Source organism: Pinus tabuliformis, chromosome 2_1 (genome assembly GCF_031772625.1).
Source record: "Pinus tabuliformis cultivar Carrire ecotype Pingquan chromosome 2_1, CPIR1, whole genome shotgun sequence".
Lineage (NCBI taxonomy): Eukaryota > Viridiplantae > Streptophyta > Pinopsida > Pinales > Pinaceae > Pinus > Pinus tabuliformis.
In genome coordinates this window covers 874,028,006-874,100,094 of record NC_142299.1, presented here as the reverse complement: position 1 = coordinate 874,100,094, position 72,089 = coordinate 874,028,006, and the positions used below count along the sequence as shown (strand labels likewise).

The 72,089-nt window shown below is 36.5% G+C and overlaps 1 protein-coding gene across 2 annotated transcripts; it reads left to right on the top strand.

Moving 5' to 3' along the window:
• The first annotated feature begins 11,947 nt into the window (after window positions 1-11,947).
• On the top strand, window positions 11,948-59,692 carry LOC149203443 (uncharacterized). Of its 2 annotated transcripts, none has more exons than XM_089403437.1 (2): window positions 11,948-14,359; window positions 59,607-59,692. In XM_089403437.1, the coding sequence occupies exon 1, from the start codon at window positions 12,807-12,809 to the stop codon at window positions 14,346-14,348; it is 1,542 nt and encodes a 513-aa protein (XP_089259563.1). In that variant the 5' UTR covers window positions 11,948-12,806; the 3' UTR covers window positions 14,349-14,359; window positions 59,607-59,692. The 2 variants fall into 2 exon arrangements, with proteins under 2 accessions (XP_089259563.1, XP_089259562.1); XM_089403436.1 differs by lacking the exon at window positions 59,607-59,692 and adding an exon at window positions 35,844-36,051.
• The last annotated feature ends 12,397 nt before the right edge of the window (window positions 59,693-72,089 follow it).

The window sequence follows — 72,089 nt, the reverse complement described above, 5'->3', positions numbered from 1 at the left end:
CCTCATTCAAAGAGCAGCATAGTCAAGGATGAGAAGGATGAACCTCGAACAGTTCGATGACTGCAGCAGTTATTGAAATTTATTCAAATAATACTTCACATGTTCAGGAAGGACAACAAAGTACCAGTAAATGTCAAATTGACCCATTAAAGTAATCAAATTGTATTAAAGCCCATATCTGATTGTAAATGCGGTTGGTGGTCAATTATGACCCCTCCACGCATAGGTTAGTAGATATTTTTGTATTCAACCTCCATATATACCAACAAAGAAGATGTGTTGAGGGTTGATGAATGTTATTTTGTTGTAAGCTTCAACTTCTGGAGACTGTAACTACTGTGATACTTGCAGCGTCTGGTCTTCATTTTCAGCTAATGCAAGCTTCTTTTGCTGTTAATTGCTCACTTTCCACTTCTTCTTCTTTGTTCTAGGCTGTTCCTGTCATGCATTTATTCATGTGTTGTTGATGTTTAGCATTAGAGGGGCTGTCATCCCACCTCTGTGTTAGAATCTAGCTAGTATTATTGAATGTGTATGCATGTTTCTGTTGTTTTAATGCCAAAGAGCTATCATCCTATCTGTATATTAGGAAACAGATTTACAGACCTTTTAATTGGTTGCAGCTGGCCATCACAGGGTCCTGTGCATCTGCTGGTGTGATCAATATTCTCCATCATCACATTTTCCTTAAACTGTGAGTAATTGGTGGTCTAAAACCTTATAGTCTGGGGTGTTCACCCATGTCTGGGGTCAAGCATAGTAGAAGTGGTTATCTAGCTTGAATATGCAGCATTTCTTTCACTCATCCACCATTTTTCCAACATTTTTTTTGAATTTGTAATGTTCCCAAGCATCTTTGATATACAACCTAGGAGAGTTTCTTGGGGTGATAACATGACCCATGCAAGATGTGTTCACGGACAAACGATTGTGAACGGATGTGTTCATGGACAGATGGATGGTCAGATGTAAATGCGAAGATGTGTTTGTGGATGGACGACCATGAGTTTGCGAATGGAGGAACACTCATTTTCGCGAACAAACGAACATGTCTAGCATGACCAAGTACAAGAAAGGAAACGACATGCCAACACACCATCAAGCGAACCAGCGACCATCAAAGACTCCACGCACCATGCCATGTGAAGGTGAAGTTGTGACACACCTTGAGGACATCCATCACTCAGCAACACTGCAACTCGACATGCACCAACAGCAACACGAACGTCCAAACACTGTCATGTCGAGTCTTCTCATGAGTCATGTCATCCACATCTCTATTGTGGACCATATTGTCAATCAATGTAATGTAATGTGGAAGTCCAAGTGACCCATTTGTCATATCAAGAGTCATGTAAAGTTGAAAGGTCATAGAAGTCAAACAGTCATGAGGAAAGTTGATCAACCACAAGGGTCAGTTTAACCCTTGGCTATAAAAACTCCCTCATTTGTACATGCAAAGGACTTTTTTTTCACCTTGGCTCCTCCCACATAGCCTTGAGAGTCTTTAATATTTTCTTTGAGGAGTGAGCAGTGGCTCCATGCCCCACCTACGGGGTTAGTGATGTATGGTGTACCGATGTGTCTTGGAACTTTCGCTTAATTCAAAAGCCTAATAGCAAGACAACACATTTTCACACATGTATTGTAATTATTTGTAAGACTAATCTTGGAACACTTGTAATGCATGTTGCTTTAACCCGTGTTAAAACAATTGAACTCTTTCGGTTGCTTTAATACATATGTTTATGAAAATGTGTTGTATAAGTTGTTAACATTGTCTTGCCCGCGTAGGCTGCCTCACTAGATATCAAACAAAACCTTTCCATAAAATTGTTATAATGACCGTCACACTCGCGTGGACTACTCCGTTGAGTGTTGTATGTGCTATCCCTCCTTGTGTGTGTGACTGCCACATCCGTGTGGACTGCTCCAGCGGAAGCTGCGCATATCCTGCTGTGTTGTGTGTCTCTGAAAGAGTTGTGATTTTTCCCTTTCGATTGGAGACCCACTTCCACCCTCTCTCTCTGCGGTGAAAGAACCTTGACACAAGTAACACTAGCACTCACCAGGTACACGAACCTCGTTGTTCGAAGACAAAGTAGACCACTCTCATGTGCTGACAAGCAAGAGCTAAGGCATATCTTTAGGATAATGGCAATTGGGCCATCATACCGGATGGAACTCCCACACCAAATGATGTGAGTTTTAGTTGGGACTTCATACCGGGGTGATCCCCTAAATTTTGGCGGGTCCAACACCATCAACAGTAGCACAAAATATAATCATTAGTGCCACACAAATACCTAAAAATCCACTCCATCGTTGTCCAATTCTCCTTCCTTGGTTTTGACATAAACCTGCTCAATACTCCCATTGCATGTGTAATGTTTGGTCTAGTAAAAACCATTGCATACATCAGGCTACTGATTGCACTTGCGTATGGAACATGGGACATGTCCTCTTCCTCTTCTTGTGTCTTGGGACACTGTTCAATAGATAACTTTACACCTATAGGAATAGGAACCTTCACTGGTTTACTATCCTGCATATTAAATCTCTACAGTATTGTCTCGACATACTTCCTCTGGTTTAACCAAAGCTTCCTCTTTTCCTGATCTCGTTTAATTTCCATGCAAAAAATATAGTTTGCGGCACCAAGATCTTTAATGTCGAATTTGGAGGACAATTGGGTCTTCAAATCCTAGATAATTTCTTTGTCATTTCCAACCAGCAACATATCATCCACATACAAGACCAGATAAATAACACGGTCACCAATTAATTTAAAATACACACAGTGATATGCTTTTCTTCTGGTGAAGCCAAGTCCCCATATAAATGTATCAAGTTTCTGATACCAAATCCTTGGTGATTGTTTTAACCCATACAGATAATTTTTTAACTTGCATACCAGTTCTTTCTTACCCTTCACTACAAAGCCTTTAGGTTGCTTCATGTAGATCTCTTCTTCTAGATCCTTGTGAAGAAATGTTGTCTTCACATCCATATGCTCTACCTCAAAATCAAAAGCAGAAACAACAAATAAAAGTAATCTAATAGAATCTACCTTGGCAACAGGAGAAAAAATATCACCAAAATCAATTCCCGACACCTGGGAATAACCTTTTGCTACCAACCGAGCTTTGTATTTCTCCACCTTTCCTTCTGCATTCATCTTCTTCTTGAACACCCATTTGCTGGAAATGGGTTTCCTTCCAGCTGGAAACTCCACCAGATCCCAAGCCTCATTTTTGTGCAAAGATTCCATTTCATCAACCATGGCATCATTCCAGAGTTTTTCATCCTCTGAACCTATTGCTTCCCTCATAGTTTTGCGATCGTCATTACTAATATGTAAAGAAAATTTTTGAACAGAAAGCAGATGGACTATACTTTTTTGGTTGCCTTCTTTCTTGAACTGATCTTCTCATAGCCGGAGTTTGTAGCTTTTCATCTTCTGATTCCTCTTCTGCTGTAGAGTCTGATTCTTCCTCCTTTAGTTCAAACTCTATCTTCTCAGGTTCCTTTGGTAGGACTTCATGTTTAATAACATCTTTCACCTCTCTAAACGCCACATCTCGATTGTACACAACCTTCCTTGTTTCTGGATTTCAAAGCTTATAACCATTTAAACCATCCTTATACCCAATAAAGATACACTTTTCAGATTTACTATCCAACTTTGTTCGTTTCTCCTTTGGAACATGTACATATGCATCACATCCAAATAACCTCAGATGTGAAAGAAAATATTTCTTACCAGTCCATACCTCTTATGGAGTCTTACCCTCAAACGCTGATGAAGATGTTTTGTTGACCAGGTAACATGCAGTCTCCACCACCTTTGCCCATAATTATTGTCCTAACCCAGCACCATTGAGCATGCTTCTTGCCCTTTTTCGTCAACATCTTGTTCATTCTTTCTGTAACTCCATTTTTCTCAGGTGTGTATGATGTAATCCTTTGTCGTGCTATACCACAATTCTTACAAAACTCTTCAAATTCCTTCTTGCACAACTCTCCACCATTATCTGTCATCATCACCTTTGTCTTCTTCTCTGTCTAGCTTTCCACTAGAGCCTTAAATTCTTTAAATTGTCAAAGACTTCAGATTTCTTCCTAAGGAAATATAGCCATGTATTCCTTGAGAAGTCATATATAAATGATACATAGTACACAAACTTTCCCAGTGATGGAACTGACATAGGTCCAAACACATCACTGTGCACAAGCTCTAATATCTGTTTCACCCTCTTACCACTAGAGGGGAAACTCATTTGATTCTACTTCCCATATACACAATTTTCACAGAAATCAAAATCCAGAGAGCTATTAGACATACCTTCTACCATACCATTACCATGAAGTATTTGAAGGCCCTTCTCTCCAATATGTCCAAGCCTTTGATGCCATATCATGATCTTTTCTCCAAAGACCACTAGATTTTTTGCCCCACTTTCAGGAACCACCAAACTGTTGCACCCATCAATAATAGTGCTACCTTGAAGCTTGTACAGAGTTCCAATCTGAACTCCCCACATCAATACAAGTGCTCCCTAAACCATCTTGCAGGTATCTTTCTCGAACATTTTTTTTACACCAGCATAATCCAGCGTGCTTACAGAAATCATATTTCTGACTAATGTAGGAATATGCAGAACACTCGGAAGTGTTCTAATCCTTCCACCTTGCAACTTCAACTTGAATTTTCCGCGACCAATGATTCTAGCCTTCCTGTCATCCCCTAAGAAGACATCACCACCATCATATTTCTCATACTCGCATAACCACTCTCTATGGGGAGTGAAGTGAAAGGATGCACCTAAGTCAATCAACCATTCCTCATGATCTACATGTGTACTTGAAGAAGAAGCCAAGTACACATCCCCACCTTCATCTGAGGTGGTTTTTGCCTCTGCAGAAGGAGCATCATCAGATCCCTTTATTTCTCAGGAGCTTTAGATTTACAGACCCTTTTGAAGTGCCCTTCCTTTCCGCATTTCCAGCACACCTTTACATGTTTTCCTGGAGATTTAGATCTCTCTCTAGATTTAGATCTCCCACTCAAGGACTTATTTTTGTTTTTGTTGTGGGACCATCCTCGTACAAGCAAGGCATCACCATTCTAGCCCTCCATATTTTTCTGTCTCATATCCTCCGACAACAAGGATGAGACTATTTCATCAAATTGCAAGGCAATTGCATTGCTCCCTATTGCAACAACCAGACTATCCCACGAATCTGGTAGAGAACATAACAAACTGATGCACTTATCTTCATCTGAAATTTTAATATCAATAGATAATAACCAGCTTACCACAATATTAAATTTGTTCATATGCTCTATCATCGAGTCTCCATCTTTCATCCTCAGGTTATACATCTTTTTTTGTAGGAATAATTTATTCACCAGAGACTTAGATTGGTACAAATCCACTAACTTTTCCCACAAAGCCTTCGTCGAAGCTTCCCTTGATACATTCAACAATACTAAATCTGAGACACACAATCGTATTGTGCTCTTTGCCTTCCTATCCAACTTCGCCCAATATTTAGCTAGCATTGTTGTGGTTTAGTATCTAGATCTACAACGATCCACTGATTTTTATCCACCAGCAGATCCTTCGTCTTGAGTTTCCACAACTTAAAACTCTGACCATTAAATTTCTCCATCTCTATTCCACTGCTCACCATCTTCTTTCTCCACAAGAGTCGATCCCGCAGATCTCCCACTAAATAGGTTCTACCACAAGCTTGAGCAAAAACCCCTCAGTAGAAAGGCGTCGCCTTGAAGCTAAAACGACTCTGGTACCAAATGTAGGTTTTAACCCCATACAAAAATTACTTGCATACGAATTCTAAATAACAGAAAATAAATGATGGTGAGAGAATAAAACATAAAACATATATACACAGAGATTTTCCCCTGGATCCCAAAATCGGGACTACCAGATTGATTTTTCATTATGTTCCTTTCAATGTTACAATACATATATATACACGTCGAAGCATCCATACACCCCAATCCATTAACCCTGGATTAGAACAAAATCATAGTTCCCTTAACCAGATCTACAAAATACCATGGATAGAAAACCATCATGCCCAAAACCATAGGTAGGTCTGCCATCTAATATAGGGTCCAAAAAAAATTTCTTGAGGCGCTGCTCCGAACCCCATGCAGGGGGGCTACTGCCCCCATGCATACCCCAGACAAGGGGCAGCGACCCCCCCATGACCCCTCGGCAACGCCCAATGCAACGTACAGGGGGGCTCTACCACCCCCCCACATGTGGGGTAGTTGTGGAAAGAATATAAGACAACCCAACATACACACGGTAGTTGTGGGGAGTTTCTGTGTAACCCACAAATATCCCCAACTCTATTGTCAGCTCAAGCTTCTCCCTTGATTCTTTGGAGACATGGTTGTAAACAGAGGCTCCAAAAATCATGAAGTGTGGCACATCTGACTTTCTCCCTGAGAAAGCCTCCTCCGGTGTAATCATACCAAGAATCTGATGAGGGCTCTGATTTTGCAAATAGAATTTGGTTGCATGCCTCAGCCCACATATGCAGAGGTAGGCCTTGGTCATGCAACATCACCCTTGATTCTCCCACAATGCAATAGTTCTTTCTCGGCCACCCAATTCTTCTATGGGTTGTGGGGTGTTGTAAACTATCATCGAATGCCTTCTTTCACACATAAATTCTTGAATTCATTTGACACATACTCATCACCATTATCGCTCTTGAGAGATTTCACCTTCTTACCAGTTTCTTTCTTAACCAGTGCCTTGAATTCTATGAACTTGGAGAATGTCTCATATTTCTTCTGCATGAAGAAGATCCAACACTTTCGTGAGAAGTCATCAATAAAAATGACAAAATATTTGTGTCTGGTAGTGGAGGTTGTCGAGAAAGTTCCACATACATCATAGTGGATCCTTTCTAAGACTGCATGTGCTTTGTTGTCCTGATCATGGAATGTGGATTTTGTGTACTTCCCCAAGGTACATCCTTTGCATACATCCTATTGCTCAAGTGCTCCTTTGGGGAGGCTAGTGGTTATTTGTTGCATAATCTTCAAGGCACCATGATGCAAATGGCTAAGTCTTTTGTGCAAAATTTCATCGACATCGTGACCCTGCACTTTCTTCAACTTACTGCTTAATGCAACACATTATTCCACATCTAGCTTATATAGGTTATTCACACAAACCCCGATCTACTTCACCTGTCCCATGGATATGTGCCTCATGAATTCTTTTCCTTTGTTGAAGATCACATCACAACCACGGTCTTCCAAAACTGTAACAAAGTTGAGATTTTTCTTTAGGCCGGGAACGAACATGACATCCTTGAGTGTGAGAGGGGAGATCAGCTTCCTCTCAAAGGTGAATGTACCAATCCAATTCGTGTTGTACCTTCTGTCATCCCCTAGCTCGATGTGCATATATAGATATTTCTCCTCCAGGCCATTGAAAAATTCTCTACACCTTGTCATGTGGAACGAGGCACTTTAGTCCAAGTACCACATGCTCCCCATCACTATGCTTTTCATGCATGTGATAAGGGTAAAGTCAAGCTCCAAATGTGAAGCTAAGGCTTCACTTGCTTCTCCTTCCAACGTCTTCTTTCTTACCTATTTTTTGTGGACACTTCGTGGCATAGTTCCTGAATTCATGACAATCGAAGCATTTAATTTTGGAAAAATATTTCTTCTTGCCCCCTTGGTTGGATTCTGGTTTTGTTTCAAATTTCTTCCCTTTTCCTTTCTTTCCCTTTCCAACTAGGGAAAAGTTTTCTTCATCCTCGCCCTTGGATGAAGTCCAATCTCTGATATTTCACCTTATTTCCTCCTGTACCGAATCATACCATAAGCGTTCCCAATTTGGTAATTTCTCCTTCATGTTCACCGAATCTTGATAGCTATGCTAGCTCTTAGGGAGGCCTTGAAGGGTTAGGCTTAGCAAGTCATCCTCTGAAATAATAACACCAACCCTACAAGCTCATCACGAAATTGTGTAAACTTGCTTAGATATTTCACGATAATATCATTCTTCTGCATCTTGATATTTCAAAGTTTATCCTTGAGTGCCAACTTCCTATGGTCACTACTATTCTGGAATATATTTTTCACCGTTTTCCACATTGCATAAGGAGTTTCTTTCCCATGGAAATTGGTGACAATGTGGTCTCGTACTCCCTCCATTATTATTCTTCTCACCTTCACTACATCTTTCTTCCACTAAGCAAGGTTCTAGGCATCATATTTCACTGGTTTTGCAACATCTATCTTGAGGTATTCTAACAATCCATTATCATCAAACACCGCCTCCATGTGATGAAATTAGAGTTGCCTTCCAAGGCATACTTTAGCCTCAACCCATTGAAGGTCATCTTCCTCGCTCTGAAGAGATCCTGCTACACTAAACTGCAAATTTGAACCTCCTCAAGAATAATTTTGAAATTCCTGCTTTAATGTGAATCATGCTTTGATACCATGTAGAAATTATGGTGTAGATTTTCAATTTCTCATGATGTTTTAATCAAAATCACAAGACATAAACCTACTCTACTATTCCGCGGAAGTTAATTCACAATTTAGAACAAAATGTTAGACCTACAATAAGAAATAACACACATGCACACAATATTTTTCTTGGGAAAGAAATCTGCTAAAAACCCTAATGAATGCTTGCATTAATATGATGAATAAAGATGTATTACAATTGATTTTCTCAACTGAGCACAACCTACAAGTGAATAACCTATCTCTCTACTCACTGAGAAGCTCTAACCCAGACTTAGTCAATTTTTGCCTCTGCTTTAGCCCTTATTTCCTTGTGTAATTCCTAATAAATTAGGCCCCTATTATTTAAGAATTTCTCCAAAATAGATTGCACAATTCCAAAGGTTGATCATCGGACTGCATGCAACACCTGTACACTCAAGACTAATCTACGACTGATGTTACATTGCCTTGGAATCTCCATCACAACTCGGGAACTCGAATTATCTGCATGCACTAGCTATTTTGGGTTGATTAATCAATTAACTGAATGATCACTAAGTTAGACTGAAGTCCCACTGCACAACTAACCTTCCACTAGTACCTCCAATAGTTGGAACTAGTTTAAATGAAAACAACTTGAGATAACTGACCTTGATTGCTACAAATTAGCAATCACACATTCTTAACTGAACTCTAACTCCTCCAACTCGAATTTATTGAGTAAACTGGGTGGCACAAGCCATGTTACACAAGTTAATTGCATCAAAGTTGTATGCTGATATGGAAATTCAAATTTCCTCAATTTAATCAAGGCAAAATCAAATTGAGAATTTCTTGCTACATTTTTCAACATAGTTGATATAATTTAAGAAGATATGCTAAAAAGTAATATTTTAGATTTTAATTATATAAATTAAAGTAAAGTTTATAAATCTTGGCGCAAATGTTTTTGTTTGTCTTTTTTTAAAGAAAATATTCGAATATTTATAGGAAAGTTGTGTAGAGATGTATTAATATCAAGATCGATACGATCAATTAGATGGAGTAATAAAGATACTCTAATACAACAGTAGGAATCGATCACAAAATTATCCACTACATAGTGATTTTGCATATTAGATATATTGATACATAAAGTGACCAACTAGGAAATTGACCATCCTACTAAGCTCATGTATCATATCACCAAATAGAAGACCATAGAGGAAAGGAGTTGCATAGTGCCAAACCTTACAAGAATGATGGCTTGAGCTTGTTTGGATAACATCAAAACAATTAACCCACTTTTTTGGGTTTGTTATGTTGTTTGAAAGTATGGCTCACAAATCTCATACCCTTATATGAGAGTAGGTGTGGTCAACTAATGAAAGAGGTGGGCCTTCATTTAGATGTCTTAGAATTCAACTAGTGAAAGAGGTGGATTTACATCTAAATGTCTTGGAATTGATACCGAAAACACTACACAGGTGGTGAGAGCCATATAATCCTTTAGTGTAGGCTCTGTTGTTGTTGATAAAGTGAAAGATGCATAAAATAATAACACACACATATATAAAATGATGGAATCAAACACTTTATATTTTGTTTCCTAATTCGATAAATATTTACTTGTAACATTTAAAAGAAGGGTTTTATCAATGAATTACTTTAAATCATGGCATGAGTTAACATTTCTAATATGTTTTTCTTTTTTGGCATGAAATTTACATAAATATGCTAATATGAGATTTACACTTTGATAAACCCATATACATGTGAATTCAATGATTTTGATGATGGTTGATGAAAATTTCTATCCATATATGACAAACCAAAATGCATCATGATGGACACATACTATTAGGGAGAGAGATAACATACCTTTTTGTTTCTTTTTTTAATTTTATGTTTAGGTTGAGCCTAGGCCAGGGCCAACTTGCTTTGTGGATGGAAGAAGAACGATCCACCCACAATGGGATGCTTATTACTAGGATTGTCTATGTTGAGCCTAGGGCAGGGCTAACCTGCTTATTGGATGGAAGAAGAATGATCAATCCACAATGGGATGCTTATCACCAGGATTGTGCGAAGGTTGGTCAAGCTTGGAGCCTAGGTCAGGGCCAACCTGCTTATTAGATGGATGGAATGCTTATCACTAGGATATCTATCCTGAGCCTAGGTCAGGGCTAATCTACTTATTGGATGGAAGAGGAATGATCAACCCACAATGGGATGCTTATCATCGAGATTGTGGGATGGTTGGTCAAGCTTGGAGCCTAAGTCAGGGCCAACCTGCTTATTAGATGGAAAAATGACGATTAACCCACAATGGAATGTTTATCACCAAGATTGTGTGAAGCTTGGTTGAGCTTGGATGCCCCATTGGGATAGTTTTTATTCCCCAAAGTGGCTTCCATCCTCAACCCCTCCCCATGAGGTTTGACCGTAGAACCTAGCAAGAACTAAACCCCACACAAACCAACTAATATATACCCGATAAACTAGAAAAATAATATACTTAATTAACATAAAATTATAAAAATAAAAACTTAATACACTTCTATGTAATTTTTTATCATTACATTAAACATAATGGTATCCTTATTTATGAAAGAAAATAATTCACAATATTAAATCTTATATAAAATAAATCAAAATAACAATATTAATTAAATAAACTTTTATCTATTATCACTTAATTTTTAAACATAATGGTATCCTTATTTATGAAAGAAAATAATTCACAATATTAAATCTTATATAAAATAAATCAAAATAACAATATCAATTAAAGAAACTTTGATCTATTATCACTTAATTTATAATTGATAATAAATAAATTATAATCTATCTATAAGATGTCGCTGAATTGGTTTTTTGGCGTTAGTCTCCATTAAATTTCATGTTTAAATATGGAAAGAGATTGAGGATAAGATTGTCAAAATTACACACAATATTTTATTCTTGAAATTTTTTTGTTCTATCCAATAAATATAATATATATTTACACTCATATATATATAAATATAATCTAAATAAATCCGGCTTAGAAGTTTTACCCCGTCGTACACCACCGTGACCATCCAACATCACATAATAAACATAATATTTAAACATTACACCACCGTTGCCATCAACATCACATGTCATAAATATAAATATTGCCGGTGCACCGTCGACATCTCACAGCATATTAGGCAATCTTTCGCTATAAGAGTGAGGAATTTTCAATTCAATGGCCGTTTTTCATTATCTTTACGAACACATCTTTGTCACGCGTAATTTTATGTTTTCGACGAATTTTCAATTTCATGGCCGTTTTTCATTATCTTCACGAACACATCTCTGTCACGCATAATTTCATGTTCTTCGCTGTCAATCATCAGATTTGGGTCACTCAAATAATGGAGGGAAAGGTTCATGTGCTGCTGCTATTCAGTTTTGGCGTGGACCCTAACTCTTCCTTTCAGAAAATTGTCCCGTCTCTGCTCAGTACGGTGCCCAACCATACACAGTGGGGTTTGCAGGTCCGGATATAGGTGGCAGTTTCTCTATGGACAATAATTCATTAGGGCTGCTTTATCCTCCATCTACCAGATGCCATTGGGACCCTACTTCCAGGCTTTATCCCAAATGTAATAATCTTCCTCATACACAAATGATAAACAAGGTACATCGAACTTCAGGCGCTCTGCAACCTTTACTTTTGAATCAAATAATGGGTTCCTGAAAAAGGCACAAAACCACGAGGATTCCCTTAAAAATTGACGTCATAAATAAATTATACTCCTCTGAGCATGTATCCTCGGCTCTGGTTTAAATCCTGGGGACTGCTCGACTAGCAAGGCGTGCACCATGATGAAGAAATAGAGGAGCGCCGCTTCCATTTATGTAGCAGATCTAAGATTTGTGTTGAGGGGAGCTCTTCAGCTGTTTGTCTATTTTATTTGATGAAATATGCCTATACGTTAAGCTCTACAATGGCGGGCAGTGGGCCAGAAAGGCCTCCGAGGCATTTACAGATGAAGCTTTTGTTTGGAATGAAAAGCACACACGGGCTCATGGTGGGTGGAAACCACACTGCCGCCAGATTTTGCACGCGATAGATCCCGTCTCCGCTTCCCCGCTGGTAAATCTCCTTTTCTTTCCTTTGCTCGATCTTTATTGTTCAGCAAATGACCGCAACGTTTCCCAACGAGAAACGATCTGAGTTTGAAAAATCTCAAATCCTGGACGTGTTTTTAAAGAAAAAGAAATCTGACATCCTGAGTGATAAAAAATGGCAAAATAAGGCCACAGTTCGCTAGATATGTCCTTCTTCCACTGCCTTAGCTCTCGATCTGATCACATCAGAGGCGCGATGGCCGCAAAACTGATAAAGCTGGAACTTTTGTACGGCTCCATGGGGAATAGGATCGTGGTCCGGTCAATTTGCTTTGCAATGGCCCTGGCCGTAATGCCAGTTCTTTACGTATTCCAAGATCCTTCGCCATGTGACCTCTCGGACTATCCGGATTACTGCATCGTTAATTTCAGGAGCAACCCAAACTTGCCGTTCCGGAGGATCTCATTTCTTTCCTTCTCCGACAACACCAAACACCCCGAGGTCTCCAAGACTGATTCCCTCTACAAACCCAGACCCTCTGTGCGTGTAGGGATCGAATCCCACGCCCCAAAGAAGATCTGGGCAAGCAAGGCGTGGAGACAGGAGGTGGAATTTTACTCCGCGATCTTTCAGAAGCTTAGCGAGCGGGGTTTCCTTCGTCCCGGGCTCAAAGCGCTCTGCGTTGGGGCTGGCTCGGGGCAACCAGTGCTGGCGCTGCGGGAAAACGGCCTGCCAGACGCAATAGGAATCGATCGCAAGTCGTTCGCGCCGCTGGTGAGAAAGGGCGATATTAACCGTCTTCCCTTTGCTCATGATTCATTCGACTTGGTATTCTCGGGGTCGTTCGATCGAGCCCTGGTTCCCGCACTGCTCGCCTCCGAGGTCGAGCGCACGCTTAAGACAGGAGGTGTGGCAGTGATGCTGGTCTCGCCGCGGCGATTAAATGTGGGCAATGCCATGAACCCCTTCTACTCGATAAGTCCCGTGGTAGCCCTCTTCAGAAACTCGGATGTCATTCATGTGACTCGGGTCGGGCCGCCTAATGGCCAGGACGCAACCGTAATTGTTCTTCGCAAGCGAACTTTCGGCAATTCTAAGGCACTGGGATTGGTACAGGAATATTCATGCCCTAAGCAGAACAGGAGCTTAGTTAAGCTTGCAGAACCCTTGACAATGGACCACAGCAATGCCAAATACTTGCCCAATGTGAAAGACATCAGCGCCTATAAACGCCATATTTATGTAGAAATTGGGGGCAACAACAACGCCAACACTACAGAAGCAGATTCAGGGTGGTTCAGGGCTTCTTACCCAAAGCAAAACCAAAGTTTCGATATCTATGTCCTTACTGGTAATTCTCCTGGATTCAAGTCTCTGCCACCTGGATCACTGAATTCAATAAAACAGGTCGTGGATGATGATGCCAGGCTGAGAAGCAGCAGTGAATCTGGTACAGCAGGCCCGGACATTGCAGGATGGCTGAGTGAGATGGGTGTTAGCGATGATGATTTTGTGGTTATGAAGATGGGATTCGAACATGTGACCAAAGAGATGATCAGAGAATTGATTAATGAGAGCGGAACAGGGTTTATGTGTCTCATTGACGACCTCTTCCTGCAGTGTTCTTCTTCGTCTTCTTTCCAGGACGACTACAAAGATGGCCGCTTACTTGAAGAAGTTAATGGGGAATGCCTGCAGTTCCTTCGGACTCTCAGAGATCATGGTATTTTCGTGCATCGATGGTGATTGAATAGCAGGTAAGCACTATCACTACTACTATTATTACTACTAAATAATGCTATAGAATAAAATGCTTGTTCGTCTTGAAGAGAGATTTGGCGGCAGCTGTCTGAGGTTGTGCCTGACAAATCCATGGCCGGTTCATTTATAATGTGCAAGCGTCTATATGAGTAGCAGACACCCAGTTTTTTTTTTTTTTTTTGCATTAAACCGTCTGGATTAAGTTCTCGTTATAGAATATGCTTTGGATTTAGAAATTAACAAATATTTTTGCATTAAACTGTCTGGATCAAGTTCGTGCTTTAGAATATGATTTGAATTTAGAAATTAAGAAATATTTGCTATAGCATTGCTTATGATTAAAAATTTATATTCACTATGTAGTTGGCATAGTAAAATAATAAGCAACGTATATGATTTTGGCTTTTTAAGCATTTTATATTCAATAATGTATATTCCAATTTCCAGGACCATCAATATTCTTTACTACCTATACATTTGATCGCAATCAACCATTAAGTCCAAAATGTAAGAATGATTTTTTTTTAGTATTTTTATATTTCACTTATGGTGTGTTTCTTTTAGTGTTTTTATCTTTATTGGTTTTGTATCAATCATAAATTCGAACTATTTTTTGGGCGGTAATCGAAACGGTTATCTTTATATTCAAAGATTTTGTAAGTTCACAGTTCAACATACAGTTTAACTTGTCTTGATGATGAACCACACTGGTTGGTTCGAAACGTCGACAAATGATGTTTCATGTGATCTTCGTCCAAAAAAAACTTGATATGGATCACAGAAGTCTAAGCTCTACTAATAATTCTTTCAATAATTTTTATTATTATTAAAATTTATATTCAAAATTTTATAACATCATTTTTAAATTAAAAAAAAGATGTACATATTTTTATAAATTTTGAAAAATATCGAACATAATTAATAGTTACGAGAGTGTTTAGTTCAGAACAAGTTTAATGTTAAATTTTTTTGGGTTAGCTTTATTAGTTCTATTATCATATTAACTGGTTTTCTTTCCTTATTGTTCAAAAAATTTATTGACAATTAAACCATTAAGAGTGCTATATTTTGCTGAGAAAATTTATTGACAATTAAGCCATTAAGATTGCTATATTGCTATAGTTAACTATATTAACAATGTTTTTTTGAACTGTTTTCTCTTCCTTGAAAAATCTAGTGACAAATGAGCTGTTGAGAGTGTTATATTTTGATAGCTAATTATATCAACAGCCATGTTTTCAAGAACATCATATTCACTTTGCAATCTACCATTTTGTAACTTTTGTTGCTACAGTTTTCAGTTTTCATCAATAGTGTAATTTCAATAGTGTAATTTCAACATTCTTGTTAGTCTCTTGTGTTTGTGCTTGACCTGCTAGAAATAATAATTTTTGTTGCTACACAATTTTCATCATTAGTATAATTTTAACATTTTTGTGAGATTTTTGTGTTTGACCTGCTAGAGTAGTAATGGCCACTTTGCTTTTTAAGATAACCATGAGCTTGCAAATGGGCAACAATTAACGAAAAATTTAGGGGCTAATATTAGTAGGTGCGCTAATTTTTCATGTTTTTTCCTATAAATTTTTTTTGCCAATTTCCATTTTTTTCTATAACATTATTTTATCTTAAAAATCTCCAAAATCCCAATATAAAAATAATTAAAAATTTAAATATTTTTATAAAAAAAATCATCAAACATTTTACAATTTGCGTATTAGGGACTAGTAAAATTCTGCAAGATTTTTAAACTTTAAGATAAACTTCCATAAAAATTTCCTTGGCAACAACCTGCATATACTTGTTAGCCATTAGTAGCTCCAACCAAGTGCTTTATATCTACTGTCCTCCTACCACTCCTTGATTTTTCAAATTAACTTTAGATGTGCTAAAATAGAAGATTGCACATAGACCCAAAGCCAAAAGTGGAGTATAGAACTTGGCTACTATCCCCTCTGTTAATGATGCTCAAAAAGGATTGGTGAAGCCTCACAATAATATAACCAACCAATAACCATTTCCCACACCAAATTCTTATGAGAAAATGAAATAAATAATACTTTGAACTTTTCAGGCATGTGAAGAAGTTCCAAGCACATGAAATTCTAAGATTACAAATGAAGAATAAACACCTAAAGCACATCAAACTTCTTGGCCATGATACCACATACATTAAGGATTATGAGGGGAGGTGGTTTATTTCAACTCCCCATTGAATCCATTGTGTGCAAAATGACACAAACATCTCCTCCATCCATTGAACTTGATTGAAAACATGCAATTTAACCAACTGTATGTTTAATATATATGGAACCCTAGATAACTTGGCCTTCTTATGAATACACTTGATTACAAGTGTAAAGTCTCTAATGACAATTATTAATTGCTAGTGGTCTTTGCCAATCCCCACACAAAGGAGATAAAAAATGAGTATTCACACTCTCACCACTACTTGTGAATTTGAATGATAAAAGTGTGTGATGACAACTCCATTTGGAAGTTGTTGATCTATTTTGAATATGTTTTGTAATGATGGATGCACCTAGTGACCTCCGAACAAGAGTTTTATTTGATAAATTTAATTGTAAAAACTATGTAGACTTTTGTTCCAAAAAAAGTTCAATCATTTTTTCTTTTGCTAAACTTCACGTCCTTCAAATTTGTAGCCTATAGGGCTCATTCTTTGCAAGCCTATAGGGCCCATCCAACTGTTGGATAGGGTCCCTAGGGTCATTTTTGGGGTTAGTTAACCCAAATTTTGTAAATTTTTTGTAAAAGATGTAAAGTCTTCGCGAAATGTGGATGCGGAGCGCGCAACTAGATAGGAGTCAAAGGGTTTTTAGCCCCTTGTTTGGATAAGTAAATAGGTTGGTTTTGAAACTCACCCATGGTCCGCAGACCATGGTATTGTATTGAAGAAAGTTATATATAGTTGAGTCATAGTGAGTCTAAGAGGTAGCTAAGAGAAAGTAAGCCAAGATAGAGATTTATTTTGGTTAAGTGCTAAGGCAGGAAGGCTTTGCTTCCTGTACTTAGGCGAAAGGGGAAGGCTCCTGCAGCTGAGTGTGCAGGAGGCCTTGGTAAGTCTGCAGCTGAGTGCACGGACCCCTGTAGCTGAGTGCGCAGGGTAAAGAAGTCTGTAATCTGAACGTTGAAGCTTAATAAAGACTGATTTTGAAGAAATATTGTGCATCTGAGTATTATTGTCAATTCTGTTTATGTTATGATCTATCGCTTTATAATATGTTTTCTATGGAAAAATGTATAAATGTTGCGTGAATCTAATGAATCTATCATATTTATGCATGTCTTAAGTAATTATATGTGTTCACAAATTTAAGGGCTAATTCTATTGTGATTTCTGATGAATCAGATAGATCTACACGAAGGTAGATCTAAGGTTATTACTTGGTGCGTGAAGGCAGTTAGATTGCTTCTTTACGGTGTATAAATGCTGATCACAGGCCTTCACGAATGTCTAGAATCCATTCCCTTAGAGTTACAGTGTCAGGCCATAGAATGATACCGAGCTGTGCGAAGGCGGATCTGAGCTATAACCACTTATCACACTGTCTCTGGATGGAGAAACCTGGTTCTAGCATCCCCCAATACTGCTTCGGGTGAGACTACAGCTTGCGCTATGCAAGTTGTTGCTTAAAGGGTCAGCAGTTAGGGTTTTGTTGGTTGGCGCGAACAACTTTAAACTTGGGTTAGGCCCCCTTAAGCAAACAAATGGTTCCATTCCCGAGGTCGGGATCTATCTAAGAGATGTGCGATAAATGGTTCCCTATGAAGAAAGAGATTGACAAGTGGATTGATCGAGACGTGCACGCGTTCGCAGCTCAAGGGAACAGGAGCCCTAAATTGTCCAAGGAGTAGTGGTTGCAGAGATTTTCTTACATAGATGAGACTGACACGTTCTTCTATTTCTTCCCTAAAGAACTACATGAGTGGTTGTCTAAATTCGCTTATAGTCAAGGGATGTGGAGGCTTAATGGTCCTATAGTGTGGAGTCCTGAGTTGGTGCAACGTCTGGAGGCATCAGAAAGCAATATCGCACGGGCTGTGGATCACTGGATTGATTGCACATTGGGAAGCTTTGTGACTTATTTCGCTATCGATAGGAATATCAGTTATAGAAAAAATGAAGGCTCTTTAAACGACCGTGAGGTAAGTATCTGAAGTCACTAAATACTGCGATTAAAATACTGTTATGTGAAAAGAGGGTTATGTTGTTACCTTGATGTTTGGGGCTACACAAAGCGGGAGATTCTTTAGAAGAAACAAAGGATCCAACTCAGAATATAGTTCGCTCATTGAACCCCCTTCAAGCGACGACGAAGGAACGGTGTTGACTATGCCGCGAAGTGTAGTTCAGTTAATTACACAGGGTATTCCGAGGATACCTCATCCATCCACTCCACCCCCACCTCCACCTCCACCTCATACACCTATGCCTTCACCCCCTCCACCTCCATTTCCACCATTCAACATGGTGAACGCAATGAAGATGCCGATTTTTAAAGGAACAGGGAGCGAAGATCCCAAACAGTTTTGGTTTGTCGTAGGAGCTGTTTGGACAACACAACAGATTACAGATGATAATATTAAGAAAGCGCAGCTAGTTACAACCTTACAGGATTGCACATTAACATGGTATATCAAGTATTGCAATTGATAACCCCAACACGACGTTGGCAGATACCCAGTTAGCTCTGAACCGAGAGTTCAATAAGCCTAAGTCAGAGGCATAGTCGGTAATTGAATTTAAGGAAATCCAACAGAAGATAGATGAGACACCTTGGAACTTTGATCAGAGGTTGAAGTGTTTGATTAGGCTGGCCAATATGGTAATCATAGATTCCCAACATCATGACTGGTTTATAACGTCACTCTTGCCACATTTAAGAGTACCTCTGTCACAACAGAAGATAGCAACGCAAGTGGAAGCCTTGGAGATTGCGATGAAGTTAGATGTCTCGTCTATACATGATACGAACCTGAGAGTGAAACAGATTCATTCACAACTAGAAAGTTTGCACTTGGAGTTGCAGAGCTTGAAGAAAGGAAAGGAAGCTTAGTCAGAGGTGCACGATGAGGTCTGGTGTCTGAAGTGTAAGAGCCATGGACATGATAAGGATCATTGCTCGGTCTATAATAACTATAGGGGGAAGCCCTGTTCCCCTGAAACTAGAGAATAATGTTGGGATGAGTATTGCGTTATGGTGCTCTATCTGTCAGGTTAAAAGATAACATGATACTGATAACTGCCATTTATTGAAAAAATTTGTACAAACCCTTCAACAATTGTTTTGCAGTTTTTGTAAGTCTGTAGGACACAATGAACACCATTGTAGGAGTTATGAGCTGATGATGGATAGAACCCCTACCTAAAGGATGCAGTTAGAGAACCAACATCAGGATCAAGGTGCATGAGTAGCATATGGAGGATTCCAAGGCTGAGGATGAGGAAGCGGTGCTAGACCAGGTTGAGGGCGTGGGTAGGTAATCTGCTATAACTGTGGCGAAGCAGGGAACTTCGCGCGAAATTGTACAAACCCCACACATCCCTCGTGTCCATATTGTCGATAGTTTGACCATGTCATAGAGGAATGTCTAGTCCTCATGACAAAGATGCAAGAAAAGGAGCAACCCCAACAACCTACACAGAACATTCAAATGATGAGGACCGAGCCTCGTGAAGGAGATTAGAGCATAAATATCGTGCTAAGAAGTGGCATGGTGACTGGTGCAGATAAAGGTAAGCAGCCCAAGGAAGACGGATGGGTGCACAAGGATGTTGAGAAGGAAGTAGATTTGATCTTAATCGTGCTAAGGATACCTTCATGAAAGTAAAGAAGAACTTCGCTGAGGCCTCCACCTCAAGAAGTCAGGAGAAAATGCCAGAAACTAGTGTGACACAAGAATTAGATCCTTCAATATTCGCTACTTTCCTGAAGACTTGTATGAAGTTATTGTGCGATCAGAAAGTAGTAGAAAGATTGCAAGAGTTAATAGACAAGTGTGTAAATAAAGAAAAGGCTCTCGTTGAACAGTGCATAGTAAGAAAGATTAGTAAGCATAAGACGCGAACAGGGCACGAGATGAGACTAACTGCGCAAATAGGAGAATACGAAATGGACCAGGTAATCTTGGATTCGAATGTCCTACCTAAGCAGACATGGGAAAGGATGGGGAGACCTACGCTGCAGTGGCCTCTTATTCAGTTGCGCATGGAAAATTAGCAGAAGAATATCCCTATGGGGAACTTATATGGTGTAATGGTGGACATTGAGGGTGCAAGCGCACTGACTGATTTGAGTTCATTGAAATAGTGGATGACAATAAATCTTACCTTGCGTTATTAGGAATTGACTGGGCTATTGATATGAACGGGGTAATCAACTTAAAAAAGTGGAAGATGACATTTGAAAAGAAGTCGCTCAGAGTTGTAGTGCCACTAGACCCTGCAGAAGGAGCACGTTATACTGGACCTATTCGCGACTATGTAGAAAGTGATGATGATCTAGATCATATATACAAGATAACAGCGTGAGATGAGGATTGGATCAATCCTACAGCCAATGGATGAATTGCGTGGGATAGGGATAGCTCCTGCACCTCAGATTCGGATGAAGAGCTTGAACAGTGGCATAATCGCTTACATGAAATATTCACGCTCTGCTTCAATATAATGACCAAATCGTTGAGGTGTGTCTCGAATAAGGTAAGAAACCTTCTGCATTAGGATGGTTTGATTGATGTGGAACTGGTTTCAGATGGATTTGAAAGGGAAGTACCAGAAGAGCATCGATTCCATGCACTGTAGTTGGTGTTGCGCGCTACGCCTACCCGTTGGTGGGGTATGCATAAGGAGAACTTTGCTGGATGGAAAGAATATAGACGAATGAAATTACGATTTGTGTATGCTAATACGCGAATGATAGAAAAAACAGTGGGAAGGATGATTCACACGATCATTTGGCATGATGGACTAAGGCCTGGGGAACAGAACCACAACCAGAGTGGGTGCACATTTTTTGTCACACCCTAGATGCAATCCCAATGAACTGGTATTTGGAGATGGATCTTCGCCATGGAACAACTGAGTGGGACATCTTAAGGGAGATTTTTATATTAACTTTTAGCTTTGAGGATGGGTTTGAGAGCATTGATGAGGTGATACAAGAGATAAAAGTAGTTATATTCAGAACACGGAAGGAATCAATACAATGGGCTCAGCTAGATTGGAGTACACAACTGTGCCATGTGTTGGAATGTTACAATGTGACTGCTGAAGAAGACGAAGATGATCTGCGGAATATTACCATATTCTAGAAATAGAAGGACAACATGAAGTCGAAGGATCGAAGGTGACGAACTCGGATGTATCAGAGCCATTGAGAACTCGACAAGTAAACATTAGATCTGAAGAAGAACCTAAGTTCACGAAGATAAGAGACTATTGGGACGAAGATATGGTTGATAAGGTAGTTGAGCTGCTGCACGAGTACCAGATTTATTCCTAGTGAAGTTTTCAAATTTGAAAGGGATCATTAGAGATTTAGGTGTTATGAAGATCACATTGAAGCCTAATACGAAGCCTGTTAAGCAGCGGCCTTATCGGTGGAATCCAAAATATAAAGAGAAGGTGCGTCAAGAACTAGATAAGATGCTGGATGTCGGTATTATTGAGTTGGTAGAGGAATCAGATTGGGTAAGCCCAATGATGTCCAAGAAAAGAAACAGAAAGGTGAAATTCGCATATGCGTAGATCTGCGGGAGCTGAATGATGCATTTGTGCATGATCCGTTTCCAATATCGTTTACTGATGAAGTGTTAGAAAATGTTGGTGGACAGGAAATGTATTCGTTCACTGATGGATTTTCGGGATATCATCAAACAAAGATCGGGCCAAAAGATCGAAGAAAAACAACCTTCGCACCAAGTGGGGTTGCTTTCAATATACAGTTATGCCATTCAGATTAAAGAACAAGCTTGCAATATTTTCTTAGGTAGTGATCGTGACATTCAAAGAGTTTATTCATAAATTCTTGGAGGTATATTTTGACGATTGGACTGTGTTTGGATTACTGAGGCGCCATGTTGCGAGTTTGCACCTTATCCTCGATACCTGTCGAAGGTATCAGATTATGCTGAACTTGAAGAAGTGCATATTCTGTGTGCTCTTTGGAATTTTTCCCGTCCATGTTGTATGTAAGCAAGGATTGACAGTGGACCCCGCTAAGATCGCTGTAATTGTGAATTTGGAGGCTCCTAGGAATATGAAACAACTGCGTGCCACATTGGGACACTCTAGGTATTATGGGAAGTTTATCAAGGCGTATGCCCAGATAATCGCGCCGATAGAGAAATTGTTAAAGAAAGATGTGATGTTTTGTTATGATGAAGACTGTCAGTGCAACGTGGATACCTTGCAGTAAAAAAAGGTGACAACGCCTATTTTGGTGATCCTGAACTAGAAGAAAGAGTTCCATGTGCATGTAGATGCATTTTGTATTGCGCTAGGAGCAATATTAACATAGGTGGGTGAAGGAGAGATTGATCATCCGATAGCTTTCGCAAGAAGAAAGTTATCCAAAGCTGAGAAGAATTGCTCCATTACAAAGCGCGAAGAGTTGGCGATGGCCTACATGTTGTAGAAGTTTAGGCATTATTTGTTAGGTGGACACTTTAAAATGTATACAAATCACTTGCGCTAAAGTATCTGGTCAATAAGCATGTGTTGGGGGGAAAGATATGCCGATGGTTACTATTATTTAAGGAGTATGATTTTGAAGTGATTGTGAAGCCTCAAAGGCTGAATTCAGGTGCAGACCATCTACTACGGATTGAAATAGGTGAGGAACCAAGTAGTTTGGAGGAAGGACTCTCGGACGCGCAGCTCTTTGCGATGCGTGTCACGGATGATCATTTTACTGATACCGTTCAATTTTTAACAACGGGAACAACCTCGGAAGGTTATTCCATTCAATAAAAGAAGGAGTTAGTAGTTCGCGCTGTGGATTTTTAGTGATTGTGGGTCACTTGTATAAGATGAGAATGTATGAGATACTGCGAAAGTATGTTCCAGAGTTTGAATGAGCTAGTATCTTAGCTGAAGCCCATGGGGGAGTGGTAGGAGGTCACTATGCAGGGAAAACGACCGCGCAGAAGATTTTGTGCACTAGGTTATGGTGGTCGACATTACACAAGGATTCGAAGGCATACTGCAAGGCGTACGATGCTTGCCAAAGGATGGGGAAGCCTTCTCGAAAGGATGAATTTCCTTAAGTATAACTTGGTCTAGTGTAGAGTTAGGTAAAGTGTGTTTCTTTACTATGTACATTTGTAACTTACAATCTGACGATCACGATATGTTCTAGACATGAACTGATCTGAGGGTTCATTCTCTCCTCGGTATCACCGACACTTGATCTGTGGCTTAACACCTGATTAGTCCATGATCTCTATTTAAAGAGCATGGAGGGTGATTTGTAGGGTGACTGTTCATGAGAGAAACTTATGTAAATTTTCTTTCTTTTATTAATAAATTGCCTGAAGTGGCCGCGTTGGCTCAGGTCGTGGGCTCTTTCTCTCTTTGAGGGTTTTAGCCACGTTAAGAATACTAGTTTATTGATATGTGATCTGTTTGTGAACGGTGTCCTTTGGTGTTCTATTTGAGGAACTTACCCTGTAAATCCCTACATGGTATCAAAGCTATTTGAAGGCCGCATCCATTGGTGATCCAAATCCGAAGTCGGTACAACTGCATTCGACTGTCGTTTCCTAGATCTATTGTTTCTGGTTGTTTTCGGGTTGAGAGTACTGCTCTGTTGTGTTAGGAGCATCTGTTCTAGTGAGGAACCCCTTTCGTTTCACGCAAAAAGGTTTCTAGTAGCCTACTTATGTCATTTTTGAGATTTGGAGGTATACAATCTTTATTTGCGGTTTTAGTTATTTATCTCTTTGTTTATTTTGGTTTATTTATCTCTCTTTTTTTTATTATCGGATCTATACCTTTCATTTTTGCATATGCTCTTTGCCCTGCGACTCTGTGCGATCTGGGCAAACCAGAAACAGAAATGAAGGATTTTTCTCATGCGTATGTTCTTTTTCGTCGCACCTTAGTGTGATCTCGGAATAAAAACATCAAGGAAAATATTTAGTTTCCAGCAAAAGCTAACTTCAAGCCACAAGGTTTGGTTTTTTTTGTATGTCAGTGTTGGGTTGTGTAGTTTTTTGTTTTGTAGGCAAAAGAACTTTTTCAAGTAAGCACACACCCCAAAGCTTCAGTGACTAAAAAAAAACCCTTCCTCTTTTCAAAAATTACTAATATTTTAAACTAGTTCACTTGGTCCAAAGTTACTTTATGAGAATAGAGGTCTTGAGTTCAAGTCTTTCTTTTTGTTGAGTTACTCTTTCAAAAAGCACATGTAACTTATGTTTTAAAATTATTTTATGTAAAAGTGTTCTCACCCATTATAAAAAGTGAGTCACTTATAATTCTAAAGCCTCTTTATCTTTGATTTAAGTTACAATTTAGTGGGTAGCTCATAAAGTACCATTGTAAAAGTGACTTTCACTTATTTATAAAAGTGGGTCGCATTTTTTTTTTTTTGAAGGTGAGATAATTAGATTAAGTTTGGAAGGGTGGGGGGGCAGGGGGGGTTTAAATATAACATTATCATTCACTTATGCACATTCACATACTTCGTTGGCATCTTCAACAATTTTTTTTCAAAAAGCCGTAACTTTTTCATCTGGAAATCGTTTTCGGAGCCGTTTTTTTTTAATCAGCCTAATTTTATCTTAAAAAGCTCCAAAATTCCAATCTAAAAATAATTAAAAGTCTAAATATTTTTATAAAAAAATCATCAAACATTTTACAATTTGCGTATTAGAGACTAGTAAAATTATGCAAGATTTCTAAATTTTAAGATAAACTTCCATAAAAATTTCCTTGGCAACAACCTACATATACTTGTGAGGCATTAGTAGCTCCAACCAAGTGCTTTATATCCACTGTCCTCATACCACTCCTTGATTTTTCAAATTAACTTTAGATGTGATAAAATAGAAAATTGCACATAGACCCAAAGCCAACACACTACTAGACTAAACACTTGAACATTTTGACCTTCCTACAATGGAGTATAGAACTTGGCTACCATCCCCTTTGTTAATGATGCTCAAAAAGGATTGGTGAAGCCTCACAATAATATAACCAACCAATAACCTTTTCCCACACCAAATTCTTATGAGAAAATGAAATAAATAATACTTTGAACTTTTCAGGCATGTGAAGAAGTTCCAAGCACATGAAATTCTAGGATTGCAAATGAAGAATAAACACCTACAGCACATCAAAATTCTTGGCCATGATCCCACATATATTAAGGGTTATGAGGGGAGGTGGTTTATTTCACGTCCACATTGAATCCATTGTGTGCAAAATGACAAACATCTCTTCCATCCATTGAACTTGACTGATAACATGCAATTTAACCAGTTGTACGTTTAACATTTTAGGAACCCTATATAACTTGGCCTTCTTGAATTAAATTGAGTGCTCTTATGAAATATTCAATTGTGTGTTTAACATATAGAAGAACTGCATCTTTTAACAAAAAATTGGTGAATACACTTGATTACAAGTGTCAAGTCTGTAATGACAATTATTGATTGCTAGTGGTCTTTGCCAATACCCACACAAAGGAGATAAAAAATGATTATTCACACTCTCACCACTACTTGTGAATTTGAATGATAAAAATGTGTGATGACAACTCCATTTGGAAGTTGTTTATCTATTTTGAATATGTTTTGTAATGATGGATGCACCTAGTGACCTTCACACAAGAGTTTTATTTGATAAATTTAATTGTAAAAACCACGTAGACTTTTGTTCCAAAAAAAGTTCAATCTTTTTTGCTTTGCTAAACTTCACGTCCTTTAAATTTGTAGCTTATAGGGCTCATTCTTTGCAAGCCTATAAGGCCCATCCAACTGTTGGGTAGGGTCCCTAGGGTCATTTGTGGGGTTAGTTAATCCAATTTTTGTAAAAGATGTAAAGTCTCCGCGAAATGTGGATGCGAAGAGCACAGCTAAATAGGAGTCAAAGGGGTTTTAGCCCCTTGTATGGATAAGTAAATATGTTATTTTTGAAACTCACCCATCGTCTGCATACCATGGTTATTGTATTGAAGAAAGCTATATATAGTTGAGTCATAGCGAGTCTATGAGGTAGCTAAGAGAAAGTAAGGCAAGATAGAGATCTATTTTCTGTAAGTGCTAAGGCAGGAAGGCTCGACTTCCTGTACTTAGGCAAAATGAGAAGGCTCCTGCAGCCGAGTGCGCAGGAGGCCTTGGTAAGTCCACAGTTGAGTGCGCGGACCCCTATAGCTGAGTGCGTAGGGTAAAGAAGTATGTAATTTGAACATTGAAGCTTAATAAAGACTAATTTTGAAGAAATATTGTGCATTTGAGTATTATTGTCAATTCTGTTTATGTTATGATCTATCGCTTTATAATATGTTTTCTATGGAAAAATGTGAAAATGTTGCATGAATCTAATGAACCTATCATATTTATGCATGTCTTAAGTAATTATCTATGTTCGCAAAGTTAAGGGCTAATTCTATTGTGATTTCTGATGAATCGGATAGATCTACGTGAAGGCAGATCTAGGGTTATTACTTAGTGCGCGAAGGTAGTTAGACTGTTTCTTTAGGGTGTATAAATTCTGATCACAGACCTTCACGAATGTCTAGAGTCCATTCCCTTAGAGTTACAGTGTCAGGCCATAGAATGATACCGAGTTGCGCGAAGGTGGATATGAGCTATAACCACTTATCACACTATCTCTGGATGTAGAAACTTGGTTCAAGCATCCCCCAATACTGCTTCGGGTGAGACTGTTTCGAGAATAAGTACCCTAGGGGTTTGGGTTATAACCCCAACAGAGCATAAGCAAACTACAACAAGAAACACTCATACAACTTAGGAAAAATGCTTATATAATCAAACTACGTAAGAGTGATCGTACCCAGATTTCCTTCATTTGAGTAGTTCCACAGGGTTCAGACCCTCTGTAACTCCCAATGTTCTTCAAACTTGAAAATCATTCAATTCGAACATACATAGCAGTATAAAAGTAAAGTATATTCACGAAATTTGACTTTATACCATATAAACAAATGATTGATCATACATCAAAACAACATTCATATATGAATTACAACATAATTTGATGCATAAACAAATTTAATTTCGGAAACAAGACAACATTTCTTTTATTGCAGTAAGCTATAAATAACATGGAGAGAATTCACCTAAGTCTTCTTCTTCTGGCTCCAAGCGGAACTGTCCTTCAGATTCGTCCTATCCCAGCCTTCAAAAATCTTTTTCCATAACCAACACTATGATATCTCAAGCAAGAAGGAGAATATCTATAATCAAGGAAACAAAGGTTTCCTGAAGCTTGGGGAAGTGCATGAGGCATAGGGATTCATCAGACTCAGTCATGGATAATCTTATTATAATAACTCTATCTCTTCTCCTCCTTTAGGCCTTCCCATAGAAGTCTATTTATGCTTCTTCCAATTAGTTTTTTAGTTGGGAAACATTTGAGCTACGAGCAATAGGAGATAATCAATAGGTAAAACCCATGAACTTCGCCCATAATTAAAGAAAGTTAATGGGGAATGCCTGCAGTTACTTCAAACTCTCAAAGATCATGGTGTTTTCATGCATCGATGGTGATTTCATAGTAGTTTAAGCACTATCACTACTAGTAGTATTACTGCTAAATAATGCTATAGAATAAAATGCTTGTTCGTCTTGAAGAGAGATTTGGCGACAACTGTCTGAGGTTGTGCCTGACAAATCCATGACCGGTTCATTTATAATGTGCAAGCGTGTTTATGAGTAGCAGACACCCAGTGTTATTTTTTTTTTGCATTAAACGTTTGGATTACGTTCTCGTTATAGAATATGATTTGGATTTAGAAATTAACAAATATTTTTGCATTAAACCGTCTAGATCAAGTTCTCGCTTTAGAATATGATTTGAATTTAGAAATTAAGAAATATTTGCTATAGCTTTGCTTATGATTAAAAATTTATATTCACTATGTAGTTAGGATAGTAAAATAATAAGCAATGTATATGATTTTGGCTTTTTAAGCATATTTTATATTCAATAATGTATATTTCAATTTCCAGGACCATCAATATTCTTTACTACCTATACATTTGATCGCAATCAACCATATAAGTCCAAATTGTAAGAATGATTTTTTTTAGGTGTGTTTCTTTCAATGTTTTTATCTTTATTGGTTTTATATCAATCATAAATTCGAACTATTTTTTCGGTTGTAATAGAAACGGTTATCTTTATATTCAAAGATGTTGTAAGTTCACAGTTCAACATGAAATTATATTTTAAAAATATATTCTTTTAATGATTTTGATTATTATTAAAATTTATATTCAAAATTTTAGAACATTATTTTTAAATTAAAAAGAAAAGATATACATATTTTTATAAATTTTGAAAAATATTGAACATAATTAATAGTTAAGAAAGTGTTTAGTTCAATACAAGTTTAATGTTAAATTTATTTGGTTTAGCTTTATTCGTTCTATTATCATATTATCTGGTTTTCTTTCCTTATTGTTCAAACAATTTATTGACAATTAAGCCATTAAGAGTGCTATATTTTGCTGAGAAAATTTATTGACAATTAAGCCATTAAGATTGCTATATTGCGATAGTTAGCTATATCAAAAATGTTTTTTTGAACTGTTTTCTCTTCCTTGGAAAATCTAGTGACAAATGAGCTGTTGAGAGTGCTATATTTTGATAGCTAATTATATCAACAACCATGTTTTCAAGAGCATCATATTCACTTTGCAATCTACTATTTTGTAACTTTTGTTGCTACTTAGTTTTCATCAATAGTGTAATTTCAACATTCTTGTTAGTCTCTTGTGTTTGTGCTTGACCTTCTAGAAATAATAATTTTTGTTGCTACGCAATTTTCATCATTAGTGTAATTTTAACATTCTTGTGAGCTTTTTGTGTTTGTGCTTGACCTGCTAGAGTGGTAATGGCCACTTTGCTTTTTAAGATAACTATGAGCTTGCAAATGGGCATCAATTAGCAAAAAATTTAGGGGCTAATATTAGTAGGCAAGCTAATTTTCCATGTTTTTCATATAAAAAAATATTTGCCAATTTCTATTTTTTTCTAAAAATTATTTGCCCAAGTTTTATATTATAACATTATTTTATCTTAAAAATCTCCAAAATCCCAATACAAAAATAATTAAAAATCTAAATATTTTTATAAAAAAATTCATCAAACATTTTACAATTTGCGTATTAGGGACTAGTAAAATTCTGCAAGATTTCTAAACTTTAAGATAAATTTCCATAAAAATTTCCTTGGCAATAACCTACATATACTTGTGAACCATTAGTAGCTCCAACCAAGTGCTTTATATCTACTGTCCTCCTACCACTCCTTGATTTTTCAAATTAACTTTAGATGTTCTAAAATAGAAAATTGCACATAGACCCAAATCCAACAGTGGAGTATATAACTTGGCTACCATCCCCTTTGTTAATGATGCTAAAAAAGGATTGGTGAAGCCTCACAATAATATAACCAACCAATAACCTTTTCCCACACCAAATTCTTATGAGAAAATGAAATAAATAATACTTTGAACTTTTCAAAAGCATGTGAAGAAGTTCCAAGCACATGAAATTCTAGGATCACAAATGAAGAATAAACACCTAAAACACATCAAACTTCTTGGCGATGATCCCACATACATTAAGGATTATGAGGGGAGGTGATTTATTTCACCTCCCCATTGAATCCATTGTGTGCAAAATAACACAAACATCTCCTCCATCCATTGAACTTGATTGATAACATGCAATTTAACTAGCTGCATGTTTAATATATATGGAACCCTAGATAACTTGGCTTTCTTGAATTAAATTGAGTGATCTTATGAAATATTCAGTTGTATGTTTAACATATAAGGAGAACTGCATCTGTTAACAAAAAATTGGTGTATACACTAGATTGCAAGTGTAAAGTCTCTAATGACAATTATTGATTGCTAGTGGTCTTTGCCAATCCCCACACAAAGGAGATAAAAAATGATTATTCACACTCTCACCACTACTTGTGAATTTGAATGATAAAAATATGTGATGACAACTCCATTTGGAAGTTGTTGATTTATTTTGAATATGTTTTGTAATGATGGATGCACCTAGTGACCTTCGAACAAGAGTTTTATTTGATAAATTTAATTGTAAAAACCACGTAGATTTTTGTTCCAAAAAAAGTTCAATCATTTTTACTTTTGCTAAACTTCACGTCCTTCAAATTTGTAGCCTATAAGGCTCATTATTTGCAAGCCTATAGGGCCCATCCAACTGTTGGGTAGGGTCCCTAGGGTCATTTTTTGGGTTAGTTAACCCAATCTTTTTAAAAGATGTAAAGTCTCCACGAGATGTGGATGCGGAGCGCGTAACTAAATAGGAGTCAAAGGGGTTTTAGCCCCTTGTTTGGATAAGTAAATAGGTCGGTTTTGAAACTCACAGACCATGGTATTGTATTGAAGAAAGCTATATATAGTTGAGTCATAGCGAGTCTAAGAGGTAGCTAAGATAAAGTAAGGCAAGATAGAGATTTATTTTCGTTAAGTGCTAAGGCAGGAAGGCTCTGCTTCCTGTACTTAGGCGAAAGGGGAATGTTCCTGTAGCTGAGTGCGCAGGAGGCCTTGGTAAGTCTGCAGCTGAGTGCGCGGACCCCTGTAGCTGAGTGTGTAGGGTAAAGAAGTCTGTAATTTGAACGTTGAAGCTTAATAAAGACTAATTTTGAAGAAATATTGTGCATCTGAGTATTATTGTCAATTTTGTTTATGTTATGATCTATCGCTCTATAATATGTCTTCTATGGAAAAATGTATAAATGTTGCGTGAGTCTAATGAACCTATCATATTTATGCATGTATTAAGTAATTATCTGTGTTCGCAAAGTTAAGGGCTAATTCTATTTTGATTACTGATGAATCGAATAGAACTACGTGAAGGCAGATCTAAGATTATTACTTAGTGCGCAAAGGTAGTTACATGGCTTCTTTAGGGTGTATAAATTCTGATCACAGACCTTCACGAATGTCTAGAATCCATTCCCTTAGAGTTACAGTGTCAGGACATAGAATGATACAGAGCTGCGCGAAGGCGGATCTGAGCTATAACCACTTATTACATTGTCTCTAGATGGAGAAACCTGGTTCTAACATCCCCCAATACTGCTTTGGGTGAGACTCCAGATTGCACTATGCAAGTTGTTGCCGAAAGGGCCAGTAGTTAGGGTTTTGTTGGTTTGCGTGAACAACTTTAAACCTGGGTCAGCCCCCTTAAGCAAACAAATGGTTCCGTTGCCGGGGCTGGGATCTATCTAAGAGATGTGCAATAAATGGTTCCCTACGAAGAAAGAGATTGACAAGTGGATTGATCGAGACGTGCATGCGTTCACGGTTCAAGAGAACAGGAGCCCTAAATTTTTCAAGGAGTAGTGGTTGCAGAGTTTTTTTACATAGACGAGACTGACACGTTCCTCTATTTCTTCCCTGAAGAACTACATGAGTGGTTGTCTAAATTGGCTGATAGTTAAGGGACGTGGAGGCTTAGTGGTCCTATAGTGCGGAGTCCTGAGTTGGTGCGACGTCTAGAGGCATCAGAAAGCAATATCGCATGGGCTGTGGATCATTAGATTGATCGCACATTGGGAAGCTTTGTGACTTATTTCGCGATCGACAGGAATATCAACTATAGCGAAAATGAAGGCTCTTTAAAGGACCGCGAGGTAAGTATCTGAAGTCACTAAAGACTGCGATTAAAACACTGTTATGTGAAAGAGTTAGGATGTTTTATTCCAACGAGGATACTGCGATGACGAAGACGGGGACTACGCCGCGAAGTGTCGTTTAGTTAATTACGCAGGGTATTCCGAGGATACCTCATCCATCCACTCCACCCCCACCTCCACCTCCACCTCATACACCTACGCCTTCACCCCCTCCACCTCCATTTCCACCATTCAACATGGCGAACACAATGAAGATGCCGATTTTTAAAGGAACATGGAGCGAAGACCCAAATAGTTTGGTTTGTCGCAGGAGCAGTTTGGATAACACAACAGATTACAGATGATAATATTAAGAAAGCGCAACTAGTTACAACCTTACAGGATCGCGCATTAACATGGTATATCAAGTATTGTAATTGATAACCCCAACGCGGCGTTGGCAAATTCCCAGTTAGCTCTAAACTGAGAGTTCAGTAAGCCTAAGTCAGAGGCACAATCGGTAATTAAATTTAAGGAAACACAACAGAATATAGATGAGATACCTTGGGACTTTGATCAGAGGTTGAAGTGCTTGATCAGGCAGGCCAATATGGTAATCATAGATTCCCAACATCGTGACTGGTTTATAACGTCACTCTTGCCACATTTAAGAGTACTTCTATCACAACAAAAGATAGTAACGCAAGCGGAAGCCTTGGAGATTGTGATGAGGTTGGATGCCTTACCTATACATGATACAAACCTGAGAGTGAAACAGATTCATTCACATCTAGAAAGTCTGCACTTGGAGTTGCAGAGCTTGAAGAAAGGAAAGGAAGCTCAGTTGGAGGTGCACAATGAGGTCTGGTGTTTAAAGTGTAAGATCCATGGACATGATAAGGATCATTGCCGGGTCTATAATAACTATATTATAGGGGGAGGGCCTGTTCTCCAGAAACCAGAGAATAACATTGGGATGAGTGAGAGAGTTGCGTTATGGTGCGCTATCTGTCAGGTTATAGGATAACATGATACTGATAACTGCCATTTATTGCAAAAATTTGTACAAACCCTTCAACAGTTATTTTGCAGTTTTTCTAAGTTTGTAGGACACAATGAACGCCATTATAGGAGTTATGAGCTGATGATGGATAAAATCCCTACCTATAGGATGCAGGTAGAGAACCAGTGCCAGGATCAAGGTGCAGGAGTAGTGTATGGAGGATTCCAAGGCCGAGGATGAGGAAGCGGTGCTAGACCAGGTTGAGGTCGTGGGTAGGTAATCTGCTATAACTGTGGTGAAGCAGGGAACTTCGCGCGAGATTGTACAAACCCCACGCATCCCTCGTGTCAATATTGTCGATAGTTTGACCATGTCATAGATGAATGTCCACTCCTCATGAGAAAGATGTAAGAAAAGAAGGTGCAACCCCAACAACCTACACAAAACATTCAAATGATGAGGACTGAGCCCTGCGAAGGAGATCAGAACATAAATATCGTGCTAAGAAGTGGTATGGTGACTGGTGCAGATAAAGGTAAGCAGCCTAAGGAAAATGGATGGGTGCGCAAGGCTGCTTAGAAGGAAGTATATTTTGATCTTAATCGTGCTAAGGAGACCTTCATGAAAGCAAAGAAGAACTTCGTTGAGGCCTCCACTTTAAGAAGTTAGGAGAAAATGCTAGAAACTAGTGCGACACAAGAATTAGATCCTTCAATATTCGCTACTTTCTTGAAGACTTGTATGAAGTTACTGTGCGATCAGAAAGTAGTAGAAGGATTGCAAGAGTTAATAGACAAGTGTGAAAATAAATAAAAGACTCTCGTTGAACAGTGCACAATAAGAAAGATTGGTAAGCATAAGACGCGAACGGGGCACGAGATGAGACTAACTGCGCAAATAGGAGAATACAAAATGGACCAGGTAATCTTGGATTTAGGGTCTAATGCAAATGTCCTGCCTAAGCAGACATGGGAGAGGATGGGGAGACCTACGCTGCAATGGTCTCTTATTTAGTTGCACATGGAAAATTAGCAGAAGATTATCCTTATGGGGGACTTATATGGTGTAATGGTGGACATTGAGGGTACGAGGGTGCTGATTGACTTTGAGTTCATTGAAATAGTGGATGATAGTAACCCTTACCTTGCGCTATTAGGAATTTACTGGGCTATTGATATGAACAGGGTAATCAACTTAAAAAAGTGGAAGATGACATTTGAAAAGAAGTCGCTCAGAGTTGTAGTGCCACTAGACCCTGCAGAAGGAGCACATTATACTGAACCTGTTCGCGACTATGTAGAAAGTGATGATGATCTAGATCATATATACAAGATAACATCGCGAGATGAGGATTGGATCAATCCTACAGCCGATGTATGAATTGCGTGGGACAGGGATAGCTCCTGCACCTCAGATTCAGATGAAGAGCTTGAACAATGTCATAATCACTTACATGAAGTATCTACGCTCTGCTTCAATATAATGACCAAATCACTGAGGTGTGTCTCGACTAAGGTAAGAAAACTTCTGCATTATGATGGTTTGCTTGATGTGGAATTGGTTTTAGATGAATTTGAAAGGGAAGTACCAGAAGAGCATCGATTCTAGGTATTGGAGTTGGTGCTGTGTGCTACACCTAGACGTTGGTGGGGTACGCAGAAGGAGAACTTTGTTGGATGGAAAGAATACAGATGAATGAAATTACGATTTGGGTATGCTAATACATGAATGATAGAAAAAAAATAGTGGGAAGGATGATCCACACGATCATTTGGCATGATGGACTAAGGCTTGGGGAACAGAACCACAACTAGAGTGGGTGCACATTTTTTGTCACACCTTAGATGCAATCCCAATGAACTGGTATTTGGAGATGGATCTTCGCCATGGAACAACTGAGTGGGACATCTTAAGGGAGATTTTTATATTAACTTTTAGCTTTGAGGATGGGTTTGAGAGCATTAATGAGGTGATACAAGAGATAAAAGTAGTTATATTCAGAATGTCGAAGGAACTGATAGAATGGGCTCAGCTAGATTGGAGTACACAACTGTGCCATGCATTGGAATGTTACAATGTGAAGAACTCGAAAAGTAAACATTAGATCTAAAGAAGAACCTAAGTTCGCGAATATAGAGACTATTGGGACGAAGATACAATTGATAAGGTAGCTGAGCTGCTGCGCGAGTACCGTATTTATTCCCAATGAAGTTTTCAAATTTGAAAGGGATCATCGGAGATTTAGGTGTTATGAAGATCACATTGAAGCCTGATACGAAACCTATTAAGCAGCAGCCTTATCAGCGGAATCCAAAATATAAAGAGAAGGTGTGTTGGGCCTAAGAATTATCCTTAAAATACATCCACTTTCACTCCATTCAACATCCACTTTCTCTCCATTCACACATTTTCTCACCTCTATTCCACCACCATGTCATCACATTAGCTTCACTTTCATCATTAAATGGGTTATCATTGTGTTTTCCAAAACATTATTAATTCTTAGTATTTTTAAGAGAATTTGTGGTTAAACTTTAGAAAATAATACCCATATACTTATACCTAACAATTAGAATGAGTTTGTTGACATGTGTAGGTACAAAGGAAGCTTCTAAGGCACCCTTATGTGGCACTCTATGTTCAAATTCGAATTTGAGAAGATCATGAACCTCATGGATAAGATCATGGATCTCATGGAGAAGATCATGGAGGATAGGGTTATGTGTCACCATTGGTTGAGAGATATGTGGATTTGAAGAGGGAATAGTGGATCCACATTTATGAGTTTGTTATCATAACTTTTGTATAAATAGGAGTGTTATCTCCTTCATTTGTAACTTTGGAATTTAGAATTTAGAATTGAGAAGTTAGAATTTAGTACCTTAGGATCTTATAAGTTTGTAATGAGAAGTTAGAATTTGGAATCATTGTAATGGAGATTTTAGAACCTCTTGGGATGTAGAACTTGTAATTGCAAATTGAAATTGAAGATAAATAAAATGGAGCTTCTTTGATCTTCTACATTTGACTTCTCTTTTGATGTGCTTGTGAATCCTTGGAAGGGCCCCCATTATCTAGCAAGTACACTTTTGTTTTGGTAAGCTTTTATTTTATGTTTGTTTGTAAATTTCATTAGGTTCATATGTTTGAAATACTAACGAATGACCTTTAGTAAGAAAGTATTAATGTTTCTTTCAATGAATCTGATTTGTTATTTAATGTTTAATTTCATTAGTTTAAATAGTTTGTTGATTAAGATGATTATGAATATTAATGAGCAGTCTCCTATAAGGGAGCTTTAATATTTCTTACACTTGTCACAATGTCTTTAGATTTCATTTTGATTAAATGACTAAATAGGTGTTGGAGATCCCAATGAAAGACCTTCTGTAAGGGAGCTTTGAAATTTCTTCACCTAGCTTAGTTTAGTTTGTCTCTAAGTCCATATGTATTGGATGATCCTCGAAGTTTACTTACTCGGATTGATAGTAAATGAAACTCTAATTTGCATCCGCATTTTAGAACAAACAAGGTGCGTCAAGAACTATATAAGATGCTGGATGTCAGTATTATTGAGTTGGTAGAGGAATCATATTGGGTAAGCCCAATGGTGGTCCAAGAAAAGAAACAGAAAGGCGAAATCCGCATATGCATAGATCTGCGGAAGCTGAATGATGCATATGTACATGACCTGTTTCCAATATTGTTTACTGACAAAGTGTTAGAAAATGTTGTTGGATAGGAAACATATTCGTTCACTGATGGATTTTCGGGATATCATCAAATAAAGATCGCGCTGCAAGATCGAAGCAAAACAACCTTCAAACCAAGTGGGATTGCTTTCAATATACAGTTATGCCATTCAGATTGAAGAACACGCCTGCAATATTTTCTCAGGTAGTGATCACGGCATTCAAAGAGTTTATTCATAAATTCTTGGAGGTATATTTTGACGATTGGACTGTGTTTGGATTACTGAAGCGCCATGTTGTGAGTCTACGCCTTATGCTTGATACATGTCGAAAGTATCAGATTACGCTAAACTTGAAGAAGTGCATATTTTGTGTGCCCTTTGGAATTTTTCTTGGCCATGTTGTATGTAAGCAAGGATTGACGGTGGACCCCACGAAGATCGCTGTAATTGTGAATTTGGAGGCTCCTAGGAATATGAAACAACTGCGCACCACATTGGGACACGTTGGTTATTATAGGAAGTTTATCAAGGCATATGCTTAGATAACCGCGCCGATGGAGAAATTGTTAAAGAAATATGTGATGTTTTGTTGGGACGAATATTGTTAGCGCAACGTGGATATCTTGAAGTAAAAAATGGTGACAACGCCTATTTTGGTGTTCCCAAACTGGAAGAAAGAGTTCCATGTGCATGTAGATGCATTTTGTATTGTGCTAGGAACAATATTAACACAGGTGGGTGAAGGAGAGATTGATCATCAGATAGCTTTCACAAGAAGAAAGTTATCCAAAGCTGAGAAGAATTACTCCACTACAGAGCACGAAGGGTTGGCGATGGCCTAAGGGTTGTAGAAGTTTAGGCATTATTTGTTAGGTGGACACTTTAAAATGTATACAAATCACTCCGCGCTAAAGTACTTGGTCAATAAACCTATGTTGGGAGGAAAGATATGCCGATGGTTACTATTATTCCAAGAGTATGATTTTGAAGTGGTTGTGAAGCCTGGAAGGCTGAATTCAGATCCAGACCATCTATCACGGATTGAAATAGGTGAGGAACCAAGTAGTTTGGAGGAAGGACTCCCAGAGGCGTAGCTCTTTGCAATGCGCGTCACGGATGATCATTTTGTTGATATCATTCAATTTTTAACAACGGGAACAACCCCAAAAGGTTATTCTATTCAATAGAAGGAGTTAGTAGTTCACGCCATGGATTTTTTAGTGATTGTGGGTCATTTGTATAAGATGAGAATGTATGAGATACTGCGAAGGTATGTTCCGGAGTTTGAATGAGGTAGTATCCTAGCTGGAGCCCATGGAGGAGTGGCAGGAGGTCATTATGCAGGGAAAACGACCGCGCAAAATATTTTGTGCACTAGGTTATGGTGGTCGACATTACACAAGGATTCTAAGGCATACTACAAGGCGTGTGATGCTTTCCAAAGGATGGGGAAGCCTTCGCGAAGGGATGAATTTCCTTAAGTATAACTTGGTCTAGTGTAGAGTTAGGTAAAGTGTGTTTCTTCACTATGTACATTTGTAACTTACAATCCGACGACCACGATATGTTCTAGACATGAAGTGATCTGAGGGTTCATTCTCTCCTCGGTATTACTGACACTTGATTCGTGGCTTAACATATGATTACTCCATTATCTCTTTTTAAAGAGCATGGAGGGTCATTTGTAGGGTGACTGTTCATGAGAGAAACTTATGTATTTTTTTTCTTCTATTAATAAATTGTCTGAAGTGGCTGCATTGGCTGAGGCCGTGGACTATTTCCCTCTTTGAGGGTTTTAAACATGTCAAGAATACTGGTGTATTGATCTGTGATTTGTTTGTGAGCAGTGTCATTTGGTTTTCTATCTGAGGAACTTACCTTGTAAATTCCTACATGGTATTAGAGCTATTTGAAGGTCGCATCCATTGGTGATCCAAATCCGAAGCTGGTACAACTGCATTTGACTGTTGTTTCCTCGATCTACTATTTTTGCCTATTTTCGAGTCGAGAGGAATGCTCTATTGTGTTAGGAGCATCTGTTCCAGTGATGAAACCCTTTTGTTTCACGTGAAAAGGTTTCTAGTAGCCCTACCTACGTCATTTTTAAGATCTGGAGGTATACAGTCTTTATTTGCGGTTTTAGTTATTTATATCTTTGTTTATTTTGGTTTATTTATCTCTCTGTTTTTTATTACCGAATCTATACCTTTAATTTTTGCTTATGCTCTTTGCCCTATGACTCTGTGTGATCTGGGAAAACCAAAAACAAAAAGGAAGGATTTTTTTCATGCGTATGTTCTTTTTTGCCACACTTTAGTGTGATCTCGGAATCAGAAACATTGAGGAAAATATTTAGTTTCCGACGAAAGCTAGCTTCAAGCCACAAGGTTTGGTTTTTTTTGTATGTCCGTGTTGGGTTGTGTGGTTTTTTGTTTTGTAGGCAAAAAGAGCTTTTTCAAGTAAGCACACACCCCAAAGCTTCAGTGACTAAGAAAAAAGCCCCTTCCTCTTTTCCAAAAATTACTAACCTTTTAAACTAGCTCACTTGGTCCAAAGTTACTTTATGAGAATAGAGGTCTTGAGTTCAAGTCTTTCTTTTTGTTGAGTTACTCTTTCAAAAAGCACATGTAACTTATGTTTTAAAATTATTTTATGTAAAAGCATTTTCACCCATTATAAAAAGTGAGTCACTTATAATTCTAAAGCCTCTTTATCTTTGTTTTAAGTTACAATTTAGTGGGTAGCTCATAAAGTACCATTGTAAAAGTGACTTTCACTTATTTATAAAAGTGGGTCACATATTTTTTTTTAAGGTGAGCTAATTAAATTAAGTTTGGAAAAGGCGGGAGGGGGGGCGCGGGTGTGGGATTTAAAAAAAAAATATAAAATTATCATTCACTTTCGCACATTCACGTACTTTGTTGGCATCTTCAACAATTTTTCTTCAAAAAGACATAATTTTTTCATTCGGAAGCCGTTTTCAGAGTTGTTTTTTTTAATCGGCTTAATTTTTCGAGATCTTTCCATTGGAACACTTAGTTTCAGCATCTACAACTACATTTTCTGTTAAAATTGAAAGTCCATGCCAAGTTATTTTTGACAAAACCAACTATTTCCAATGGTGGTCCTACATTGTCTATTTACTTAGAAGTAAAGGTCTTTACATAATAGTCTCAGACCAAGAAACTAAACCTAAAGATGAAGATAAGACAACCAAATGGGAAAACACGCAAGATCAAGCACGTGGGTTGATATGGATGTCTATTTCTCCAGACCTTAGATTCCATGTCGCAAAACTTAATACCCCTAATGAAGCAATGAAACAATTCACTAAAGTTTTTGGAATTAAAAATGAAATTAGAGTCCATTAACTCGAAAATGAGTTGCTTACGTTGGACCCCAATAATTTTTCTTCCATTGAATATTTTCTGTCCAAGTTTAAGATCCTTAGACTTTTCTTGGAAGGTGTTAAGCTTAAGAAAAAAGATGGTAGCCTTATCTATTCCATTCTTACTAAGTTGGGACCAGCCTACTCTGTGTTTATTTCCACCTTCCATTCTACTAGAGAAGCCTTTATTTATCAAGGACAAGACTACAAGTCCCCCTCTTTTGATGCTTTTTTGTGATTCTTTAATAAGAGAACAAGAAAAACTCTTACATCTTGGTCTTCTTAATCTTGGAAACTCTTCTAAGGAAGCCTTAGCCGCTCAACAATGACAAAATTCAAAGAATCCTAAGAAGCCATATCCTAAAAAGAATGGTCCTAAACCAAACAAGGGTCCTAAGCAATTTCAGTCTCAAAATGAAAAATCAATTCAACAAAATGATAAGGCAAATAAAAACAAAGGGAAGAAGACTGATACACATTGCAACTTTTGTAATCGAGATGTTCACTTAAAATCCAATTGCTTTAAGAAGATGGAAGCCTTGGAAGCAGCGATGAAGAAGCATAACATCCATTTGGAGCACTCTTTAACTTCAACTTCATCTTCAGGAATAACACTTTCTGCATGTGGTTAAGCATCTTGGGTTGGTTATGCACTAAATATATCTTCTTCCTCTCATTCTCATGAGTGACTCATTGATTTTAGAGCTTCTTATCACATGGCCAAAAAAAAAGCCATGTTTTATTCTTTAAATGATTGTAACACCAAAAATATATATGTTGGTGATGATAGATATCTTAGTGTTGTAGGGACTGGAACTATTCATCTAGATAATGGTCAATTTAATGATGCATTGTGTTCCAACCTTATCCTGCAACCTTCTATCTATATATTAGATAACTCATTTAGGTGAAGGTAAAATCGTTGAATTTTCACTTCACGATGTTGTAATTAAGGACCTAAGATATCCTAGACAGATTTTAACTACTGGCATTACTGATGATTCTACAAGGTTGTATAAATTTAACAACTTTGGGTCGTCAACTCTTCCCTCGGTATTTGTTGCTCATAATGATGAAGTGAGCAAACTTTGGCATGAGTGATTTGGTCACTTAAACTATCACTCCCTTCAAAATCTCTGTAAAGAAAATACGGTGACAGGTCTTCCTATGGTATCTTGCAGAGATGGTGTTTGTTCCAGATGTGTACTCAGAAAACATCACCGGGATAGTTTTGAAAAACGTGCCTCTTGGCACACCTCAACCCCTTTACAGCTTTGCATAGTGATTTATGTGGTCCACTTCTAGTTGTTTCATTTTCTGATTACAAGTATTTCTTAACTTTCATTGATGATTTCTCTAGACGCATTTGGGTATACTTCTTAAAACTCAAGAGTGAAGTATTTAACATGTTCTTGGCCTTTAAGGCCTTTGTTGAGAAACAATCTGGACATCAAATTCTTAAGCTAAGATCTAATAATGGCGAAGAATATGTTAACAACAAATTCATCAACTTTTGCATTAAGCATGGAATTCAAATGCAACATACTGTTCTATATACTCCACAACAAAATGGTGTAGCTAAAAGGAAGAATCACAACTTAAACGAAATGGTTAATTGTATGCTTCAATCTAAAGGGCTTAGTCCTAATTTTTGGGTAGAAGCAATTAACTGTGCAAATTACATATTTAATCACACTCCTACTAAGGTTTTAAAGAATATCACTCCATAAGAAGCATGGAGCTCAATTAAACCAGATGTAAGTCACTTTCGTGTTTTTGGAAGTGAAGTATGGGCCCAGATTCCCAATGAGAAACATAAAGCCTTAGAACCTAAGAGTGAAAAATGTATTTTTGTTGGATATTTTGAAGATGTCAAAGGATATCGACTTATTCCACTTAAGTCCAAAATTTTTATCATTAGAAGACATGTAAAGTTTGCTGAAAATATATCGGCCTACAAGCCTAGTTCGTCGAATGTGCCACCTCTCTCTATCCCTTCTACTTCTGAAAATATTTCTTCTTCAACTGATGACAACGAGGATGAAAATCCTCCCCCACCTTCTCAAGATCCCCCTTTAGCTCCTCAGTTTCCAAAATGGGTCTGTGCTACTCGGGATGCAGCAGGTGCTCTTGTAGGTGATCCTACAAATCAACGACGTACACGTTCTCAATTCGATAGAGCCTCTTGTTTACTGGCTCAAGCTTCAACGAATTATGATCCTGACACCTTTGCAGAAGCTTTAGGCCATCCAGATTGGGACACAACTATGAGTGAAGAATATCATTCATTATTGGAAAATGATACATGGGATCTTGTTCCTCTTCCAAAGGGACGAAAACCTGTTAGATGCAAATGGGTTTACATAACCAAGTTTGGACTAGATGGAAAAATTGATAAACATAAAGCTCGTCTTGTTGTTAAGGGTTTTTCACAAGTTGAAGGCGTCGACTATACTGAAACCTTCTCCCTTGTTACCAAAATGAACTCTATCCGCCTTGTTCTTTCCCTTACTGCCTCTTTCAAATGGGAAGTCCATCAGATGAATGTTAAATCTGCCTTTTTGCATTAGGACTTGCATGAAGAAATCTATATGGAACAACCTCCTGGCTTTATAAAAACAGACTCCAACCTTGTATGTCGGCTTAAGAAATCCCTTTATGGTCTCAAGCAAGCCCCTAGGGCTTGGTATGTCAAAATGGATAGCTTTCTCTTAGATATTGACTTTTCTAGGTGTCATTCTGACAATACTATCTACACCAAGAAAGTGGGTAAGTCTCTTATCATTCTTGTTCTTTATGTTTATGATCTTATCCTTACTAGTAGTGATCCCAACCTTATAAACCATGTGAAGTCCAGCCTTAAAACACAGTTTGAAATGACAGACTTAGGACACTTGCATTATTTTCTTGGTCTTCAATTGTTGCAATCCAAGGAAGGTATTTCCATTTTCCAGTCCAAGTAAGCCTGTGATCTTCTACGCCACTTTCACATGGAAGACTGTAAGCCAACCCCTTCTCCCTTTTAGTCTGGAGCCAGAATTTCAGTCACTTGTATTTCCCCTAAAGTTGATGCTACCTTATACCTTCAACTTGTAGGAAAACTTTTTTATCTGACCTATACTCGTCCCGAACTTTCCTTTGTTGTTGGCCTTATTGCTCGGTTTATGTAAAACCCACATGAAAGTCATTGGAAAACAACTAAAAGAATACTTCGTTATGTTTGAGGTATGGTTCAGTTTGGGATTCATTACAGTGCAGAAGCATCTCCTCTATTGGTTGGTTTCACTGATTTCGATTGGGCTAGTGACCATGATGATCAAAAATCTACTGCAAGTTATGCCTTCACTCTTGGTTCTGGACCTATTACATGGGATTGCAAGAAAAAAAGTGTTATTTATCTTTCTTCAGCAGAAGCAGAGTAGCGTGGTGTCGTAGAATCTAGTAAGGAAGCATTGTGGCTTCGTCAGATCCTGTTAGAGTTTGGATTTTAGCGGCAACATCTGACTACACTTTGGGGTGATAATCAAAGTTCCATTCAGCTATGCAAAGATTTAGTCCAACATTAGTGTAGCAAACACATTGAACTACACATGCACTTCATCAGAAAGCTCATTCATGACCATGTTCTTGAAGTGCAATATTGTTCAACCAATGATCAAGTTGCAGACATCTTTACAAAGGCTCTCACAGAGGAGAAGTTTACTAAACTTCGATTTATGGTCAGATTTTAGGAAGTTGTCACTAAGGGAGGATAGGTTCTAATGCCTCCTTCCTTCTCCTATTGTGTCATATTTGTACATCCTTCAATCCTATCCCATGTTGTTCTTAAGGGGGGGTGTTAAGATATTTCGACACATAGGAAATAGTTAAGTATAACTTGGTCTAGTGTAGAGTTAGGTAAAGTGTGTTTCTTTACTATGTAAATTTGTATCTTACAATCCGAAGATCACGATATGTTCTAGACATGAAGTGATCCGACGGTTCATTCTCTCCTCAGTATTACTGACACTTGATCCATGGCTTGACACTCAATTGGTCCATGATCTCTATTTAAGAGCATGGAGGGTCATTTGTTGGGTGACTGTTCATGAGAGAAGCTTATGCAAATTTTCTTTCTTTTATTAATAAATTGCCTGAAGTGGCTACGTTGGCTGAGGCCGTGCACTGCTTCCCTCTTTGAGAGTTTTAACCACGTTAAGAATACTGGTGTATTGATCTATGATCTGTTTGTGAGCGGTGTCCTTTGGTGTTCTATCTGAGGAACTTACCCTGTATATTCCTACACTAAGGATCAGGGAGCAGCGTGCCCTCACAGTCATAAGTGAGTTCAAGGTGAGTAATGAGCAGATGTTCACGAAGAAAGCTCAGGCACTGAAAGAAAAGGATGAGTTATAGACATGAAGTAAGATCCTAGAGACAACCATAAAACAAACTTGCAAGACAGTTCCAGAATTGAATATCCTGGAGGATGCACACCTACTACAAAAGTAAGAAAATTGGCTGTTGTAGTACGTGCATCAATGGATGAGATTGCCAAGGTTACTTTTGATTTTCAAATGAAGATATCAGAGCTACATCTGAAGTTGCAACCAGCTAATCCACCAGAGGTTTGGGAGCAACGTGGAGCCGCCATCAAGGAGCACATGGCTACTCTGGATAGGGTAGTTAAAGGTTGTGAATTCATTTTTAACCATGCCATGGAGTTATGAGATACTTTGCAGGAGGACCCAAACCTACAACAATTACATATAGAAATCCAGGAGGCCCAATAGAAATATGAAGAAATCATGGTGACTATGCCCAAATTGTTGCCAGTCTAGTTCTTTGCACGCCTACAGGAAGGAAAGCTACTACAAGCACAAGTTCAGGAGTTGCAGCAAAAAGAATCAGTTTTGAAGGCTCGACTTCAACCTTAGATAGAGGAGGCCAGCCAGATTGCTCAGACCATACAGGAGAAGTTGAAAGCATTGCAACAGACTCAAAGGACCATGAGTCTGGTGGGAGAGGGACCAACTATAGAAAATATGGTCAAAGAGGTAAAGAAGGCCGCAATACAAGGCGTTATGGAGCTAGAATTCTTGAAGCAGGATTTCAGTGAGCTCTGTCACAAAGTAGAAAAGCCAGCTGAGTAACTCAAGGGAGAGTCACCATATTTGTGTTGGGGGCCTGTTGGGATAGGTTCCCTAGGGTTAGTTAACCAAATTTTTGGAAAAGTTTTCTAAAATATGTAAAGTCTCCGTGAAATATGGATGCGGAGCATGAAACTAGATAGGAGTTAAAGGGGTTTTAGCTCCTTGTTTGGATAAGTAAATAGGTCGGTTTTGAGACTCACCCATGGTCCATTGACCATGGTAATGTATTGAAGAAAGCTATATATAGTTGAGTCATAGTGAGTCTAAGAGGTAGCTAAGAGAAAGTAAGCTAGGATAGAGATTGATTTTGGGCAAGTTCTAAGGCAGGAAGGGGTCTACTTCCTGTAATTAGGCGAAAGGGGAAGGCTCCTGTAGTTGAGTGCAAATGAGGCCTTGGTAAGTCTGCAACTGAGTGCGCGGACCCCTACAACTGAGTGCACAGGGTACAGAAGTCTGTAATCTAAATGTTGAAGCTTAATAAAGACTGATTTTGAAGAAATATTGTGATTCTGAGTATTATTGTCAATTATTTTTGTGTTATGATCTATCCCTCTATAATATGTTTTCTATGTAAAAATGTATATATGTTGCACGAATCTAATGAATCTATCATATTTATACATGTCTTAAGTAATTATCTGTGTTTGCGGAGTTAAGGGTTAATTATGTTGTGATTTCTGATGAATCAGATAGATCTGCGCAAAGGCAGATCTAGTGTGATTACTTAGTGCGTGAAAGCAGTTAGACTGCTTCTTTAGGGTGTATAAAGTCTGATCGCAGGCCTTCATGAAGGTTCTAGAAGCCATTCCCTTAAAGTTACAGTCTCAGGCCATAGAAGGATACCAAGCTGCGCGAAGGTGGATCTGAGCTATAACCACTTATCGCATTTTCTCTAGATTTAGAAACCTGGTTCTAGCATCCCCCACTGCTTCGGATGAGACTGCAGCTTGAACTATGCAGGTTGTTGCGGAAAGGGCCAGCAATTAGGGTTTTTTTGGTTGGCGCAAACAACTCTGAACCTAGGTTAGGCCCCCTTAATCCAACACCAACCCCTCCAAGTATTGTGGGGTTAGAAGGGCATGAGACATGCAAACACACAAGAATTACCTTATGTCAGTCTAGACGGATCATGCTTGGTTTACAATATATGGGTTAACATGGGTGATGGATTTTAGGGATGTAAGGGGAACCTACTCTCTCTCTCTCTCTCTCACATGTGTCTGTCCTATAAATATGCATTTTTATATGCATTGTTTTCCAAAATTTTCAAACATTTCAAACTAAGTCATTTTTGGTAACTTATAAAATAGTACTTTTAAGACCTTTTTTATAATAAATCTGTTGGCATTATGATGCATGTGTTGTACTTGATGGAAACCCACTCATAGAAGAGCAACTCACTTACATATAACTAGATGAATCTACAGAAGAGATATCAAATGCAGGACAACTCAAAGGAATCAGATGATAGTTCTAAGTGTGACAAGTTAGCTTTGCCATCAAGTCCAAAGGGGGAGATTGTTGGCATTATGAGACAAGTGTTGTCCTTGATGGCAAATCACATAGATAACAGATCATAGTGCAGCAAGTCAGCGGCAAAGAATTGATGATCAGCCTACAAAGAATGAAGAAGAAGAGTATATATGCAGGCTCAGAGTATATACGCAGGTTCACTATATACCAAGTAGGGTATACACGCAGGTTATACGTAGGTTCACTATGTACCAAGTCGCGTATATAAACAGGTTTGCTATATACCAAGTAGGGTATACACGCACGTTATACATGCAGGTTCATATATACAAAGGAGCGTATACACGCGGGATCTCTAATCAAAAGTCACGTATGTGTATGCACGAAATTTCATGCACGGAAAAGCGCGTACATGTGGGAAAGATTATTTTTGGGTCCGTGGTATTTAGACCTATGGTTTTGGTCCTTGGTATTGCGTCCGAAGTGTTGAACCCAGGTATTGGGTCCCTAGTATTGGTTCTCAATGGTTTTGGACCATGGTATTGAGTAAGGCCTAAGAATATAAAAGGAGAGGAAGATCATTAGGCAAAGGTATTGAAAAAGTCTTGAATATCTGATGAAGGATGAGATCCAGTATGTAGGAAATGGGTTTATGATGCATTGCTTGATCTGAGCTAAGGAGGGATCTCATCGGTTGATCGAGAACAAGATCTAAGCATAGATCGGGATCAAATGGTTTGAAATGAACTATCTCTATATGGTTGATTATGCTTATTCAAGATCTGTATTCTGACGCATATAATGTTCTGAACTGGGTATAATTTAAGTTTGAAATAGCTGCAAGTCATGATTGAATATTTATAGATCTGTACGCGGGTTGGATTTGGTGAAAGTGCGTATGTACGCAGGTTTGGTTCATTGTAGTAGCGTATACCATTTGAGCTATGATGTTTGAAGTTACAGGTGGTTCTGGTTGTTGATGAGTTCTGATGACAGTTTAATGGTGTCAGTATTCTGCATATCCAGTTTGGTTGATTGTGTTTAGCTTCAGTATTGATGGATGAGAACTAATATTGGATCAAGATCATAATGACTCATGGACTAGATCTGGTTGCTAACACACATATTATCCTTGTATATGTAATAATCTGGATATGTCTGAAGTCAGGAAGTGCATCAAGTTATAAGTAAGTAATTGATGACATATACGCTGGTTCACCTTGGTGAAGTTGCGTATACATGTTGGTTCAACACTTCCAAGTAGCGTATGCACTCTGATGCATGATTTTGATGATACAGTTGGTTCTGAATATTGTTTCAGAGTTCTGTTGTCTGCTCTGTGTTTTGGTGACTGTGTTGTTGATAGGGTTTCAGTGATTCAGAGATTGATGATGCTAGTATTGATTGATTTTGTGCTTCAATGATATTGATGGCTCTAGTATGAAAATTGGATGAAACGTGGCCTTCAGATTATGGTATTGTGCTTCAGGAGTATCCAGTATGAAAATTTATGAAACATGGTACCTGGAGGAAGAAAGAGAAGGTTGTAGCCTTCTGTAGGTCGGCACCTACGTACTAGTACATCAGCTAGTACAAGAGCTAAGGGGGTGGTAGCTCCCTTCTAGTAGCAGCTGGAAAATGAGTAAAGATTGGAGCATTTCAATAGGCCAGCACCTACGTACTAGTAAATGGATCGGCTAGTACAAGAGCAAAGGGGGTTGTAGCTTCCTTCCAGGAGAGTCTGGAGAACAAGAGAAGGTTGTAGCCTTCTGCAGGTAGAAGCCTATGTACTGGTATAAGTCTGCACCAGTACAGAACTATTGTAAAAGAAGTTTCTTATTAAAAAGAAGATTGAGACGACTTGCAGCAGGTGGTTTTCACCCAGATTGGGTTTCCACCTTACATCATGGTGTTCATGTGTGCTTCTTATGTGTGATGATCTGTTCTATTTTACTGCTTCTGTTTACTGTTCATATGGTTAATAATGTTTTGATGCACTCATTAAAGATCAACTAACTGAATCATAAGTATTCTGGATATACGCTAGTTGCATTAGACACAGTTGCGTATACACGCGGGTTCACTTAACTGAAGTAGCATATATGTATCTAAGTATGGAAATGAAAAAGCTTTATTGATTTGATAATACTGATTCACCCCCCCCCCCCCTCAGTATTATTTCCAACAAAATCTACCACAGTCAGCAGTTAATAATTTCACAAGACAAATTGAACATTTCCTCTGGCATTGCAAAAGTCTGTGATCATAATGCACAATCAATTCTACAAATATTAAATATTCACTAGGAAGAGTAGAATAGAAATTTTTTTATTAAGTTTCCACAAGGTCAAATGGTCAATGGGTCAGAGAGGTTACATTTTTAGGAGGCTATGTCTCTACCAAAAATTTAAAAAGCGATATATGTAGAAGAGGGTAAGGAAAATTGTACCTCAAAGATTTTTTCTTGAAATACATCACTTGAAATGTTGTTTTCTTGATGCAATCTAACAATTAATCATTCCAAAAAGGTAGAAGAAAACATAAGAGGATCATCCTTCGAGTTGGAATAAGAAACCCAATATTAAGGGTTGATCTTTTAGCCAATTATACTAGACACCATAGGAAACATTGTAGAGCAACAATGTGACATTTTGAATGTCTCTTATAGAATTAATTCACCATTTTTCTTCTTTCAAATGTTAATAAATGATAGTATGAACTGAATACTTCAAAGAAAATGGAAGCATTTTATAATGCTCCACACTTGAACTACCAACATACTGCTATTAGGAAGCAACCATAGCATTGTACTATGCACTTTCAATTTCAATTGATCTATTTTTGTAATTTATCTGCCCACTTGGAGCTTATAGGTTTGATGGACTATAAAACAACTTAATTGATTTGAAGTAAATTTTTCTAGACAAGAATTTCTATCATTAATTTTCTGGTTATGCACTACAACAAAACCAATGATTTGCGCCAGATTTTAGTGCATTTTTTTTGTAATTGTGATGAGCAACCTGACGCTAAATCTGGCTCTATTGTACATTTTTTAAAGCGTCTTTTTTCACGCTAGATTTTGCATCATTTTTCACACCAAACTATGCATCATTTTTTGCGTCAAATTTTGAACCAAGATTTGCATCTTATTTTATGACAGGTTTTGCTTCTAGTTTTGTGTCATTTTTTGCATCTATTTTTCATCATCTTTTGCTTCCTATTTTGTGTCATTCTTTGCTTCCATTTTTGTGCCATCATTTGCATCAAGTTTACACCGTATTTTACATCCAATTTAACGTCTTTTTCTCCATTCATTTTGTGTCAGTTTTTGCATCTAGTCTTACCCCAGGTTTTGCATCTAGTCTTACACTAGTTTTTGCTTCTATTTTTGCACCAGCTTTGGTGCCTATCTTTGCACCATGTGTTGAATTTGATTTAGCACCAAATTTTGCATCCATTTTTGCATCTTTTTTTAGACCATTTTTTATGTCCACTTTTACGTTTGATTTGTCTCCATTTTTCCCATCCCATTTTGCACCATATTTTGCGTCATTTGTTGCATCCAATTTTGCATCGTTTTTAACACCATTTCTTGCATCCAAATTTGTATTTATATTTGCATATTATATTGAGTCATGTGTTGTGTCCACCTTTGCATATTATTTTGTGTCTAATGGTACATTCAATTTAGAGCCATTTTTTACGTCTACTTTTGTATTTGTTTTTGCACCAAGTTTTGCATCCAATTTTGAGCTACTTTTATGCCCATTTTTGCACCATTTTTTGTGTCTACTTATGTGTTCAATGTTGCACGATTATTTACACCCACTTTTTCATCCAATTTTGCATTTTTTTGGCATCTAGTTTTACATCATTTTCACCATCCAAATTTGCATCTTTTTTTGTCTCATTTGTGTCCACATTTGCATATAATTTTGTGTCTAAGTTTGAGCCTAAATTTGCATTTGATTATGCATCATTTTTTACATCCAATATGGCATCCTTAGTTTCACTTTTTTTCAGCCCCATTTTGCATCTTGTTTTATGTCTTTTCTTACATCTTTTTGTTTGTTTGTTTGTTTTTTTTTTTTTTTTTGCACCCAAGTTTGCATCCCAAATTTACACCATTATTTGCATCATCATTTGGCATCTTAATTTGTAACATTTTTTTGCTTCTTTTTAGTAGTCAACTTTGCATCTTATTTTACATCTAGTTGTTTGTCTTTTTTTGCATCTCATTTGGTGTCCATTTATGTGTCCTTGTTTTTTCCCAATTTGATATCCTTTTGTATGCCATGTTTTGTTCCCTTCTTTGTGTCAACTATTGCACAATTTTTCACTTCTAGTTTAAAACACTTTGTATGTCATTGTTTGCATTTTGTATTAATTCCTAGTTTAACATCCAATTTTACTTTCAATTTTGCATCCATGGTTACATCCGCATTTGACTTCTTATGTAGAGTATATTTTTCTTTACATATATGACCCCCTTTATAGATTCATTTTACTAATTTCAATTGCATATTGAAATATATCATAGTTTCTAAATATCATTAAAGAAGAGATCACAATTCAAAATCGTTTGTAAAGAAATTTAAGGGAAATTGACAACATCCATCCAAAAAAATAACAATGTCATCATATACAATGATTCATTGACAATTTTCAACACATGTATAAAATAGCAACATAATACTAATAAGATCAGTATCATTTTTAATCAAAACAACTAAAATTCAAATATGATTAACAGATCAAAATATTTCATGAATATCATTATTCTACGATAAATTAACAACATATCTCCAAAGATGGTAATATCACCATACATTATAATTCTCTATCAAAATAATGATGACATTTTCCAATATATAAATAAAATAAAAATATAATAATGATAATATCATCATCATCTTTAATCAAATCAAACTCATCGTATGATTACAAAATCAAAATGTTTCATTGATATAGGGTAAATTCACAATACCCATCTAAACATAACAATGTCATTCTACACAATAATTTATTCATAAAAAACAATGCATGTACATGCCTAGCTACCACCACCGAGATCATCCTCATGATCATCTTCACCATCCTCATTAGTGTCATCCACATCATCACCAACACCACAACTATCATCATCATCTCCTCCTTCACCACCATCATCCTCATCCCCATCCTCATCATCTCCTGATATATGTTGAGCATGGTTTGGATCATCATCGTGATCATCGTCTTGGCAATCATTACCTATAGCATTCTAACAAAAAAAATCAATATTACATGTTAGTATTAATTACATAACACAACGCATGTTTTTGTTATACAATGCTAACTATAAAATGAGGTAAGATATAATATCTAATAGTACTAAAAAATAAAATGAAAATACGGTTCAAAAGTATATTGGAAATCCAACTAAGATTACATACCATAGAGTCCATCCAAACAAAAAATTCAACCCATCTCTTTTTGTTAGGTCCCTATAATACTAGTGATTACCCCATTACTGTTGTAGTTGTATTCCTTATTAATATTGTTGCGCCTCTATTGTCCCTATATTTTTATTACTGTACCCCATAGAATCCCTCTATTGTTATTCTTGTGGCTTTATATTATTATTGTTAGGTCGGTTGGGTTATATTGTCACTCCTTAGACTCCTATATATGGAAATGAGGTTTTGTCATTTGAATCATCGAAGAATTGTTCATTTGTGTAATTTAAAGGAGGTTTCCCCCTTAAAGAGGCTTAATTCTAAGGTGTTCAACTATCTTTTCTATCTTTTTGTGAGTTGGTTTCATAACATTTGGTATCAGAGCTTTGGATTCTAGGGTTTCGCTGCTCCAAATAGGTCATTGTGTCATTTTCGCTATAACTTTTTTCTGCGACGTTTCAAAAGCGAAAAAAAACCCATTTGAGAAGAAATCGCACTGAACCTGGGGTCCGAATTTCAGAGCTTTTCGCGCTATATTTGCAGAGATATGATCTGAGGAAGTTGGTCTTTTTGCAGACTCCTGAATTACATTCCAAACAAGTGACCTAGGAAAAATCATCATAAGTTTCTCTCTGAGCATCGGATTGAAGTTTCATAAGAAACTACAGAAAGATGACAGACTGTAGTTTTTTGTATATGTTTTTCAGAGCCAAAAGTCAAAACAGGGACACGTGGTCTGTCGTACAAGTTCGCTCTACTGAAGTAGTCTATAATCAGGTCATTGTGGGAGATTTGGCATAACTCTTCCTTGGAGAATCCAATTTGGATCAGACTGGTGGCATTGGAAAGAGGACACAGAGGGCTACTGCAGGTCACAATTTTAGAACTAGATGATCTGAAATTATAGAGATACATCAGAGGCAATATCAAGCTCCTTCAAAGTGAAAAAGGTGTGTAGATTTTTTTAAATTTTTTCTTAAGCTTGGTTTGAAAAATTATTTTGAAGAATTCAAAAGGCATAGTAGAGCATTATTATCGGTAATTGATGCCTCGAGGAAAGAAAATGCAAACACCTAGTAAGCAACCTAAAAGCGCTAGCATGACTCATGAAAAAGAGAAAGAAATGCTGCATGATATATCAAAATTACAAGACCAAGTGCAACAAATGTCACTCTCACAAAAGCTAACAGAAGCTAAGATAAATGGCGTGGAATCTAAGATAAAGGGTGTGGAAGCTAAGATGAATGGCATGGAAGCTAAGATGGGCGATTTGAAGACAGATTTGAAGACAGACATGGAAGAATTGAAGATAGATATGAATAAGTTGCTACAAGAAATGGTCACTAATGGTGAAATGGTAGTAAAGGAAACTCATGATGAGAACAAAAGAAATGTTAATCATGACTTTATTGTTGGATCGAAGACTCACCATATTCAAAAAATTGATATGAGGAAGTTTGATGGCAAGGACCCCGCAACATGGATATTATAAATGGAGAAATTTTTCGATCTCAATAATGTGCAAAACACACAAAAGGTATGTATTGCAACTTTATATTTGGAACAAAATCAATTTGTATGGTATCAATGGCTTTGCTCTTGTAAACAAATTATCACTTGGGCAATTTTTACGGAAGAATTGACAGCACATTATGAGGACACAAAAAGCAACTCTTTTTTTAGCCAATTGATAAGCCTTAAACAAAAGGGTTCAATAACGGAGCACATTGAGGAGTTCCAAAAATTGAACATAAGAGTAAAAAATATTCCAGAGGAGCACAGGATTGATGTGTTCATAGGGACTTTAAAGGATAATATCCAACATGATGTTCACCTTTGGGAACCTGATTCATTAGAAAATGTATTCAGGTTAGCAAGAAAAATGGAAAGCAAAATTATGGCAACCAGGAAACATACTAGTCACAACTATAAAGATGGAAGTGTTGTTACCCCTAGCCTTCCACAACCTATAAGTTTGACACCACAACAATTGGAAGAAAAAAGAGCAAAAGGGCTTTGTTACAGTTGTGACAACAAATACACTAAAGGTCATAAGTGTGTCGAGAAGAAATTATTCTACATAGATTGTGAAGAGGAAGAAGAAAAGGAGCAAGAAAAGTCAAAAGAAGAGGATATACTTTAGGAATAAAGCCTAGATAAAGAAGAAATAAATCCGACCATATCTTGTAAGCATTGGCTGGAATTACCACTCCTCAAACCATCAAGATAAAAGGACAAATCAGGAAGAAAAAGGTAATAATGTTGATTGATTAAGGAAGTACCCACAATTTTATTCATTGTAAGGTAGCAAAAGAATTGAATTGCTTCCTATATCCAACACCAAAGTGTCAAGTGATGGTTGCAAATGGAGGAACGATAAATTGCTCTAGAAAGTGCCATAATATCAAGTTATCCATGGGAGAATACGTATTAATGAGCCCAATGCTTTCCATTCCAATTAACATCTAGTTTGATTTTTTAATCACTATTTCCAATTAACTTCTAGTTTGATTTTTTAATCACTTCTAACTATTGGAAGGAGGTATCTCCCCCTTTTGAGGGATCATTTGTAAACTTTCTCCAAAAACAACTTCCTTTCCATCCCTCATTTCATAAGAGGGAACCAATATAATACATGGGCACTTTTTCTTGGGAGCTTGGTGACCTTTTCCCCTTGGCATCCCACTCTTCCTCATTTGCGGAAGGTCACCATGTGTTTGATTGAGTGGTTTGTTTTTGTCACTTAACACTAACTAGATTAAATGAACACTAATTACTTTCATTTTCATTCTCTTTTTTGCTTTCATTTCAAGCATTGTAGTTCATATGCTCTAAACTTCACATGCAAAATAATTAGATGAGTCTTGTGAACGATTTTAATTTATTTTGAGTATTCCATTTTCTTATAGTTTGTATCCTGCTCTATTGCAATTCCAAATCCATTTGCTTATTTGCGTAAGTTTCTCTTGTTCCTTTTCTTAAAGGCATCATTTATTTATTGAGGCATTTTTATCACTAGTTTGGAAATTGCAAATCCTTTCATCTCCTTTTGAGCAATTAGTAGATTTGAATTTTTTTGCATTTAGAGGAAATTAACCTCTAGCTTAACTGGTTTTATAGTTTTGTAGGGCTCCTCTTCACCCATTTCTTTTCCAAGCTTGGAAACGGTAAACACTTGACTTGCTAAATTAGTTTGGGCATGCCCAATGTTGGATCTAATTGCGAGTGGGTTGACTTGAAAAATTAGTTGGATACTCATTAATGAAGCTAAGCTTCCCCATGTTGGATCTCCTTGCAACCATCCTTATCTTTTCTTGGATAAAGTTTTGGATCCTCCACCCTCAGCTCAGTTAAGAACCCTAAAGAACCATCCGACAACCATGCCTAATGGGAGGCAAAAGGTTCCAAGGTATTTTCCAATGTTAAAGGATACAATAACTATCTCAGATAATCACAAATTTATTCTGCTAGAAGTGGCTAGCTTGGCCTCTTTCATATTGTCTTTTGATAACCTTTTTTGCAGGTATCAAGTGTCTCCTAAAGCTGATTTGTCTCTCCTATTTTGTACTGATATTGGGCAACAAGGAACTTGTTTCTTGTCATATTTCCTCTACCTAAGAAAGTTGATTTTCGTTGCATTTGAGTGGCCAAATTTGCCTTTTTTTGGATTGATATTTGGAAGTTGTACTAGAAGACCTAAAACTTCATTTTGAGATGATTTTGGGGCAGCTTTTAAAAGGGAAAGAACATTTGTGGATTTGGACAACAAGGACAAGCAAACTCTTTAACTATTAGACCCTTTCATTGTACATTCCAGAGTGGTTCTACATTCCAAGGATTCTTCATGGATTCCCTATTTTGTAACTCATTTAGACTTCTCTTCTCATCCATAAAGGAATTTCTAAGTTTTGTTGGGTTTTGATCTTATCATTGAGTGAAAGATCAAACCAAATTTTGTAACTATTTCCAATTAACATCTAGTTTGATTTTTTAATCACTTCTAACTATTGGAAGGAGGTATCTCTCCCTTTTGAGAGATCATTTGTAAACTTCCTCCAAAAACAACTTCCTTTCCATCCCTCATTTCATAAGAGGGAACCAATATAATACAGAGGCACTTGTTCTTGGGAGCTTGGTGACCTTTTCCCCTTGGCATCCCACTCTTCCTCATTTGCGGAAGGTCTCCATGTGATTGATTAAGTGGTTTGTTTTTGTCACTTAACACTAAGTATATTAAATGAACACTAATTAATTTCATTTTCATTCTCTTTTTTTCTTTCATTTCATGCATTATAGTTCATATGCTCTAAAATTCACATGCAAAATACTTAGATGAGTCTTGTGAACCATTTTAATTTATTTTGAGCATTCCATTTTCTTATAGTTTGTATCTTGCTCTATTTCAATTCCAAATCCATTTTCTTATTTGTGTAAGTTGCTCTTGTTCCTTTTCTTAAAGGCATCATTTATTTATTGAGGCATCTTTATCACTAGTTTAGAAATTGAAAATCCTTTCATCTCCTTTTGAGAAATTAGTAGATTTGATTTTTTTTGCACTTAGAGGAAATTAACCTCTAGCTTAACTGGTTGTATAGTTTTATAGGGCTCCTCTTCACCCATTTCTTTTCCAAGCTTGGAAACGGTAAACACTGGACTTGCTAAATTAGTTTGGGCATGCCCAATGTTGGATCTACTTGCGAGTGGGTTGACTTGAAAAATTAGTTGGATGCTCTTTAATGAAGCTAAGCTTCTCCATGTTGGATCTTCTTGCAACCATCCTTATCTTTTCCTGGATAAAGTTTTGGATCCTCCACCCTTAGTTCAGTTAAGAACACTAAAGAGCCAATCGGCAACTATGTCTAATGGGAGGCAAAAGGTTCCAAGGTATTTTCCAATGATAAAGGATATAATAATTGTCTCAGATAATCACAAATTTCTTCTGATAGAAGTGGCTATCTAACAGAATGTCTGCAACTCCTCTGCCCTAGGATAAAATAATGCTAACCTAGCAATAGAATGTTAGGGCTTATAATAATCCATTCATTAAGAATATTGAAAAATAACTCTATGCACAGAAAGTTTAGGGGATTCCATCAGTTGTTCACATAATGTGTATAAACAACACGGACAATGTCAATATTGGTGAGGGTAAGTTCAGATGGATTAACTAATCTTTGTGCTGCATCTTTCTAAGCCACGCAGATTTGTCCCATTGCCTCCCCGACCCATGCACTTTCCTTCTCTCCTGCCAATGATAGCTTCAATCTACAGATGATCTAGTATTGCTGGCCCTTTTTCGTTCCCACCGCGTCTTTTTCTGTTTCTGGTTATCCTCCCAAGTCCCCTCCTTCCGCCTTTTTTCCTATTCCAAATCGAGGTTTCCCCGGAGCGAATGATCTATGGTCAGCATATTGAAGATGGGAGCGAGATCCATAGGTTCCAGCGCTGGCCCTTTTTCGTTCCCATCGTGTATTTTTCCGGTTATCCTCCCAATTCCCCTCCTTCCGCCTTTTTTCCTATTCAAAATTTGGGTTTTCTGGAGCGAATCAGGGTTTTCTGGCGTGAATGATATATGATCAGTGCATCGAACATGGGAGTGAGATCCATAGGTTCCAGCACTGCCCCTTTTTCATTCCCACCGTGTCTTTTTTGGGTTATCCTCCCAATTTCCCTCCTTCCGCCTTTTTTCCTATTCGAAATCGGGGTTTTCTAGAGCGAATCGGGGTTTTCTGGGGTGAATGATCTATGTTCAACGCATTGAACATGGGAATGAGGGCCATAGGTTCTAGCGTAGTTAGGGCAAGCCAAAAAAATAAATAACCTATTTATTGGCCATGTATATTTATTTCTTGAAATTACAATAATCTCTAGTAAATACATAAATAAATGTATATACATATTCATCATCTCCAATTAACAACTACACATTAAGCAAGTTCATGCACTCCTATATGGATAAACATGCTTATTATATTTCATGAGTTTCATCAAAGATTTAGCATATTATTCATCAAATTTGGATATTCATCATCTCCAATTAACAAATATACATTAAGCAAGTTCATGCACTCTTATATCGATAACATGCTTATTATTTTTCATGAATTTCATTAAAGATTTAACATATTATTCATCAACTTTGGATTGGGCGAGGATGAATTCTAGTATATTGCCAAGTGTATGTTTTTTTTTTTCAATTGTAGTTTTTATTTTCATGATTAATTTGGTTGTAGTTTTTACTTCCACGATTAATTTAGTCTAAGTTATCTAGGTAGTCATTAATAATCTATTCGGTGCTATGTGGGGGTTTTACTTTTCAACAAATCTGAAGTATCTATGTTGCATTGGGATCTAGTGACCTTGTTGAAAAACCCTAGCAAACATCTTTGAAACCATCTACTACCACTAGTTGAACTTGAGATTTCCCAAAAATTGAAAGGAACAAATAAGGGTTGCTTTGCCAATCCACTCATAACCTAATCCACTTTGGTGATGAAGGGAAACCAACTATAAGATATCAAACACCTTCCCTCATGCACAGTGTGCATAGAGGCTCTACCCCTGTAAAGGTTTGAACATGTGTTGTTTACATTGTAATGCCCATAGTTGTACCATTTATACTTTACTCCTGTCTCTTTGGGAGGAATAGATCACTTAGGCATCATTTTAGGATTTATTGATTTATGCAATAATTATTTTAGTCAGTATTGACTTAGGTTGGAAATGCCATAGTGTTTTTTTTCCAATAAGAAAAAAATATCATTTGTGTATTAATATTAATGATAAGGTGTAATTTAGAGCATCTAACATATATTAAATATGCTTCACATGTATGACATGGTAGTATAATATGTTCAACATCTAATGCTCGGTAAATATCGAAATCTCCATAGGATTCAAACAATTTCGTGAGAATCTAGTACCGCTATGTTCCTAATGTACATTCAAACTAGATAAGCAACTTGATATCCACGTTAAAAACTAGTATCCAAAATTCAATAGATATGACCCTAATAATCAGAAGTGTAGATCTGCATGAAAAGTTAAGACTTCAACTCAGGTTCAATCATTATCATAAGAGTGTCACAAAACTGGTGGAGAATTTCATAACTAAAAACGCAAATAGCTAACATGAAAATTAGAATGGTTAAAATAATGGAATAAGAAATAAGACTATAACAATTCCATAGATGACTTTAATAAAAATTGTTATCATTGTTGTGTATTGCAGGTGCTAGGAGAGGCCATGGAAACAAATGAATTTATTTCCAATGAAGACACACAACATGATTTAGGGCATCAGGTACTTAAATATTACATTAATTTATGAAATATAATAAAATGAAATTTAGTTTCTGATCCTTGTTTTCCTAAACCTAGTAATTTATATAGTTTATTATTCAAACTTGAAAAAAAATAATGCATGTCGTTGATTATTTTAGGTGGAAAATGTGTTTGCAACAAATACAAAGTTGAACCCTTTTACTATAAAAACAACAAAAATATGTACACAAGGGTGGACCCCATACTGTTAAAGCACATCACATGAGAAAGTGGGTGGAAGAAGATATGATAATTGAGTCTGCAAATACAATAGAAATTGGTGGCAATGAACAAGAAGTTAGTCATGATGATAATACATGGAATGAATACTTTGATACAATTGTTATACTTTGTGGGTGTTATAAATAAGTTCAGCTATAAATTAATGGACAATATAAGTACAATATATAGTATAATCTCTAACCTTGGAAAAAATAATGCATGTATCAATTATTTTAGGTTGGCAATGGAATCAGAACAAATGAGGAGTTTAATCATTTTGATAGACCAATACAAATACCTACATATGGACGTGGCCTACGCCGTACAAGTAATTCACGCAAAAAGAAATGGGTGGAAGAGGATATGACAATGGAGTTTGTAAATGCAATAGCAAATCAACACAATGAACAAGAGGTTGGTCATGATGATACTACATGCATGGATGAATACTTTGAGACAATTGTTGTTTTTGGATGTTCCTAAGGTAGAAAATTTAAGAATATGAAATTGATGTGGCTTGTTTTTAAAATAATGTGTTCAAAAATAATATTTTTGTATATATGTATAATATTGTTTCGTTGAGTAATTTATTGCGTATATATTTGAAATGGATCCATGTTTTATACAATAATTTCTATCTAACATTAAATAATGGTTGCATTTAATTATAGGTAAACAATGATGATGATACACCTACTAATGATCAAGATCCAACTAGACCATTAAGAATTCAATGAGATGATCCAACTCATCCTTTAAACCATACTAGGAGAAGAAGAGAAGCATTGAAGAGAGCACTACTACGCGAAAAATTTGAGGAATTGATGAAATTAGCATACATTGATGACATGCCATCCACTGCTCAGAGTAGAGATGTTGATGGAAATGTAATGCATGAAGAAGGATTGAATGAAATGCTCACAAGTTTCTTTGGGGATGGAAACAATGATGAGGGTGATGATCCTATGCATAATAATGATGATGTTGATATAGAGGGAAATTACCACCAACATAATTATGATGATATCAACATTAATGAATCAATTAAGCAAGCAGCAAAGACAGTGGTGTTCAAATCGGGTGCAAGTAGAACATCCAAGCTTTCATGCACATTAATATTATTGGAAATCAAGTCATTATTTGGTTGGTCAGACAAGAGCTTCACTACCTTACTAAAGTAATTTGAATTATTTTTCTAGTTTTGCACTGTCAATTTGTGTCCTCAATTAGAATATAAGTACTAACTTCATTTAATTTAATTTGAGGTGGATTTTACATTATGGTATATAAACAACATTATAAATGACATTTCTAACATGTGGGTTTGAAAAAAAAACTTATAGGGCTCTAAAGGATAAAATATTCCCTGAAGATAATGTGTTGCCATCAACTTGTAGAGAAGAGCATCAATTGTTAGTCAAGTTGGGGATTGAATATAAGAAAATTCATGCATGTAAAAATGATTGCATATTATACAGAGATGAATATAAAGACAATGAAGAATGCCCTGTTTGCAAAGAGAAAAGATATCGTATGGATGTACAAGGTTCTACAGTTCCAAATAAGGTTTTACGACACATGCCAATTATTCCTAGACTACAACGGATGTTTCGTTGTAAATATATTGCACAATTGATGGATTGGAATGCAAAGAATAGGAGTAAATATGGATTCATGCTAATTCTTGTGGACTCCAAAGCAATGAAACATATAGAGGAAAAATGGCCAAGAAAATTCAAAGATGAACCTCGCAGTATTATGTTAAGACTTGTAATGGATGGAGAGTGCCCTTTCTCTTACCTAAGCTCAAATTATAGTGTTTTGCCAGTTGGACTGATAGTATACACTATTCCCCCATGGATGAGTGTTAGAAAGGAACACCTTATGCTAGCTCTCATCGTTCCAGGAAAACATCAAGTGAAAAAATGGATGTTTACATTGCACCTTTTATTGATGAGATGCAAATGTTATGGAAAGGCATAAGAATGTATGACATATCACTTCCTCCATCAAATAGGTCCTTCATGTTTTATGGCATACTATGTTGGACAATTCATGATTTCCCAGGACTTGGTGTTTTTTCTGGTAAGAGATCAAATAATTTGCATATTCGTAGTACATCATAATTTATTTTCAATTCAAGTTGTATATAAGTATTACATTATTATTGTTTTCTTATGTAATCTAGTTATTGATTATAGGGCTACTAACAAAAGGGATTTTTGCATGTCCAAGATGTGCAGAACAATTTGAGGGGCGATATTCTAAGGATCTACACAAAGTTATTTATTCAAACAACATGGTTTTTCTACCACCTGACCATAAGTTCAGAAACCACCTAAAGAATCAATTTGATGGAAAAATTTAAAATAAATCTCCTCCCAAGTTTATGGGTCCAGCTGATTGGCTTAAAATGTACGGAGATGCTGAATCAAAAGCTTGCCATTTTTTTCGTCATGATCATTCAATTGAGGAACCATAACAAGTTATGGTTGAAATGCCAAAAGGAATGAAAAGGAAATCCATATTTTATGATCTCCCTCACTAGAAGGATCTATTAATATCTCATTTGTTAGATCCTATGCATGTTTTCAAAAATGTCCCTGATTCTATTTTTCGACATATATCTAGCAAAGATAAAGACACTTTATGATCAAGGAGGGATATTGCTCTTTCATGTACCAAATTTGATAGAAGACATTTGTGGCCAAGTGAGGAAAATGAATCATATGTAGAAGCTCCATGGATACTAAAAAGGAAAGAGTTAGATCAACTAAAAAATGTGATTCGTTCAATAAGAACACCCACTGGATATGGATAATCAATGAATAAAGATTTTACAGTAGAGGGACATATCATAGGATTCAAAACACATGATTATCATAATTTTATGAAGGTATTAACATCAATTAATTGTTATTCTTATCATTTACTTACTAAAAATTATTTTGATATATTATGATAAATCAATACTAATGAAGTATGATAATTTGGTTTGATAGCATATCATGCCACTAGCAATAAGAGGGGATTCATGCCTTACAACTGACTTGAGGAATGCCATATGTCGATTGCCAGACTTTACGAGGTATGTGGTCTCTTGATATTTACAAGGTTTTACGTGGTATGAAATGTTCCTCCATATGATACAATGATATATTATATCTCATTCTAAATGTCACTAAAAATTCATACTAACTTAATGACAATATCTAATTAGGTGGGTGACCTCTAAAGAGATCCATGAGTCTGAAGTGCCAAGATGGAAGAAAGAAATCACAGAAATTGTATGTGTATTTGAAAAGGAGCTCCCTACAAGTTTCATGGACCTACAAGTCCATTTACTTATACATCTAGTTGATGACATTGAAATGGCAGGTATCGTTTCAATGAGATGGATGTTTTTCTTTGAGAGATACATGTAAACCCTAAAAAGATATGTCTGACAGAAGGCACGTCTACAGGGTTGCATGGCTGAAGCGTATGTACTAAATGAAGCATTTTTCTTCCTATGTGAATTCCTTGGTAAACATTTTGAAGATGGTGCATAATTTTGGGATCAAGAACGTGCATGTGATATTATAGATGGAGAAAAGCCTCAAACTAATGGTGTTCAAGAAGTAATTGGTATGTAAAATATTCACTATTATAGTTATTTTAGAATCATTTACTAAATCATTTTGGGCTTCCCAAATTGAAAGAATAATATTTTAAGTTTGAATTATACATGTCTATTTTTAATAGGTGTTGATGAAAGTGTTGTGCTCAACAAGTTTGTCCTCTACCAAATGGAATTCATGAATAAATGGATTGATATGTATGATATAAAAAGGAAATAAGTGTTAGAAGCAAGGAAACAGTTTAAGATATCAAACCCAAGGAATACCCCACTTCCCACTGATATTTCTGGTCAATGGGGAAAAGAATGCACAATAGAATGGGTTTCTAAACAAATTCAAAACCAAATAGATGAGGAAGGAATAGATGCAAACATAATAGAAGATGAGATCAACATGTGCAGAGGATGTGAAAAAAGGTAAATTTTGAATTATTACAAAATGTTGCTTGAATACATTAATCACATTGTTAACTATTTAACTATGCACAATCATATTTATTTTCGCTGAAGTAAATGGCTTGCCACAAGTGAGGAAGTATCCTTGCAATGTGGGCATACGGTCATCATTATCGTGTAGAAAGAGTAGATGCAAAAAGACGATCCTTCAATTGTGGGGTCATGGTTGATTTCAAGCGATCAAGTCAAGCAAGTTCAAAAGATAAAAATGTTATTGAAGGGAATCTTCAATACATTGGAAAAATACAAGAAATTATTGAGTTAGATTACCGCTCTTTCAAATGTAGTATTTTTAAATGTAAATGGTATGAAGAATTTAATAGGACATGGAGACATGATATCCATAGTGGATTGTTTTCTATAGATTCATCAAAATACCTACCACAGGATAAGGAGCCTTATGTTTTACCAATTCACTGTGAGCAGGTATTTTTTCACTAAAACAATATAATAAATATAAGAAATAATGGTCTTATGTAATTTTTTAATTCATTTTTTATTGTGGATATATACATTCTCATTGATAATAAAATTTGATACCACTGGAGATCTAATATATTTATCTTCTTCACATGTAGGTTTTTTTCTATGAATATATTTTGAATCCAAGATCGATATTTGTCATTCATTATGATCCAAGATTAAGGCATATATTCAAAGATGCCTCAATCAATACAGAGAAAAGTAATGATGACCAACCAAATATAGTTCAAGAATCGAGGAACATAGAACAAATTGGCATCAATGATGATGTTCAAGATGATGATGTTCAGCCAGAAGACTGTGAACTAGATGATGGTGACAACATTCCTTTAGCAGTATGGAGAAGCGGGGCTAGAGGTGTATTTTCACAAAATGATAAATTAGATGAGGCAATTAACCATGACGACCAACAATTTCCAAAGGCAAATGATCTTATAGAAGAAGGCAATATTGATGATATACAAAATGAATATGAAATTAATAGATCTGGTAACATTGATATTTTTGATCTAGAAACAACTTTTATTGATACAAAATATGACGAAGGTGAAGATGAGGATGATCACAATATGATTTTAGCAAAATGGTTTAGGAAGAGTAATATTAGTTTCCTGCAAGAACATATGAACATTGACAAGGAAGCATTGGAAGACATAGATGCAGATGATAACATAAATGAAGACTTCTAGATAATTTACAGGGTATGTAATTCATATTTAAATAAGGACAATTATTGTGTCCCATTTTGAAATGTTTCATTGTTATTTGTTTGTAATAGTCATTTAATTACCATGTTTAGAATTCATAATCTAAATTGGTGTTTTGAATATTCTTATAGGTATACTCATTACTTGATGCAATTAATGTCATTAAAATGTATGTTAGTTAATATGGTTTGTTGGTTGGAAATAACAAGCTCAATTAGTTAGATAAGATTTACTATGGTTAGTTTCATCTATTAGTTGAAAATGGTTAGAAATGATATGAAGTTGTGACCGAGACAAAATGAAAATAATTTATGTGTGTCTAAATTGTCACATATTGTGCATATAGACAAATATAACTTAACACACAGATATAACTTGTTAAGTTGAATTTATGGAATTAATTAACAGAAATATATTAAACTACACTACAATAAAAATTCGAATTATTAAGGATATTTGGATGGGTAATGAAGGTGAATTCAAATTGTCTAATGAGTTTATTCATTTTTGTGATCAATAATAACTTTCCCACATGTAGCTAATATTTTCCCCATATAGGGAATCCCTGATGGCATAGGGCCCCTATCATTGTATTTTTGTCGCTGTTATCATCATTTAATCATCATCGTCATTGTCATTGTCATCGTCATCATATTCACCATCGCCACCACTATCAGAGGCCATTTGTTGATGAGGATTATCATCATATCTTCCTTGGTTTCTAATATATATATATATGATGATGACGATGAGAAAAAAAAAATCATTGGTCATAAAAGGTTACCATACATAGACTATTTTTAAAGGTAGATCAAATTATTTTTTTGCACACTTCCAAAACATATGGTTTCTATTCCAAGGTAGATCTTGAACACATTGATGAAGCCAACTTTGTCTTGGATGTATCATCCAAGCATTCTATATATTTACAAGTTCACCTCTCATTTTCATTGTTTTTTAAAATGTTAAAGATTTTCACACATGATATACTGAATAGTTAATGGACAATACAAATAGTTTCCATGGTTCATATTATTCTACTTATATGCTCTTAGTAACTGAACAAAATTATTAATTTTTTCCTGAGAATTAGACTTGTAGCACAAAGAACATGGTTGGGAATCATTTAATGGCTATATCAATTCACAACTACTAACAATTTTTTTTGCTTTCTCCTTAAGTTTTTCAACCCAATTTGACTTAAACATGCTTAACAGTGAAAAAACCATTTGTCAATACTTCAGGTTCTACAAAATTCCTATAAACAACTATCTCTAGTTGGTAATCTAAAATATATCAACAAATTCACAATCTCATATATTGGTCAGAAGAGGCCATCGCCAAAGTGAATCAAATAACAAGAATGATCTATGTCTACTAAAACCTATAATCATATTGTTTCCCTAATAGCAACTAAAAACATCTATACCAAGTTGTTGAACTTTTGCAGCCAATTATAAACCTTCAACAAGAAGTTTTTTTCTAATGAGGATTATTGCCATATCTTCCTTGGCTTTACGAGGAAAAAGAAATAAAATTTCATTGGTTATCAAAGGTAAACCAAATTAATTATTTGAATACTTCCAAAACCTAGGGTTTCGTATCCAAAGTAGATCATAAGCACATCAATGAAACCAACTTTGTTTTTATGTATCATCCAAACATTATGTACAATTACAGATTCACCTCTAATCCATTGTTTCTAAAAATATTGAATATTTTTATACATGATATCCTGAACAGTTGGACAATACAAATAGTTTCCATCGCTATTCTTCCATTTATATGCTTTTTGCAACTTATTTGAAAGCTCAATTTTGTCCCAACAATTAGACTTGTAGTACAAAGAACATGGTTAATACATATGATTCGACCAAAAACTAGTTACTACCAAAATTCAACCAAAAAAATATTACTGCATAAAAATAGAATTAAAAACAAAAAAAACAAAATAAAAAAATTCCCAAATTAAAAATAAAAAAATAAATTATCAACTTTTTTTACCAAAATTTAATGATTTTTTTAGTGCTAATCCTAACATCACCATTACAACAAGATATTTTTCTAGTGCTAATACTGCCATTACAACAAGATATAAGAGGGATATAATGCAAAGAGTTTAATAATAATATGTATGTAGAAGATGGTCTTCAAACTGGTGAATTTATGAAAATTAATGGGACCACAGTCAAAATAATTGTATGTTATTTACTTTTTTACATAGATTGTCAAAATAATTGCATAAATCAATTTTTTAAACCAAAATTTAACAAAAAATTTGCTGGTGCTAACATTAGAACCACCATTACAACAAGATATCTTTCTAGTGTTGACAACACCATTATAGTAAGATACCTCAAGAGAGACAGAAAATGTAAAAGTATGATAGTAATACGTATCAAGAAGATGGTATTAAAACTAGTAATTGTTCATGAATCCATAAGATTGTAAGGTCATTCTCATTATCATAATCATTGTCATCATCATCACCATCATTCTTGTCATCGTTATTTCCATCATTACATTATCATCATAATCACCATTCATGACATCATCATCAGCTCCATCATCATCGACATCATCATCATTATGGACATTGTTTGCAATTATTCATAATTATAGATGTTTTAAGTAATATCATCAACCCAAAAAATGTGATCAGTGCTAGAAAAGGGTTGTTTAGGACACATTGATATACGTAAGAGAAATAACAACTCTATTTTTGAGAGATGATCGATGATGATGATCATCACCACCGTTATCATCATCATTGTCGTTTTTATCATCCCCATCATCATCATTAATGTAATTTCTATCATCATTGTTGTCATCTTCATCATGGAAATCATCATAATTCATGCCATTATTGTTTTTGATGATGACCTAGATGAAAATGATGATAATGATGATGATGATGACAAGGATGACGACACCAAAGATAATGCTTATGATTATGACAATGACAACATTTAAAATTTGGGTAGATTCGCCAAGGTCATTAGCAATGTCATCATCATAATCATTGCCGTCATCATCATTGTCATTGTAACCACTATCGTCTTTATCATCATAATCACAATTCATGTCATCGCCATCATCTTCATTTTCATCATTGTCAAGATTATTGACATTGTCATCAATTGTTCATAATTGTCAATGCCATAAGGAATATCATCAATGCAGAAAATATGATGAGTGTTGGAAAAGGGATGCAAAAGCTAACACAGAAATGGGGGCAACAATAGAAGTAAAGTTGGATGAAAAGTGGATGCAACATAAGTAGATGCACAACAACATGAAAAACCTGACACAAAAGTGGATGCAAAAGCATATGCAGTTGTCAATGCAAAGTTGGATGCAAACATTAATGCAAAAGTGGAAGCAAACATGGGTCCAATGGTAGGCGTAAAACTTGGTACAAATTGTGGTGAAACAAATGTGGATGCAACAACGGATGCAAAAAAGGACACAAACTTAGATGAAAAAAAGAGACAAACATGGATACAAAATAAGATGAAAAAAAGGATGTAAACATGGACACAAACATGGGTGCAACAATGGACACAAAATTATATTAAAAAATGGATGCAATAGGGGATGAAAAAACATACACAATATTCGATGCAAACTTGAACACAAAAGAGGGTGCAAATGTGGATGCAAAAGTGGAAGCAAATGTGGTTGCAATGGTAGGTGCAAGATATGGCACAACAAAAGTGGATGTAACAATAGAAAAAAAAATATGCAAAATAAGATGCAAAAAGGGATGTAAAAGTGGAAGCAAACATTGATGCAATAGGCGAAACAAAATTGGATGCAAAAAATGGATACAATGGAAGTAGATGCAAAAGTAGATACAAAACGAGATGTAAAACCCAATGCATAAACCTGACACAAAAGTGGATGCAAAAAGAGATGCAATATTTGATGAAAATATTTGATGCAAAAGAGGATGTGAACATGGATGCAAAATTGGAAGCAAACGTGGGTACAACAGTAAGTGCAAAACATGGTGAAAATTGTGGCACAACAAAAGTGGATGTAAAAGTGGATGTAATGATAGATGCAAAAAAAGAATCAAACTATGATGCAAACGAAGATGTAAAAAGGGATACAAAAAGTGGACTTTAAAATGGGTGCAACAGTGTATGCAAAATTTTATGCAAAAGTGGATGCAATAGAAGTCGATGCAAAAGTAGATGCAAAATGAGACTCAAAACCCGATGAAAATCCTGATCCAAAAGTGGATACAAAAAGGGATGCAAAAATAGATGTAGAAGTTGATGAAAACCTAGATGCAAATGAGGATGCAAAATTATAATCAAAAGTGGGTGCAAAAGGAGGTGCCAAACTAGGCGCCAATTGTGGCACAAAAATATTAGATGCAATAGTGGGCACAATAATAGATGCAAAAGAGGATGTAAATATGGATGTAAAACAAGATGGAAAAGTGGATGCAACAAAAGTAGATTCCAAACTATATGCAAAACTAGACACAAAACTCGATGTAAAACTTGGCGCAAAAGGGATGCAAAAATGGATGTAAAAAATGATTTAAAAAAGGATGCAAAAGTCGATGCAAAAGTTGATGCAAGTGTAGGTGCAAAAAGTGGATGCAAATGAGGATGCAAAAGTATATCAAACAAAATTAGGTGCCAAACTTGATGCAAAACTTGGAACAAAACCTGGTGCAAAGGATGACACAAAACTTGGCATAAAATTTGGTGCAAAACCAGGTGCAAAACCTATTGCAATACCTGGTGCTAAACTTGGTGTAAGATTTGGTGCAAAACTCAATGCAAATTTTGTGTCAAGTTTTGCACCATATTTGATAAATGGATGCAAATAGCACCAAAAATGGGCTCTAGATGCAAAAAAAGAAGTTAAAAGGGACGCTAATCATAGGGATTTGTTGCATGTCAATATTTTATCAAAAATATATGGTACCACTATGTATGTCAAGTAATCACCTTCGAGGCTATACAAATTAAAGTTGAAGTGCAAAAAACATAGAGAAATCAAGCCTCCCCAAATTTGTGCCTCAAAATATAAAAAACAGAGCATAATAAACATATGAAAAAACCACAAAGATAATCAGCAATAAGAAAAAATCGCTTCGAGTTGATTCCCTAGGAACAAAAGTCCTTGACTCTATACTTCACTTGTGGCACAATCAATTGCTCAAAGTCAAGACTTAAAATTGAAAAACCTACATTGGTAACACAATTCCAAGCTTCCATGCAACATTGCAGTCCTGATGATTTAAATCCTATATTTTTGAGAATTGTTGAATTATAGATTGTTGAACATCAAGTGTGGTCCATTAAAAAAGTCCGAGTCTTTGAAATCCAAGCGTAAATTGAAAATACATAGCAAAAGTGGCCAAGTAAATATGAAATGGTTGTAGAAATTTGATAGAATTGCAGTTTCTCAAGATATTTAATCTAAAATCAAGAGACATAATTCTACTTTACTAATTATGGAATGAAATTCACAATTTAGAAAAACATGCATATACATGCAATAAGAAAAATGACAAATACATGGTTATTTCTAGGGGAACCCAGGCGGGAAAAACCCCTCAAGCCTCTTTGCATTAATCAGATGAATAGAGAATCTATTACAATTGATACCTCCAGCTTTGAGCTCAACCTACAAAAGAATATTTTTTCTCTATGCTCAATGAACAACTTTGGTCAACACTTAACCAAATATCAGCTCACCTAGCCTCCTATTTCCTTGCACAAATCCTAAGGAAATTAGCCCCTGTTTTTTGGAATTTTCCTCCAATTGATTGTGCAATTACAAAGGATTGATCATCTGATTGCATGCAACACCTGTACACTCAAACTCGTTTGCAAATTATTGTTACACTGCCTTTTCATCTCCACTTCAGCTAAGGAACTTGAATTTTCTACATGCACTAGCTATTTTATGTTTATTTATTAGTTAACTAAAAGTTCTATGAGTTAGACTATTGTCCCACTGCATAACTGTCCTTCAACTGACTCTGACAATAGTTAGAGGTTAGCTAACTGAATACAATTGAAAATAATTGAAATGGATTACTAAAATTTAGCAATCACATATGCACAACTAAACTCCAAGCCCTATAACTCGAATTTACTGAGCTAATTGAGTGACAAGATCCATATCACACTAGTTAACGAACTCTAAGTTGTCCTACTAATTTGGAAATTTGATTTACTCAATTTCACTAATGCTAAAGTCAAATTGAGTATTTCTTGCTACATTTTTTCAACACTCCCTCGTAACAAGAAAGGGATTTTCCACCACCCCTATCCTGCACCTATGGAATTAGAATTAACTTCTTGAAAATGCCTTTATCAAGATGTCAACATCTTTCTCCTCAGTTGGAATGTATTGTAGCAACATAAGTCTCCTTTACACACAATCGCACAAATGATGATACTGGATATCAATGTGCTTGGACCTATCATGAAACACTGAAGTCTTAGAGAGATTAATGCAACTCTGATGATCACAATATATAGATGTTGGATCCATATCTTCATTGAATAGTCCCACAAGTATTTTCCTCATCCAGATTGCTTCACGTGCTTCTTCACTTGCAACCATGTATTCAGCCTTTGTTGAGTTGAGTGCCAGAAACCTATGCTTCATGTTGTACTAGGGAATAGTTGCGGGCCCAACAATGAAGATATCACATGATGTAATTTTCCTGTCGGATAGACTTATTTCCAAATATTCATTGGTGAAGCCTTGAAACTTCACTCCCTCTATCTGTATGTACCAAAATCCATATTGGGTAGCGCATTTGAGGTACTGTAACACATCCTTTGATGCCTTCCAATATAATTTGGTAGGCCTCACCATGGCTTGGCTGAGTTGGTTGACTACATAGAATAATTCTCGTAGTGTG

Coding starts and splice junctions, on each gene's coding strand:
- LOC149203443 (XM_089403437.1), top strand. CDS start 12,807: ATGTCCTTCTTCCACTGCCTTAGCTCTCGATCTGATCACATCAGAGGC.